Source organism: Bombus terrestris, chromosome 18, assembly GCF_910591885.1.
Source record: "Bombus terrestris chromosome 18, iyBomTerr1.2, whole genome shotgun sequence".
In the NCBI taxonomy this organism is placed as follows: domain Eukaryota; kingdom Metazoa; phylum Arthropoda; class Insecta; order Hymenoptera; family Apidae; genus Bombus; species Bombus terrestris.
In genome coordinates, this window is record NC_063286.1 from 368,192 (window position 1) to 440,280 (window position 72,089).

Here is a 72,089-nt window from a genome sequence, read left to right on the forward strand (position 1 = left end):
AACGTTATACGTTATATAGTAATAGTATATAACGTTATACGTTAGTACGTAATAATATACAACGTTATACGTGATATGGCAATACTATATAACGTTATACGTTATGTAGTAATAGTATATAACGTTATGCGTTATATAGTAATATTATATAACGTTATGCGTTATATAGTAATAGTATATAACGTTATACGTTATATAGTAATACTATATAACGTTATACGTTATATAGTAATGGTATATAACGTTATGCGTTATATAGTAATAGTATATAACGTTATACGTTATATAGTAATAGTATATAACGTTATACGTTATATAGTAATAGTATATAACGTTATACGTTATATCGTAATAGTATATAACGTTATACGTTAATACGTAATAGTATATATCGTTATACGTTATATAGTAATAGTATATAACGTTATGCGTTATATGGTAATAGTATATAACGTCATCCGTTATATAGTATAAGTATATAACGTTATACGTTATGTAGTAATAGTATATAACGTTATATAGTAATATTATATAACGTTATGCGTTATATAGTAATATTATATAACGTTATGCGTTATATAGTAATAGTATATAACGTTATACGTTATATAGTAATAGTATATAACGTTATACGTTATATAGTAATAGTATATAACGTTATACGTTATATAGTAATGGTATATAGCGTTATACGTTATATAGTAATATTATATAACGTTATGCGTTATATAGTAATAGTATATAACGTTATACGTTATATAGTAAGAGTATATAACTTTATACGTTATATAGTAATAGTATATAACGTTATACGTTAATACGTAATAGTATATAACGTTATACGTTATATAGTAATAGTATATAACGTTATACGTTATATAGTAATAGTATATAACGTTATACGTTAGTACGTAATAATATACAACGTTATACGTGATATGGCAATACTATATAACGTTATACGTTATGTAGTAATAGTATATAACGTTATACGTTATATAGTAATATTATATAACGTTATGCGTTATATAGTAATATTATATAACGTTATGCGTTATATAGTAATAGTATATAACGTTATACGTTATATAGTATAAGTATATAACGTTATACGTTATGTAGTAATAGTATATAACGTTATGCGTTATATAGTAATATTATATAACGTTATGCGTTATATAGTAATAGTATATAACGTTATACGTTATATAGTAATAGTATATAACGTTATACGTTATATAGTAATAGTATATAACGTTATACGTTATATAGTAATGGTATATAGCTTTATACGTTATATAGTAATATTATATAACGTTATGCGTTATATAGTAATAGTATATAACGTTATACGTTATATAGTAAGAGTATATAACTTTATACGTTATATAGTAATAGTATATAACGTTATACGTTAATACGTAATAGTATATAACGTTATACGTTATATAGTAATAGTATATAACGTTATACGTTATATAGTAATAGTATATAACGTTATACGTTATATAGTAATAGTATATAACGTTATACGTTAGTACGTAATAATATACAACGTTATACGTGATATGGCAATACTATATAACGTTATACGTTATGTAGTAATAGTATATAACGTTATACGTTATATAGTAATATTATATAACGTTATGCGTTATATAGTAATATTATATAACGTTATGCGTTATATAGTAATAGTATATAACGTTATACGTTATATAGTATAAGTATATAACGTTATACGTTATGTAGTAATAGTATATAACGTTATGCGTTATATAGTAATAGTAAATAACGTTATACGTTATATACTATTACTATATAACGTATAACGTTATATAGTAATAGTATATAACGTTATACGTTATATAGTAATAGTATATAACGTTATACGTTATATAGTAATAGTATATAACGTTATGCGTTATATAGTAATATTATATAACGTTATGCGTTATATAGTAATAGTATATAACGTTATACGTTATATAGTAATAGTATATAACGTTATACGTTATATAGTAATAGTATATAACGTTATACGTTATATAGTAGTAGTATATAACGTTATACGTTAATACGTAATAGTATATAACGTTATGCGTTATATAGTAATAGTATATAACGTCATCCGTTATATAGTATAAGTATATAACGTTATACGTTATGTAGTAATAGTACATAACGTTATACGTTATATAGTAATATTATATAACGTTATGCGTTATATAGTAATATTATATAACGTTATGCGTTATATAGTAATAGTATATAACGTTATACGTTATATAGTAATAGTATATAACGTTATACGTTATATAGTAATAGTATATAACGTTATACGTTATATAGTAATGGTATATAACGTTATACGTTATATAGTAATATTATATAACGTTATGCGTTATATAGTAATAGTATATAACGTTATACGTTATATAGTAATAGTATATAACGTTATACGTTATATAGTAATAGCATATAACGTTATACGTTATATAGTAATAGTATATAAAGTTATACGTTATATAGTAATAGTATATAACGTTATGCGTTATATAGTAATAGTATATAACGTTATACGATAGTACGAAATAGTATATATCGTTATACGTTATATAGTAATAGTATATAACGTTATACGTTATATAGTAATTGTATATAACGTTATACGTTATATAGTAATAGTATATAACGTTATACGTTATATAGTAATAGTATATAACGTTATACGTTATATAGTAATAGTATATAACGTTATACGTTATATAGTAATGGTATATAACGTTATACGTTATATAGTAATAGTATATAACGTTATACGTTATATAGTAATAGTATATAACGTTATGCGTTATATAGTAATTGTATATAACGTTATACGTTATTACGTAATATTATATAACGTTATGCGTTATATAGTAATAGTATATAACGTTATACGTTAATACGTAATAGTATATATCGTTATACGTTATATAGTAATAGTATATAACGTTATGCGTTATATGGTAATAGTATATAACGTCATCCGTTATATAGTATAAGTATATAACGTTATACGTTATGTAGTAATAGTATATAACGTTATATAGTAATATTATATAACGTTATGCGTTATATAGTAATATTATATAACGTTATGCGTTATATAGTAATAGTATATAACGTTATACGTTATATAGTAATAGTATATAACGTTATACGTTATATAGTAATAGTATATAACGTTATACGTTATATAGTAATGGTATATAGCGTTATACGTTATATAGTAATATTATATAACGTTATACGTGATATGGCAATACTATATAACGTTATACGTTATGTAGTAATAGTATATAACGTTATACGTTATATAGTAATATTATATAACGTTATGCGTTATATAGTAATATTATATAACGTTATGCGTTATATAGTAATAGTATATAACGTTATACGTTATATAGTATAAGTATATAACGTTATACGTTATGTAGTAATAGTATATAACGTTATGCGTTATATAGTAATAGTAAATAACGTTATACGTTATATAGTAATACTATATAACGTATAACGTTATATAGTAATGGTATATAACGTTATACGTTATATAGTAATAGTATATAACGTTATACGTTATATAGTAATAGTATATAACGTTATGCGTTATATAGTAATATTATATAACGTTATGCGTTATATAGTAATAGTATATAACGTTATACGTTATATAGTAATAGTATATAACGTTATACGTTATATAGTAATAGTATATAACGTTATACGTTATATAGTAGTAGTATATAACGTTATACGTTAATACGTAATAGTATATAACGTTATGCGTTATATAGTAATAGTATATAACGTCATCCGTTATATAGTATAAGTATATAACGTTATACGTTATGTAGTAATAGTATATAACGTTATACGTTATATAGTAATATTATATAACGTTATGCGTTATATAGTAATATTATATAACGTTATGCGTTATATAGTAATAGTATATAACGTTATACGTTATATAGTAATAGTATATAACGTTATACGTTATATAGTAATAGTATATAACGTTATACGTTATATAGTAATGGTATATAACGTTATACGTTATATAGTAATATTATATAACGTTATGCGTTATATAGTAATAGTATATAACGTTATACGTTATATAGTAATAGTATATAACGTTATACGTTATATAGTAATAGTATATAACGTTATACGTTATATAGTAATAGTATATAAAGTTATCCGTTATATAGTAATAGTATATAACGTTATGCGTTATATAGTAATAGTATATAACGTTATACGATAGTACGAAATAGTATATATCGTTATACGTTATATAGTAATAGTATATAACGTTATACGTTATATAGTAATTGTATATAACGTTATACGTTATATAGTAATAGTATATAACGTTATACGTTATATAGTAATAGTATATAACGTTATACGTTATATAGTAATAGTATATAACGTTATACGTTATATAGTAATGGTATATAACGTTATACGTTATATAGTAATAGTATATAACGTTATACGTTATATAGTAATAGTATATAACGTTATACGTTATATAGTAATAGTATATAACGTTATACGTTAGTACGTAATAATATACAACGTTATACGTGATATGGCAATACTATATAACGTTATACGTTATGTAGTAATAGTATATAACGTTATGCGTTATATAGTAATATTATATAACGTTATGCGTTATATAGTAATAGGATATAACGTTATACGTTATATAGTAATACTATATAACGTTATACGTTATATAGTAATGGTATATAACGTTATACGTTATATAGTAATAGTATATAACGTTATACGTTATATAGTAATAGTATATAACGTTATGCGTTATATAGTAATATTATATAACGTTATGCGTTATATAGTAATAGTATATAACGTTATACGTTATATAGTAATAGTATATAACGTTATACGTTATATAGTAATAGTATATAACGTTATACGTTATATAGTAGTAGTATATAACGTTATACGTTAATACGTAATAGTATATAACGTTATGCGTTATATAGTAATAGTATATAACGTCATCCGTTATATAGTATAAGTATATAACGTTATACGTTATGTAGTAATAGTATATAACGTTATACGTTATATAGTAAGAGTATATAACTTTATACGTTATATAGTAATAGTATATAACGTTATACGTTAATACGTAATAGTATATAACGTTATACGTTATATAGTAATAGTATATAACGTTATACGTTATATAGTAATAGTATATAACGTTATACGTTATATAGTAATAGTATATAACGTTATACGTTAGTACGTAATAATATACAACGTTATACGTGATATGGCAATACTATATAACGTTATACGTTATGTAGTAATAGTATATAACGTTATACGTTATATAGTAATATTATATAACGTTATGCGTTATATAGTAATATTATATAACGTTATGCGTTATATAGTAATAGTATATAACGTTATACGTTATATAGTATAAGTATATAACGTTATACGTTATGTAGTAATAGTATATAACGTTATGCGTTATATAGTAATATTATATAACGTTATGCGTTATATAGTAATATTATATAACGTTATGCGTTATATAGTAATAGTATATAACGTTATACGTTATATAGTAAGAGTATATAACTTTATACGTTATATAGTAATAGTATATAACGTTATACGTTAATACGTAATAGTATATAACGTTATACGTTATATAGTATAAGTATATAACGTTATACGTTATGTAGTAATAGTATATAACGTTATGCGTTATATAGTAATAGTAAATAACGTTATACGTTATATAGTAATACTATATAACGTTATACGTTATATAGTAATGGTATATAACGTTATACGTTATATAGTAATAGTATATAACGTTATACGTTATGTAGTAATAGTATATAACGTTATACGTTATATAGTAATATTATATAACGTTATGCGTTATATAGTAATATTATATAACGTTATGCGTTATATAGTAATAGTATATAACGTTATACGTTATATAGTAATAGTATATAACGTTATACGTTATATAGTAATAGTATATAACGTTATACGTTATATAGTAATGGTATATAACGTTATACGTTATATAGTAATATTATATAACGTTATGCGTTATATAGTAATAGTATATAACGTTATACGTTATATAGTAATAGTATATAACGTTATACGTTATATAGTAATAGCATATAACGTTATCCGTTATATAGTAATAGTATATAAAGTTATACGTTATATAGTAATAGTATATAACGTTATGCGTTATATAGTAATAGTATATAACGTTATACGATAGTACGAAATAGTATATATCGTTATACGTTATATAGTAATAGTATATAACGTTATACGTTATATAGTAATTGTATATAACATTATACGTTATATAGTAATAGTATATAACGTTATACGTTATATAGTAATAGTATATAACGTTATACGTTATATAGTAATAGTATATAACGTTATACGTTATATAGTAATGGTATATAACGTTATACGTTATATAGTAATAGTATATAACGTTATACGTTATATAGTAATAGTATATAACGTTATGCGTTATATAGTAATTGTATATAACGTTATACGTTATTACGTAATATTATATAACGTTATGCGTTATATAGTAATAGTATATAACGTTATACGTTATATAGTAATAGTATATAACGTTATGCGTTATATAGTAATAGTATATAACGTTATACGATAGTACGGAATAGTATATATCGTTATACGTTATATAGTAATAGTATATAACGTTATACGTTAGTACGTAATAATATACAACGTTATACGTGATATGGCAGTACTATATAACGTTATACGTTATTACGTAATAGTATATAACGTTATACGTTATTACGTAATAGTATATGACGTTATACGTTATATAGTAATAGTATATAACGTTATACGTTATATAGTAATATTATATAACGTTATGCGTTATATAGTAATAGTATATAACGTTATACGTTAGATAGTAATAGTATATAACGTTATACGTTATATAGTAATAGTATATAACGTTATACGTTATATAGTACAAGTATATAACGTTATACGTTAATACATAATAGTATATATCGTTATACCTTATATAGTAATAGTATATAACGTTATACGTTATATAGTAATAGTATATAACGTTATACGTTATATAGTAATATTATATAACGTTATGCGTTATATAGTAATATTATATAACGTTATGCGTTATATAGTAATAGTATATAACATTATACGTTATATAGTAATAGTATATAACGTTATACGTTATATAGTAATAGTATATAACGTTATACGTTATATAGTAATAGTATATAACGTTATACGTTATGTAGTAATAGTATATAACGTTATACGTTATATAGTAATATTGTATAACGTTATGCGTTATATAGTAATATTATATAACGTTATGCGTTATATAGTAATAGTATATAACGTTATACGTTATATAGTAATAGTATATAACGTTATACGTTATATAGTAATGGTATATAACGTTATACGTTATATAGTAATATTATATAACGTTATGCGTTATATAGTAATAGTATATAACGTTATACGTTATATAGTAATAGTATATAACGCTATACGTTATATAGTAATAGTATATAACGTTATGCGTTATATAGTAATAGTATATAACGTTATACGTTATATAGTATAAGTATATAACGTTATACGTTATGTAGTAATAGTATATAACGTTATGCGTTATATAGTAATATTATATAACGTTATGCGTTATATAGTAATAGTATATAACGTTATACGTTATATAGTAATAGTATATAACGTTATACGTTATATAGTAATAGTATATAACGTTATACGTTATATAGTAATGGTATATAGCTTTATACGTTATATAGTAATATTATATAACGTTATGCGTTATATAGTAATAGTATATAACGTTATACGTTATATAGTAAGAGTATATAACTTTATACGTTATATAGTAATAGTATATAACGTTATACGTTAATACGTAATAGTATATAACGTTATACGTTATATAGTAATAGTATATAACGTTATACGTTATATAGTAATAGTATATAACGTTATACGTTATATAGTAATAGTATATAACGTTATACGTTAGTACGTAATAATATACAACGTTATACGTGATATGGCAATACTATATAACGTTATACGTTATGTAGTAATAGTATATAACGTTATACGTTATATAGTAATATTATATAACGTTATGCGTTATATAGTAATATTATATAACGTTATGCGTTATATAGTAATAGTATATAACGTTATACGTTATATAGTATAAGTATATAACGTTATACGTTATGTAGTAATAGTATATAACGTTATGCGTTATATAGTAATATTATATAACGTTATGCGTTATATAGTAATAGTATATAACGTTATACGTTATATAGTAATAGTATATAACGTTATACGTTATATAGTAATAGTATATAACGTTATACGTTATATAGTAATGGTATATAGCTTTATACGTTATATAGTAATATTATATAACGTTATGCGTTATATAGTAATAGTATATAACGTTATACGTTATATAGTAAGAGTATATAACTTTATACGTTATATAGTAATAGTATATAACGTTATACGTTAATACGTAATAGTATATAACGTTATACGTTATATAGTAATAGTATATAACGTTATACGTTATATAGTAATAGTATATAACGTTATACGTTATATAGTAATAGTATATAACGTTATACGTTAGTACGTAATAATATACAACGTTATACGTGATATGGCAATACTATATAACGTTATACGTTATGTAGTAATAGTATATAACGTTATACGTTATATAGTAATATTATATAACGTTATGCGTTATATAGTAATATTATATAACGTTATGCGTTATATAGTAATAGTATATAACGTTATACGTTATATAGTATAAGTATATAACGTTATACGTTATGTAGTAATAGTATATAACGTTATGCGTTATATAGTAATAGTAAATAACGTTATACGTTATATAGTAATACTATATAACGTAATACGTTATATAGTAATGGTATATAACGTTATACGTTATATAGTAATAGTATATAACGTTATACGTTATATAGTAATAGTATATAACGTTATGCGTTATATAGTAATATTATATAACGTTATGCGTTATATAGTAATAGTATATAACGTTATACGTTATATAGTAATAGTATATAACGTTATACGTTATATAGTAATAGTATATAACGTTATACGTTATATAGTAGTAGTATATAACGTTATACGTTAATACGTAATAGTATATAACGTTATGCGTTATATAGTAATAGTATATAACGTCATCCGTTATATAGTATAAGTATATAACGTTATACGTTATGTAGTAATAGTATATAACGTTATACGTTATATAGTAATATTATATAACGTTATGCGTTATATAGTAATATTATATAACGTTATGCGTTATATAGTAATAGTATATAACGTTATACGTTATATAGTAATAGTATATAACGTTATACGTTATATAGTAATAGTATATAACGTTATACGTTATATAGTAATGGTATATAACGTTATACGTTATATAGTAATATTATATAACGTTATGCGTTATATAGTAATAGTATATAACGTTATACGTTATATAGTAATAGTATATAACGTTATACGTTATATAGTAATAGCATATAGCGTTATACGTTATATAGTAATAGTATATAAAGTTATCCGTTATATAGTAATAGTATATAACGTTATGCGTTATATAGTAATAGTATATAACGTTATACGATAGTACGAAATAGTATATATCGTTATACGTTATATAGTAATAGTATATAACGTTATACGTTATATAGTAATTGTATATAACGTTATACGTTATATAGTAATAGTATATAACGTTATACGTTATATAGTAATAGTATATAACGTTATACGTTATATAGTAATAGTATATAACGTTATACGTTATATAGTAATGGTATATAACGTTATACGTTATATAGTAATAGTATATAACGTTATACGTTATATAGTAATAGTATATAACGTTATGCGTTATATAGTAATTGTATATAACGTTATACGTTATTACGTAATATTATATAACGTTATGCGTTATATAGTAATAGTATATAACGTTATACGTTATATAGTAATAGTATATAACGTTATGCGTTATATAGTAATAGTATATAACGTTATACGATAGTACGGAATAGTATATATCGTTATACGTTATATAGTAATAGTATATAACGTTATACGTTAGTACGTAATAATATACAACGTTATACGTGATATGGCAGTACTATATAACGTTATACGTTATTACGTAATAGTATATAACGTTATACGTTATTACGTAATAGTATATGACGTTATACGTTATATAGTAATAGTATATAACGTTATACGTTATATAGTAATATTATATAACGTTATGCGTTATATAGTAATAGTATATAACGTTATACGTTATATAGTAATAGTATATAACGTTATACGTTATATAGTAATAGTATATAACGTTATACGTTATATAGTACAAGTATATAACGTTATACGTTATATAGTAATAGTATATAACGTTATACGTTATATAGTAATATTATATAACGTTATGCGTTATATAGTAATAGTATATAACGTTATACGTTATATAGTAATAGTATATAACGTTATACGTTAATACATAATAGTATATATCGTTATACGTTATATAGTAATAGTATATAACGTTATACGTTATATAGTAATAGTATATAACGTTATACGTTATATAGTAATATTATATAACGTTATGCGTTATATAGTAATATTATATAACGTTATGCGTTATATAGTAATAGTATATAACATTATACGTTATATAGTAATAGTATATAACGTTATACGTTATATAGTAATAGTATATAACGTTATACGTTATATAGTAATAGTATATAACGTTATACGTTATGTAGTAATAGTATATAACGTTATACGTTATATAGTAATATTGTATAACGTTATGCGTTATATAGTAATATTATATAACGTTATGCGTTATATAGTAATAGTATATAACGTTATACGTTATATAGTAATAGTATATAACGTTATACGTTATATAGTAATGGTATATAACGTTATACGTTATATAGTAATATTATATAACGTTATGCGTTATATAGTAATAGTATATAACGTTATACGTTATATAGTAATAGTATATAACGCTATACGTTATATAGTAATAGTATATAACGTTATACGTTATATAGTAATAGTATATAACGTTATACGTTATATAGTAATAGTATATAACGTTATACGTTATATAGTAATAGTATATAACGTTATACGTTAATACGTAATAGTATATATCGTTATAAGTTATATAGTAATAGTATATAACGTTATACGTTATATAGTAATAGTATATAACGTTATACGTTATATAGTAATAGTATATAACGTTATACGTTAATACGTAATAGTATATATCGTTATACGTTATATAGTAATAGTATATAACGTTATGCGTTATATGGTAATAGTATATAACGTCATCCGTTATATAGTATAAGTATATAACGTTATACGTTATGTAGTAATAGTATATAACGTTATATAGTAATATTATATAACGTTATGCGTTATATAGTAATATTATATAACGTTATGCGTTATATAGTAATAGTATATAACGTTATACGTTATATAGTAATAGTATATAACGTTATACGTTATATAGTAATAGTATATAACGTTATACGTTATATAGTAATGGTATATAGCGTTATACGTTATATAGTAATATTATATAACGTTATGCGTTATATAGTAATAGTATATAACGTTATACGTTATATAGTAAGAGTATATAACTTTATACGTTATATAGTAATAGTATATAACGTTATACGTTAATACGTAATAGTATATAACGTTATACGTTAATACGTAATAGTATATAACGTTATACGTTATATAGTAATAGTATATAACGTTATACGTTAGTACGTAATAATATACAACGTTATACGTGATATGGCAATACTATATAACGTTATACGTTATGTAGTAATAGTATATAACGTTATACGTTATATAGTAATATTATATAACGTTATGCGTTATATAGTAATATTATATAACGTTATGCGTTATATAGTAATAGTATATAACGTTATACGTTATATAGTATAAGTATATAACGTTATACGTTATGTAGTAATAGTATATAACGTTATGCGTTATATAGTAATAGTAAATAACGTTATCCGTTATATAGTAATACTATATAACGTTATACGTTATATAGTAATGGTATATAACGTTATACGTTATATAGTAATAGTATATAACGTTATACGTTATATAGTAATAGTATATAACGTTATGCGTTATATAGTAATATTATATAACGTTATGCGTTATATAGTAATAGTATATAACGTTATACGTTATATAGTAATAGTATATAACGTTATACGTTATATAGTAATAGTATATAACGTTATACGTTATATAGTAGTAGTATATAACGTTATACGTTAATACGTAATAGTATATAACGTTATGCGTTATATAGTAATAGTATATAACGTCATCCGTTATATAGTATAAGTATATAACGTTATACGTTATGTAGTAATAGTATATAACGTTATACGTTATATAGTAATAGTATATAACGTTATGCGTTATATAGTAATATTATATAACGTTATGCGTTATATAGTAATAGTATATAACGTTATACGTTATATAGTAATAGTATATAACGTTATACGTTATATAGTAATAGTATATAACGTTATACGTTATATAGTAATAGTATATAACGTTATGCGTTATATAGTAATATTATATAACGTTATGCGTTATATAGTAATAGTATATAACGTTATACGTTATATAGTAATAGTATATAACGTTATGCGTTATATAGTAATAGTATATAACGTTATACGTTATATAGTAATGGTATATAACGTTATACGTTATATAGTAATATTATATAACGTTATGCGTTATATAGTAATAGTATATAACGTTATACGTTATATAGTAATAGTATATAACGTTATACGTTATATAGTAATAGTATATAACGTTATACGTTATATAGTAATAGTATATAAAGTTATACGTTATATAGTAATAGTATATAACGTTATGCGTTATATAGTAATAGTATATAACGTTATACGATAGTACGAAATAGTATATATCGTTATACGTTATATAGTAATAGTATATAACGTTATACGTTATATAGTAATTGTATATAACGTTATACGTTATATAGTAATAGTATATAACGTTATACGTTATATAGTAATAGTATATAACGTTATACGTTATATAGTAATAGTATATAACGTTATACGTTATATAGTAATGGTATATAACGTTATACGTTATATAGTAATAGTATATAACGTTATACGTTATATAGTAATAGTATATAACGTTATGCGTTATATAGTAATTGTATATAACGTTATACGTTATTACGTAATATTATATAACGTTATGCGTTATATAGTAATAGTATATAACGTTATACGTTATATAGTAATAGTATATAACGTTATGCGTTATATAGTAATAGTATATAACGTTATACGATAGTACGGAATAGTATATATCGTTATACGTTATATAGTAATAGTATATAACGTTATACGTTAGTACGTAATAATATACAACGTTATACGTGATATGGCAGTACTATATAACGTTATACGTTATTACGTAATAGTATATAACGTTATACGTTATTACGTAATAGTATATGACGTTATACGTTATATAGTAATAGTATATAACGTTATACGTTATATAGTAATAGTATATAACGTTATACGTTATATAGTAATAGTATATAACGTTATGCGTTATATAGTAATATTATATAACGTTATGCGTTATATAGTAATAGTATATAACGTTATACGTTATATAGTAATAGTATATAACGTTATACGTTATATAGTAATAGTATATAACGTTATACGTTATATAGTAGTAGTATATAACGTTATACGTTAATACGTAATAGTATATAACGTTATGCGTTATATAGTAATAGTATATAACGTCATCCGTTATATAGTATAAGTATATAACGTTATACGTTATGTAGTAATAGTATATAACGTTATACGTTATATAGTAATAGTATATAACGTTATGCGTTATATAGTAATATTATATAACGTTATGCGTTATATAGTAATAGTATATAACGTTATACGTTATATAGTAATAGTATATAACGTTATACGTTATATAGTAATAGTATATAACGTTATACGTTATATAGTAATAGTATATAACGTTATGCGTTATATAGTAATATTATATAACGTTATGCGTTATATAGTAATAGTATATAACGTTATACGTTATATAGTAATAGTATATAACGTTATACGTTATATAGTAATAGTATATAACGTTATACGTTATATAGTAATGGTATATAACGTTATACGTTATATAGTAATATTATATAACGTTATGCGTTATATAGTAATAGTATATAACGTTATACGTTATATAGTAATAGTATATAACGTTATACGTTATATAGTAATAGTATATAACGTTATACGTTATATAGTAATAGTATATAAAGTTATACGTTATATAGTAATAGTATATAACGTTATGCGTTATATAGTAATAGTATATAACGTTATACGATAGTACGAAATAGTATATATCGTTATACGTTATATAGTAATAGTATATAACGTTATACGTTATATAGTAATTGTATATAACGTTATACGTTATATAGTAATAGTATATAACGTTATACGTTATATAGTAATAGTATATAACGTTATACGTTATATAGTAATAGTATATAACGTTATACGTTATATAGTAATGGTATATAACGTTATACGTTATATAGTAATAGTATATAACGTTATACGTTATATAGTAATAGTATATAACGTTATGCGTTATATAGTAATTGTATATAACGTTATACGTTATTACGTAATATTATATAACGTTATGCGTTATATAGTAATAGTATATAACGTTATACGTTATATAGTAATAGTATATAACGTTATGCGTTATATAGTAATAGTATATAACGTTATACGATAGTACGGAATAGTATATATCGTTATACGTTATATAGTAATAGTATATAACGTTATACGTTAGTACGTAATAATATACAACGTTATACGTGATATGGCAATACTATATAACGTTATACGTTATTACGTAATAGTATATAACGTTATACGTTATATAGTAATAGTATATAACGTTATGCGTTATATACTAATAGTATATAACGTTATACGTTATATAGTAATAGTATATAACGTTATAAGTTATATAGTAATAGTATATAACGTTATACGTTATATAGTAATGGTATATAACGTTATACGTTATATAGTAATATTATATAACGTTATGCGTTATATAGTAATAGTATATAACGTTATACGTTATATAGTAATAGTATATAACGTTATACGTTATATAGTAATAGTATATAACGTTATACGTTATATAGGAATAGTATATGACGTTATACGTTATATAGTAATAGTATATAACGTTATGCGTTATATAGTAATAGTATTTAACGTTATACGATAGTACGAAATAGTATATATCGTTATACGTTATATAGTAATAGTATATAACGTTATACGTTATATAGTAATGGTATATAACGTTATGCGTTATATAGTAATAGTATATAACGTTATACGTTATATAGTAATAGTATATAACGTTATACGTTATATAGTAATAGTATATAACGTTATGCGTTATATAGTAATAGTATATAACGTTATACGTTATATAGTACTAGTATATAACGTTATGCGTTATATAGTAACAGTATATAACGTTATACGATAGTACGGAATAGAATATATCGTTATACGTTATATAGTAATAGTATATAACGTTATACGTTAGTACGTAATAATATACAACGTTATACGTGATATGGCAATACTATATAACGTTATACGTTATTACGTAATAGTATATAACGTTATACGTTATATAGTAATAGTATATAACGTTATACGTTATATAGTAATAGTATATAACGTTATACGTTATATAGTAATATTATATAACGTTATACGTTATATAGTAATAGTATATAACGTTATACGTTATATAGTAATAGTATATAACGTTGTGCGTTATATAGTAATAGTATATAACGTTATACGATAGTACGGAATAGTATATATCGTTATACGTTATATAGTAATAGTATATAACGTTATACGTTATATAGTAATAGTATATAACGTTATACGTTATATAGTAATAGTATATAACGTTATACGTTATATAGTAATAGTATATAACGTTATACGTTATATAGTAATAGTATATAACGTTATACGTTATATAGTAATAGTATATAACGTTATACGATAGTACGGAATAGTATATATCGTTATACGTTATATAGTAATAGTATATAACGTTATACGTTAGTACGTAATAATATACAACGTTATACGTGATATGGCAATACTATATAACGTTATACGTTATTACGTAATAGTATATAACGTTATACGTTATATAGTAATATTATATAACGTTATGCGTTATATAGTAATATTATATAACGTTATACGTTATATAGTAATAGTATATAACGTTGTGCGTTATATAGTAATAGTTTATAACGTTATACGTTATATAGTAATAGTATATAACGTTATGCGTTATATAGTAATAGTATATAACGTTATACGATAGTACGGAATAGTATATATCGTTATACGTTATATAGTAATAGTATATAACGTTATACGTTAGTACGTAATAATATACAACGTTATACGTGATATGGCAATACTATATAACGTTATACGTTATTACGTAATAGTATATAACGTTATACGTTATATAGTAATAGTATATAACGTTATACGTTATATAGTAATAGTATATAACGTTATACGTTATATAGTAATATTATATAACGTTATGCGTTATATAGTAATAGTATATAACGTTATACGTTATATAGTAATAGTATATAACGTTATGCGTTATATAGTAATAGTATATAACGTTATACGATAGTACGGAATAGTGTATATCGTTATACGTTATATAGTAATAATATACAACGTTATACGTGATATGGCAATACTATATAACGTTATACGTTATTACGTAATAGTATATAACTTTATACGTTATATAGTAATATTATATAACGTTATGCGTTATATAGTAATAGTATATAACGCTATACGTTATTTAGTAATAGTATATAACGTTGTGCGTTATATAGTAATAGTTTATAACGTTATACGATAGTACGGAATAGTATATATCGTTATACGTTATATAGTGATAGTATATAACGTTATACGTTATATAGTAATAGTATATAACGTTATACGTTATATAGTAATAGTATATAACGTTATACGTTAGTACGTAATAATATACAACGTTATACGTGATATGGCAATACTATATAACGTTATACGTTATTACGTAATAGTATATAACGTTATACGTTATATAGTAATATTATATAACGTTATGCGTTATATAGTAATAGTATATAACGTTATACGTTATATAGTAATAGTATATAACGTTGTGCGTTATATAGTAATAGTTTATAACGTTATACGATAGTACGGAATAGTATATATCGTTATACGTTATATAGTGGTAGTATATAACGTTATACGTTATATAGTAATAGTATATAACGTTATACGTTATATAGTAATATTATATAACGTTATGCGTTATATAGTAATAGTATATAACGTTATACGTTATATAGTAATAGTATATAACGTTATACGTTATAAAGTAATAGTATATAACGTTATACGTTAATACGTAATAGTATGTCGAATTGTCGTTTGGATTTCGAGCGCGAGACGAATCTTCGTTAGCATTTGCCATCATGCTGTTCAATAAAGGTTGTATTTACATAAAATTATATTTCTTTACAAAGTTTGATAAATAATTAGTTTATCGGTTAACTAAGATAACAAACAATAAGTAAACAAATGCTTTAAATAATATTCTTGGGTTCTGTAACGAATCCACGGTCAATGGGAAACTTTCTGTACGTTTTAATATATTTTGATAGCACACTGACACGTTCACTCTGGCACAGGGTTTCCCCAAGACTCACCCAAGACGATGACAGTAAACTCTCCAAGGAGATTGCAAAATAAAGGACAGATACAGTTACATATATCAAATACATATTGATCGGGAATATCAACAAATTCCCAAGCGCCGTAACTAGGCAGTTCCACATAAACCAGCATTGCTCCTGATCAAGACTTGATTGTTTATACAGCGTATCCCTTAACACTGGAACCTCCTTTGTAAAACATTTCGTTCATCCCGTGACCGTGGCTACGTTCGGCGACCAGTTATGTCACCCCGAGCCCAAGTATTGAGAAATCTTCCAAAAGAAAGGCTCGATGTCTCTGCATCTCCGACAAGTATATATCGTTATACGTTATATAGTAATAGTATATAACGTTATACGTTATATAGTAATAGTATATAACGTTATACGTTATATAATAATAGTATATAACGTTATACGTTAATACGTAATAGTATATATCGTTATACGTTATATAGTAATAGTATATAACGTTATGCGCTATATAGTAATAGTATATAACGTCATACGTTATATAGTATAAGTATATAACGTTATACGTTATATAGTAATAGTATATAACGTTATACGTGATATGGTAATACTATATAACGTTATACGTTATATAGTAATAGTATATAACGCTATACGTTATATAGTAATGGTATATAACGTTATACGTTATATAGTAATATTATATAACGTTATGCGTTATATAGTAATAGTATATAACGTTATACGTTATATAGTAATATTATATAACGTTATACGTTATATAGTAATAGTATATAACGTTATGCGTTATATAGTAATAGTATATAACGTTATACGTTATATAGTAATAGTATATAACGTTATGCGTTATATAGTAATAGTATATAACGTTATACGATAGTACGGAATAGTATATATCGTTATACGTTATATAGTAATAGTATATAACGTTATACGTTATATAGTAATAGTATATAACGTTATGCGTTATATAGTAATAGTATATAACGTTATACGTTATATAGTAATAGTATATAACGTTATGCGTTATATAGTAATAGTATATAACGTTATACGATAGTACGAAATAGTATATATCGTTATACGTTATATAGTAATAGTATATAACGTTATACGTTATATAGTAATGGTATATAACGTTATGCGTTATATAGTAATAGTATATAACGTTATACGTTATATAGTAATATTATATAACGTTATACGTTATATAGTAATAGTATATAACGTTATGCGTTATATAGTAATAGTATATAACGTTATACGTTATATAGTAATAGTATATAACGTTATGCGTTATATAGTAATAGTATATAACGTTATACGATAGTACGGAATAGTATATATCGTTATACGTTATATAGTAATAGTATATAACGTTATACGTTAGTACGTAATAATATACAACGTTATACGTGATATGGCAATACTATATAACGTTATACGTTATTACGTAATAGTATATAACGTTATACGTTATATAGTAATAGTATATAACGTTATACGTTATATAGTAATAGTATATAACGTTATACGTTATATAGTAATATTATATAACGTTATACGTTATATAGTAATAGTATATAACGTTATACGTTATATAGTAATAGTATATAACGTTGTGCGTTATATAGTAATAGTATATAACGTTATACGATAGTACGGAATAGTATATATCGTTATACGTTATATAGTAATAGTATATAACGTTATACGTTATATAGTAATAGTATATAACGTTATACGTTATATAGTAATAGTATATAACGTTATACGTTATATAGTAATAGTATATAACGTTATACGTTATATAGTAATAGTATATAGCGTTATACGTTATATAGTAATACTATATAACGTTATGCGTTATATAGTAATAGTATATAACGTTATACGATAGTACGAAATAGTATATATCGTTATACGTTATATAGTAATAGTATATAACGTTATACGTTATATAGTAATAGTATATAACGTTATACGTTATATAGTAATTGTATATAACGTTATACGTTATTACGTAATATTATATAACGTTATGCGTTATATAGTAATAGTATATAACGTTATACGATATATAGTAATAGTATATAACGTTATGCGTTATATAGTAATAGTATATAACGTTATACGATAGTACGGAATAGTATATATCGTTATACGTTATATAGTAATAGTATATAACGTTATACGTTAGTACGTAATAATATAAAACGTTATACGTGATATGGCAATACTATATAACGTTATACGTTATTACGTAATAGTATATAACGTTATACGTTATATAGTAATATTATATAACGTTATGCGTTATATAGTAATATTATATAACGTTATACGTTATATAGTAATAGTATATAACGTTGTGCGTTATATAGTAATAGTTTATAACGTTATACGTTATATAGTAATAGTATATAACGTTATGCGTTATATAGTAATAGTATATAACGTTATACGATAGTACGGAATAGTATATATCGTTATACGTTATATAGTAATAGTATATAACGTTATACGTTAGTACGTAATAATATACAACGTTATACGTGATATGGCAATACTATATAACGTTATACGTTATTACGTAATAGTATATAACGTTATACGTTATATAGTAATAGTATATAACGTTATACGTTATATAGTAATAGTATATAACGTTATACGTTATATAGTAATATTATATAACGTTATGCGTTATATAGTAATAGTATATAACGTTATACGTTATATAGTAATAGTATATAACGTTATGCGTTATATAGTAATAGTATATAACGTTATACGATAGTACGGAATAGTATATATCGTTATACGTTATATAGTAATAGTATATAACGTTATACGTTATATAGTAATAGTATATAACGTTATACGTTATATAGTAATAGTATATAACGTTATACGTTATATAGTAATAGTATATAACGTTATACGTTATATAGTAATAGTATAACGTTATATACTATTACTATATAACGTTATGCGTTATATAGTAATAGTATATAACGTTATACGATAGTACGAAATAGTATATATCGTTATACGTTATATGGTAATAGTATATAACGTTATACGTTATATAGTAATAGTATATAACGTTATACGTTATATAGTAATTGTATATAACGTTATACGTTATTACGTAATAGTATATAACGTTATGCGTTATATAGTAATAGTATATAACGTTATACGATATATAGTAATAGTATATAACGTTATGCGTTATATAGTAATAGTATATAACGTTATACGATAGTACGGAATAGTATATATCGTTATACGTTATATAGTAATAGTATATAACGTTATACGTTAGTACGTAATAATATACAACGTTATACGTGATATGGCAATACTATATAACGTTATACGTTATTACGTAATAGTATATAACGTTATACGTTATATAGTAATATTATATAACGTTATGCGTTATATAGTAATATTATATAACGTTATACGTTATATAGTAATAGTATATAACGTTGTGCGTTATATAGTAATAGTTTATAACGTTATACGTTATATAGTAATAGTATATAACGTTATGCGTTATATAGTAATAGTATATAACGTTATACGATAGTACGGAATAGTATATATCGTTATACGTTATATAGTAATAGTATATAACGTTATACGTTAGTACGTAATAATATACAACGTTATACGTGATATGGCAATACTATATAACGTTATACGTTATTACGTAATAGTATATAACGTTATACGTTATATAGTAATAGTATATAACGTTATACGTTATATAGTAATAGTATATAACGTTATACGTTATATAGTAATATTATATAACGTTATGCGTTATATAGTAATAGTATATAACGTTATACGTTATATAGTAATAGTATATAACGTTATGCGTTATATAGTAATAGTATATAACGTTATACGATAGTACGGAATAGTATATATCGTTATACGTTATATAGTAATAGTATATAACGTTATACGTTATATAGTAATAGTATATAACGTTATACGTTATATAGTAATAGTATATAACGTTATACGTTATATAGTAATAGTATATAACGTTATATACTATTACTATATAACGTTATGCGTTATATAGTAATAGTATATAACGTTATACGATAGTACGAAATAGTATATATCGTTATACGTTATATGGTAATAGTATATAACGTTATACGTTATATAGTAATAGTATATAACGTTATACGTTATATAGTAATTGTATATAACGTTATACGTTATTACGTAATATTATATAACGTTATGCGTTATATAGTAATAGTATATAACGTTATACGATATATAGTAATAGTATATAACGTTATGCGTTATATAGTAATAGTATATAACGTTATACGATAGTACGGAATAGTATATATCGTTATACGTTATATAGTAATAGTATATAACGTTATACGTTAGTACGTAATAATATACAACGTTATACGTGATATGGCAATACTATATAACGTTATACGTTATTACGTAATAGTATATAACGTTATACGTTATATAGTAATATTATATAACGTTATGCGTTATATAGTAATATTATATAACGTTATACGTTATATAGTAATAGTATATAACGTTGTGCGTTATATAGTAATAGTTTATAACGTTATACGTTATATAGTAATAGTATATAACGTTATGCGTTATATAGTAATAGTATATAACGTTATACGATAGTACGGAATAGTATATATCGTTATACGTTATATAGTAATAGTATATAACGTTATACGTTAGTACGTAATAATATACAACGTTATACGTGATATGGCAATACTATATAACGTTATACGTTATTACGTAATAGTATATAACGTTATACGTTATATAGTAATATTATATAACGTTATGCGTTATATAGTAATATTATATAACGTTATACGTTATATAGTAATAGTATATAACGTTATACGTTATATAGTAATATTATATAACGTTATGCGTTATATAGTAATATTATATAACGTTATACGTTATATAGTAATAGTATATAACGTTGTGCGTTATATAGTAATAGTTTATAACGTTATACGTTATATAGTAATAGTATATAACGTTATGCGTTATATAGTAATAGTATATAACGTTATACGATAGTACGGAATAGTATATATCGTTATACGTTATATAGTAATAGTATATAACGTTATACGTTAGTACGTAATAATATACAACGTTATACGTGATATGGCAATACTATATAACGTTATACGTTATTACGTAATAGTATATAACGTTATACGTTATATAGTAATAGTATATAACGTTATACGTTATATAGTAATAGTATATAACGTTATACGTTATATAGTAATATTATATAACGTTATGCGTTATATAGTAATAGTATATAACGTTATACGTTATATAGTAATAGTATATAACGTTATGCGTTATATAGTAATAGTATATAACGTTATACGATAGTACGGAATAGTATATATCGTTATACGTTATATAGTAATAGTATATAACGTTATACGTTATATAGTAATAGTATATAACGTTATACGTTATATAGTAATAGTATATAACGTTATACGTTATATAGTAATAGTATATAACGTATAACGTTATATACTATTACTATATAACGTTATGCGTTATATAGTAATAGTATATAACGTTATACGATAGTACGAAATAGTATATATCGTTATACGTTATATGGGAATAGTATATAACGTTATACGTTATATAGTAATAGTATATAACGTTATACGTTATATAGTAATTGTATATAACGTTATACGTTATTACGTAATATTATATAACGTTATGCGTTATATAGTAATAGTATATAACGTTATACGATATATAGTAATAGTATATAACGTTATGCGTTATATAGTAATAGTATATAACGTTATACGATAGTACGGAATAGTATATATCGTTATACGTTATATAGTAATAGTATATAACGTTATACGTTAGTACGTAATAATATACAACGTTATACGTGATATGGCAATACTATATAACGTTATACGTTATTACGTAATAGTATATAACGTTATACGTTATATAGTAATATTATATAACGTTATGCGTTATATAGTAATATTATATAACGTTATACGTTATATAGTAATAGTATATAACGTTGTGCGTTATATAGTAATAGTTTATAACGTTATACGTTATATAGTAATAGTATATAACGTTATGCGTTATATAGTAATAGTATATAACGTTATACGATAGTACGGAATAGTATATATCGTTATACGTTATATAGTAATAGTATATAACGTTATACGTTAGTACGTAATAATATACAACGTTATACGTGATATGGCAATACTATATAACGTTATACGTTATTACGTAATAGTATATAACGTTATACGTTATTACGTAATAGTATATAACGTTATACGTTATATAGTAATAGTATATAACGTTATACGTTATATAGTAATATTATATAACGTTATGCGTTATATAGTAATAGTTTATAACGTTATACGTTATATAGTAATAGTATATAACGTTATGCGTTATATAGTAATAGTATATAACGTTATACGATAGTACGGAATAGTATATATCGTTATACGTTATATAGTAATAGTATATAACGTTATACGTTATATAGTAATAGTATATAACGTTATACGTTATATAGTAATAGTATATAACGTTATACGTTATATAGTAATAGTATATAACGTTATGCGTTATATAGTAATAGTATATAACGTTATACGATAGTACGAAATAGTATATATCGTTATACGTTATATAGTAATAGTATATAACGTTATACGTTATATAGTAATAGTATATAACGTTATACGTTATATAGTAATAGTATATAACGTTATACGTTATATAGTAATAGTATATAACGTTATGCGTTATATAGTAATTGTATATAACGTTATACGTTATTACGTAATATTATATAACGTTATGCGTTATATAGTAATAGTATATAACGTTATACGTTATATAGTAATAGTATATAACGTTATGCGTTATATAGTAATAGTATATAACGTTATACGATAGTACGGAATAGTATATATCGTTATACGTTATATAGTAATAGTATATAACGTTATACGTTAGTACGTAATAATATACAACGTTATACGTGATATGGCAATACTATATAACGTTATACGTTATTACGTAATAGTATATAACGTTATACGTTATATAGTAATAGTATATAACGTTATACGTTATATAGTAAGAGTATATAACGTTATACGTTATATAGTAATATTATATAACGTTATGCGTTATATAGTAATAGTATATAACGTTGTACGTTATATAGTAATAGTATATAACGTTATGCGTTATATAGTAATAGTATATAACGTTATACGATAGTACGGAATAGTATATATCGTTATACGTTATATAGTAATAGTATATAACGTTATACGTTATATAGTAATAGTATATAACGTTATACGTTATATAGTAATAGTATATAGCGTTATACGTTATATACTATTACTATATAACGTTGTGCGTTATATAGTAATAGTTTATAACGTTATACGATAGTACGGAATAGTATATATCGTTATACGTTATATAGTGATAGTATATAACGTTATACGTTATATAGTAATAGTATATAACGTTATACGTTATATAGTAATAGTATATAACGTTATACGATAGTACGGAATAGTATATATCGTTATACGTTATATAGTAATAGTATATAACGTTATACGTTAGTACGTAATAATATACAACGTTATACGTGATATGGCAATACTATATAACGTTATACGTTATTACGTAATAGTATATAACGTTATACGTTATATAGTAATATTATATAACGTTATGCGTTATATAGTAATAGTATATAACGCTATACGTTATATAGTAATAGTATATAACGTTGTGCGTTATATAGTAATAGTTTATAACGTTATACGATAGTACGGAATAGTATATATCGTTATACGTTATATAGTGATAGTATATAACGTTATACGTTATATAGTAATAGTATATAACGTTATACGTTATATAGTAATAGTATATAACGTTATACGTTAGTACGTAATAATATACAACGTTATACGTGATATGGCAATACTATATAACGTTATACGTTATTACGTAATAGTATATAACGTTATGCGTTATATAGTAATAGTATATAACGTCATCCGTTATATAGTATAAGTATATAACGTTATACGTTATGTAGTAATAGTATATAACGTTATACGTTATATACTATTACTATATAACGTTATGCGTTATATAGTAATATTATATAACGTTATGCGTTATATAGTAATAGTATATAACGTTATACGTTATATAGTAATAGTATATAACGTCATCCGTTATATAGTATAAGTATATAACGTTATACGTTATGTAGTAATAGTATATAACGTTATACGTTATATAGTAATATTATATAACGTTATGCGTTATATAGTAATATTATATAACGTTATGCGTTATATAGTAATAGTATATAACGTTATACGTTATGTAGTAATAGTATATAACGTTATACGTTATATAGTAATATTATATAACGTTATACGTTATATAGTAATGGTATATAACGTTATGCGTTATATAGTAATAGTATATAACGTTATACGTTAATACGTAATAGTATATAACGTTATGCGTTATATAGTAATAGCATATAACGTCATCCGTTATATAGTATAAGTATATAACGTTATACGTTATGTAGTAATAGTATATAACGTTATACGTTATATAGTAATAGTATATAACGTTATACGTTATATAGTAATTGTATATAACGTTATACGTTATTACGTAATATTATATAACGTTGTGCGTTATATAGTAATAGTATATAACGTTATACGATAGTACGGAATAGTATATACCGTTATACGTTATATAGTAATAGTATATAACGTTATACGTTATATAGTAATAGTATATAACGTTATACGTTATATAGTAATAGTATATAACGTTATACGTTATATAGTAATAGTATATAACGTTATACGTTATATAGTAATAGTATATAACGTTATACGATAGTACGGAATAGTATATATCGTTATACGTTATATAGTAATAGTATATAACGTTATACGTTAGTACGTAATAATATACAACGTTATACGTGATATGGCAATACTATATAACGTTATACGTTATTACGTAATAGTATATAACGTTATACGTTATATAGTAATATTATATAACGTTATGCGTTATATAGTAATATTATATAACGTTATACGTTATATAGTAATAGTATATAACGTTGTGCGTTATATAGTAATAGTTTATAACGTTATACGTTATATAGTAATAGTATATAACGTTATGCGTTATATAGTAATAGTATATAACGTTATACGATAGAACGGAATAGTATATATCGTTATACGTTATATAGTAATAGTATATAACGTTATACGTTAGTACGTAATAATATACAACGTTATACGTGATATGGCAATACTATATAACGTTATACGTTATTACGTAATAGTATATAACGTTATACGTTATATAGTAATAGTATATAACGTTATACGTTATATAGTAATAGTATATAACGTTATACGTTATATAGTAATAGTATATAACGTTATGCGTTATATAGTAATAGTATATAACGTTATACGATAGTACGGAATAGTATATATCGTTATACGTTATATAGTAATAGTATATAACGTTATACGTTATATAGTAATAGTATATAACGTTATACGTTATATAGTAATAGTATATAACGTTATACGTTATATAGTAATAGTATATAACGTTATACGTTATATAGTAATAGTATATAACGTTATGCGTTATATAGTAATAGTATATAACGTTATACGATAGTACGAAATAGTATATATCGTTATACGTTATATAGTAATAGTATATAACGTTATACGTTATATAGTAATAGTATATAACGTTATGCGTTATATAGTAATTGTATATAACGTTATACGTTATTACGTAATATTATATAACGTTATGCGTTATATAGTAATAGTATATAACGTTATACATTATATAGTAATAGTATATAACGTTATGCGTTATATAGTAATAGTATATAACGTTATACGATAGTACGGAATAGTATATATCGTTATACGTTATATAGTAATAGTATATAACGTTATACGTTAGTACGTAATAATATACAACGTCATACGTGATATGGCAATACTATATAACGTTATACGTTATTACGTAATAGTATATAACGTTATACGTTATATAGTAATAGTATATAACGTTATACGTTATATAGTAATAGTATATAGCGTTATACGTTATATAGTAATACTATATAACGTTGTGCGTTATATAGTAATAGTTTATAACGTTATACGATAGTACGGAATAGTATATATCGTTATACGTTATATAGTGATAGTATATAACGTTATACGTTATATAGTAATAGTATATAACGTTATACGTTATATAGTAATAGTATATAACGTTATACGTTATATAGTAATAGTATATAACGTTATACGATAGTACGGAATAGTATATATCGTTATACGTTATATAGTAATAGTATATAACGTTATACGTTATATAGTAATAGTATATGACGTTATACGTTATATAGTAATAGTATATAACGTTATGCGTTATATAGTAATAGTATTTAACGTTATACGATAGTACGAAATAGTATATAACGTTATACGTTATATAGTAATAGTATATAACGTTATACGTTATATAGTAATAGTATATAACGTTATACGTTATATAGTAATAGTATATAACGTTATACGTTATATAGTAATAGTATATAGCGTTATACGTTATATAGTAATACTATATAACGTTATGCGTTATATAGTAATAGTATATAACGTTATACGATAGTACGAAATAGTATATATCGTTATACGTTATATGGTAATAGTATATAACGTTATACGTTATATAGTAATAGTATATAACGTTATACGTTATATAGTAATTGTATATAACGTTATACGTTATTACGTAATATTATATAACGTTATGCGTTATATAGTAATAGTATATAACGTTATACGATATATAGTAATAGTATATAACGTTATGCGTTATATAGTAATAGTATATAACGTTATACGATAGTACGGAATAGTATATATCGTTATACGTTATATAGTAATAGTATATAACGTTATACGTTAGTACGTAATAATATACAACGTTATACGTGATATGGCAATACTATATAACGTTATACGTTATTACGTAATAGTATATAACGTTATACGTTATATAGTAATATTATATAACGTTATGCGTTATATAGTAATATTATATAACGTTATACGTTATATAGTAATAGTATATAACGTTGTGCGTTATATAGTAATAGTTTATAACGTTATACGTTATATAGTAATAGTATATAACGTTATGCGTTATATAGTAATAGTATATAACGTTATACGATAGTACGGAATAGTATATATCGTTATACGTTATATAGTAATAGTATATAACGTTATACGTTAGTACGTAATAATATACAACGTTATACGTGATATGGCAATACTATATAACGTTATACGTTATTACGTAATAGTATATAACGTTATACGTTATATAGTAATAGTATATAACGTTATACGTTATATAGTAATAGTATATAACGTTATACGTTATATAGTAATATTATATAACGTTATGCGTTATATAGTAATAGTATATAACGTTATACGTTATATAGTAATAGTATATAACGTTATGCGTTATATAGTAATAGTATATAACGTTATACGATAGTACGGAATAGTATATATCGTTATACGTTATATAGTAATAGTATATAACGTTATACGTTATATAGTAATAGTATATAACGTTATACGTTATATAGTAATAGTATATAACGTTATACGTTATATAGTAATAGTATATAACGTATAACGTTATATACTATTACTATATAACGTTATGCGTTATATAGTAATAGTATATAACGTTATACGATAGTACGAAATAGTATATATCGTTATACGTTATATGGTAATAGTATATAACGTTATACGTTATATAGTAATAGTATATAACGTTATACGTTATATAGTAATTGTATATAACGTTATACGTTATTACGTAATATTATATAACGTTATGCGTTATATAGTAATAGTATATAACGTTATACGATATATAGTAATAGTATATAACGTTATGCGTTATATAGTAATAGTATATAACGTTATACGATAGTACGGAATAGTATATATCGTTATACGTTATATAGTAATAGTATATAACGTTATACGTTAGTACGTAATAATATAAAACGTTATACGTGATATGGCAATACTATATAACGTTATACGTTATTACGTAATAGTATATAACGTTATACGTTATATAGTAATATTATATAACGTTATACGTTATATAGTAATATTATATAACGTTATACGTTATATAGTAATAGTATATAACGTTGTGCGTTATATAGTAATAGTTTATAACGTTATACGTTATATAGTAATAGTATATAACGTTATGCGTTATATAGTAATAGTATATAACGTTATACGATAGTACGGAATAGTATATATCGTTATACGTTATATAGTAATAGTATATAACGTTATACGTTAGTACGTAATAATATACAACGTTATACGTGATATGGCAATACTATATAACGTTATACGTTATTACGTAATAGTATATAACGTTATACGTTATTACGTAATAGTATATAACGTTATACGTTATATAGTAATAGTATATAACGTTATACGTTATATAGTAATATTATATAACGTTATGCGTTATATAGTAATAGTTTATAACGTTATACGTTATATAGTAATAGTATATAACGTTATGCGTTATATAGTAATAGTATATAACGTTATACGATAGTACGGAATAGTATATATCGTTATACGTTATATAGTAATAGTATATAACGTTATACGTTATATAGTAATAGTATATAACGTTATACGTTATATAGTAATAGTATATAACGTTATACGTTATATAGTAATAGTATATAACGTTATGCGTTATATAGTAATAGTATATAACGTTATACGATAGTACGAAATAGTATATATCGTTATACGTTATATAGTAATAGTATATAACGTTATACGTTATATAGTAATAGTATATAACGTTATACGTTATATAGTAATAGTATATAACGTTATACGTTATATAGTAATAGTATATAACGTTATGCGTTATATAGTAATTGTATATAACGTTATACGTTATTACGTAATATTATATAACGTTATGCGTTATATAGTAATAGTATATAACGTTATACGTTATATAGTAATAGTATATAACGTTATGCGTTATATAGTAATAGTATATAACGTTATACGATAGTACGGAATAGTATATATCGTTATACGTTATATAGTAATAGTATATAACGTTATACGTTAGTACGTAATAATATACAACGTTATACGTGATATGGCAATACTATATAACGTTATACGTTATTACGTAATAGTATATAACGTTATACGTTATATAGTAATAGTATATAACGTTATACGTTATATAGTAAGAGTATATAACGTTATACGTTATATAGTAATAGTATATAACGTTATGCGTTATATAGTAATAGTATATAACGTTGTACGTTATATAGTAATAGTATATAACGTTATGCGTTATATAGTAATAGTATATAACGTTATACGATAGTACGGAATAGTATATATCGTTATACGTTATATAGTAATAGTATATAACGTTATACGTTATATAGTAATAGTATATAACGTTATACGTTATATAGTAATAGTATATAACGTTATATACTATTACTATATAACGTTGTGCGTTATATAGTAATAGTTTATAACGTTATACGATAGTACGGAATAGTATATATCGTTATACGTTATATAGTGATAGTATATAACGTTATACGTTATATAGTAATAGTATATAACGTTATACGTTATATAGTAATAGTATATAACGTTATACGATAGTACGGAATAGTATATATCGTTATACGTTATATAGTAATAGTATATAACGTTATACGTTAGTACGTAATAATATACAACGTTATACGTGATATGGCAATACTATATAACGTTATACGTTATTACGTAATAGTATATAACGTTATACGTTATATAGTAATATTATATAACGTTATGCGTTATATAGTAATAGTATATAACGCTATACGTTATATAGTAATAGTATATAACGTTGTGCGTTATATAGTAATAGTTTATAACGTTATACGATAGTACGGAATAGTATATATCGTTATACGTTATATAGTGATAGTATATAACGTTATACGTTATATAGTAATAGTATATAACGTTATACGTTATATAGTAATAGTATATAACGTTATACGTTAGTACGTAATAATATACAACGTTATACGTGATATGGCAATACTATATAACGTTATACGTTATTACGTAATAGTATATAACGTTATGCGTTATATAGTAATAGTATATAACGTCATCCGTTATATAGTATAAGTATATAACGTTATACGTTATGTAGTAATAGTATATAACGTATAACGTTATATACTATTACTATATAACGTTATGCGTTATATAGTAATATTATATAACGTTATGCGTTATATAGTAATAGTATATAACGTTATACGTTATATAGTAATAGTATATAACGTCATCCGTTATATAGTATAAGTATATAACGTTATACGTTATGTAGTAATAGTATATAACGTTATACGTTATATAGTAATATTATATAACGTTATGCGTTATATAGTAATATTATATAACGTTATGCGTTATATAGTAATAGTATATAACGTTATACGTTATGTAGTAATAGTATATAACGTTATACGTTATATAGTAATATTATATAACGTTATACGTTATATAGTAATGGTATATAACGTTATGCGTTATATAGTAATAGTATATAACGTTATACGTTAATACGTAATAGTATATAACGTTATGCGTTATATAGTAATAGCATATAACGTCATCCGTTATATAGTATAAGTATATAACGTTATACGTTATGTAGTAATAGTATATAACGTTATACGTTATATAGTAATAGTATATAACGTTATACGTTATATAGTAATTGTATATAACGTTATACGTTATTACGTAATATTATATAACGTTGTGCGTTATATAGTAATAGTATATAACGTTATACGATAGTACGGAATAGTATATACCGTTATACGTTATATAGTAATAGTATATAACGTTATACGTTATATAGTAATAGTATATAACGTTATACGTTATATAGTAATAGTATATAACGTTATACGTTATATAGTAATAGTATATAACGTTATACGTTATATAGTAATAGTATATAACGTTATACGATAGTACGGAATAGTATATATCGTTATACGTTATATAGTAATAGTATATAACGTTATACGTTAGTACGTAATAATATACAACGTTATACGTGATATGGCAATACTATATAACGTTATACGTTATTACGTAATAGTATATAACGTTATACGTTATATAGTAATATTATATAACGTTATGCGTTATATAGTAATATTATATAACGTTATACGTTATATAGTAATAGTATATAACGTTGTGCGTTATATAGTAATAGTTTATAACGTTATACGTTATATAGTAATAGTATATAACGTTATGCGTTATATAGTAATAGTATATAACGTTATACGATAGAACGGAATAGTATATATCGTTATACGTTATATAGTAATAGTATATAACGTTATACGTTAGTACGTAATAATATACAACGTTATACGTGATATGGCAATACTATATAACGTTATACGTTATTACGTAATAGTATATAACGTTATACGTTATATAGTAATAGTATATAACGTTATACGTTATATAGTAATAGTATATAACGTTATACGTTATATAGTAATAGTATATAACGTTATGCGTTATATAGTAATAGTATATAACGTTATACGATAGTACGGAATAGTATATATCGTTATACGTTATATAGTAATAGTATATAACGTTATACGTTATATAGTAATAGTATATAACGTTATACGTTATATAGTAATAGTATATAACGTTATACGTTATATAGTAATAGTATATAACGTTATACGTTATATAGTAATAGTATATAACGTTATGCGTTATATAGTAATAGTATATAACGTTATACGATAGTACGAAATAGTATATATCGTTATACGTTATATAGTAATAGTATATAACGTTATACGTTATATAGTAATAGTATATAACGTTATGCGTTATATAGTAATTGTATATAACGTTATACGTTATTACGTAATATTATATAACGTTATGCGTTATATAGTAATAGTATATAACGTTATACATTATATAGTAATAGTATATAACGTTATGCGTTATATAGTAATAGTATATAACGTTATACGATAGTACGGAATAGTATATATCGTTATACGTTATATAGTAATAGTATATAACGTTATACGTTAGTACGTAATAATATACAACGTTATACGTGATATGGCAATACTATATAACGTTATACGTTATTACGTAATAGTATATAACGTTATACGTTATATAGTAATAGTATATAACGTTATACGTTATATAGTAATAGTATATAGCGTTATACGTTATATAGTAATACTATATAACGTTGTGCGTTATATAGTAATAGTTTATAACGTTATACGATAGTACGGAATAGTATATATCGTTATACGTTATATAGTGATAGTATATAACGTTATACGTTATATAGTAATAGTATATAACGTTATACGTTATATAGTAATAGTATATAACGTTATACGTTATATAGTAATAGTATATAACGTTATACGATAGTACGGAATAGTATATATCGTTATACGTTATATAGTAATAGTATATAACGTTATACGTTATATAGTAATAGTATATGACGTTATACGTTATATAGTAATAGTATATAACGTTATGCGTTATATAGTAATAGTATTTAACGTTATACGATAGTACGAAATAGTATATATCGTTATACGTTATATAGTAATAGTATATAACGTTATACGTTATATAGTAATGGTATATAACGTTATGCGTTATATAGTAATAGTATATAACGTTATACGTTATATAGTAATAGTATATAACGTTATACGTTATATAGTAATAGTATATAACGTTATACGTTATATAGTAATATTATATAACGTTATACGTTATATAGTAATAGTATATAACGTTATACGTTATATAGTAATAGTATATAACGTTGTGCGTTATATAGTAATAGTATATAACGTTATACGATAGTACGGAATAGTATATATCGTTATACGTTATATAGTAATAGTATATAACGTTATACGTTATATAGTAATAGTATATAACGTTATACGTTATATAGTAATAGTATATAACGTTATACGTTATATAGTAATAGTATATAACGTTATACGTTATATAGTAATAGTATATAACGTTATACGATAGTACGGAATAGTATATATCGTTATACGTTATATAGTAATAGTATATAACGTTATACGTTAGTACGTAATAATATACAACGTTATACGTGATATGGCAATACTATATAACGTTATACGTTATTACGTAATAGTATATAACGTTATACGTTATATAGTAATATTATATAACGTTATGCGTTATATAGTAATATTATATAACGTTATACGTTATATAGTAATAGTATATAACGTTGTGCGTTATATAGTAATAGTTTATAACGTTATACGTTATATAGTAATAGTATATAACGTTATGCGTTATATAGTAATAGTATATAACGTTATACGATAGTACGGAATAGTATATATCGTTATACGTTATATAGTAATAGTATATAACGTTATACGTTAGTACGTAATAATATACAACGTTATACGTGATATGGCAATACTATATAACGTTATACGTTATTACGTAATAGTATATAACGTTATACGTTATATAGTAATAGTATATAACGTTATACGTTATATAGTAATAGTATATAACGTTATACGTTATATAGTAATATTATATAACGTTATGCGTTATATAGTAATAGTATATAACGTTATACGTTATATAGTAATAGTATATAACGTTATGCGTTATATAGTAATAGTATATAACGTTATACGATAGTACGGAATAGTATATATCGTTATACGTTATATAGTAATAGTATATAACGTTATACGTTATATAGTAATAGTATATAACGTTATACGTTATATAGTAATAGTATATAACGTTATACGTTATATAGTAATAGTATATAACGTTATACGTTATATAGTAATAGTATATAACGTTATGCGTTATATAGTAATAGTATATAACGTTATACGATAGTACGAAATAGTATATATCGTTATACGTTATATAGTAATAGTATATAACGTTATACGTTATATAGTAATAGTATATAACGTTATGCGTTATATAGTAATTGTATATAACGTTATACGTTATTACGTAATATTATATAACGTTATGCGTTATATAGTAATAGTATATAACGTTATACATTATATAGTAATAGTATATAACGTTATGCGTTATATAGTAATAGTATATAACGTTATACGATAGTACGGAATAGTATATATCGTTATACGTTATATAGTAATAGTATATAACGTTATACGTTAGTACGTAATAATATACAACGTTATACGTGATATGGCAATACTATATAACGTTATACGTTATTACGTAATAGTATATAACGTTATACGTTATATAGTAATAGTATATAACGTTATACGTTATATAGTAATAGTATATAACGTTATACGTTATATAGTAATATTATATAACGTTATGCGTTATATAGTATATAACGTTATACGATAGTACGGAATAGTATATATCGTTATACGTTATATAGTAATAATATACAACGTTATACGTGATATGGCAATACTATATAACGTTATACGTTATTACGTAATAGTATATAACGTTATACGTTATATAGTAATATTATATAACGTTATGCGTTATATAGTAATAGTATATAACGCTATACGTTATTTAGTAATAGTATATAACGTTGTGCGTTATATAGTAATAGTTTATAACGTTATACGATAGTACGGAATAGTATATATCGTTATACGTTATATAGTGATAGTATATAACGTTATACGTTATATAGTAATAGTATATAACGTTATACGTTATATAGTAATAGTATATAACGTTATACGTTAGTACGTAATAATATACAACGTTATACGTGATATGGCAATACTATATAACGTTATACGTTATTACGTAATAGTATATAACGTTATACGTTATATAGTAATATTATATAACGTTATGCGTTATATAGTAATAGTATATAACGTTATACGTTATATAGTAATAGTATATAACGTTGTGCGTTATATAGTAATAGTTTATAACGTTATACGATAGTACGGAATAGTATATATCGTTATACGTTATATAGTGGTAGTATATAACGTTATACGTTATATAGTAATAGTATATAACGTTATACGTTATATAGTAATATTATATAACGTTATGCGTTATATAGTAATAGTATATAACGTTATACGTTATATAGTAATAGTATATAACGTTATACGTTATAAAGTAATAGTATATAACGTTATACGTTAATACGTAATAGTATGTCGAATTGTCGTTTGGATTTCGAGCGCGAGACGAATCTTCGTTAGCATTTGCCATCATGCTGTTCAATAAAGGTTGTATTTACATAAAATTATATTTCTTTACAAAGTTTGATAAATAATTAGTTTATCGGTTAACTAAGATAACAAACAATAAGTAAACAAATGCTTTAAATAATATTCTTGGGTTCTGTAACGAATCCACGGTCAATGGGAAACTTTCTGTACGTTTTAATATATTTTGATAGCACACTGACACGTTCACTCTGGCACAGGGTTTCCCCAAGACTCACCCAAGACGATGACAGTAAACTCTCCAAGGAGATTGCAAAATAAAGGACAGATACAGTTACATATATCAAATACATATTGATCGGGAATATCAACAAATTCCCAAGCGCCGTAACTAGGCAGTTCCACATAAACCAGCATTGCTCCTGATCAAGACTTGATTGTTTATACAGCGTATCCCTTAACACTGGAACCTCCTTTGTAAAACATTTCGTTCATCCCGTGACCGTGGCTACGTTCGGCGACCAGTTATGTCACCCCGAGCCCAAGTATTGAGAAATCTTCCAAAAGAAAGGCTCGATGTCTCTGCATCTCCGACAAGTATATATCGTTATACGTTATATAGTAATAGTATATAACGTTATACGTTATATAGTAATAGTATATAACGTTATACGTTATATAATAATAGTATATAACGTTATACGTTAATACGTAATAGTATATATCGTTATACGTTATATAGTAATAGTATATAACGTTATGCGCTATATAGTAATAGTATATAACGTCATACGTTATATAGTATAAGTATATAACGTTATACGTTATATAGTAATAGTATATAACGTTATACGTGATATGGTAATACTATATAACGTTATACGTTATATAGTAATAGTATATAACGCTATACGTTATATAGTAATGGTATATAACGTTATACGTTATATAGTAATATTATATAACGTTATGCGTTATATAGTAATAGTATATAACGTTATACGTTATATAGTAATATTATATAACGTTATACGTTATATAGTAATAGTATATAACGTTATGCGTTATATAGTAATAGTATATAACGTTATACGTTATATAGTAATAGTATATAACGTTATGCGTTATATAGTAATAGTATATAACGTTATACGATAGTACGGAATAGTATATATCGTTATACGTTATATAGTAATAGTATATAACGTTATACGTTATATAGTAATAGTATATAACGTTATGCGTTATATAGTAATAGTATATAACGTTATACGTTATATAGTAATAGTATATAACGTTATGCGTTATATAGTAATAGTATATAACGTTATACGATAGTACGAAATAGTATATATCGTTATACGTTATATAGTAATAGTATATAACGTTATACGTTATATAGTAATGGTATATAACGTTATGCGTTATATAGTAATAGTATATAACGTTATACGTTATATAGTAATATTATATAACGTTATACGTTATATAGTAATAGTATATAACGTTATGCGTTATATAGTAATATTATATAACGTTATACGTTATATAGTAATAGTATATAACGTTGTGCGTTATATAGTAATAGTTTATAACGTTATACGTTATATAGTAATAGTATATAACGTTATGCGTTATATAGTAATAGTATATAACGTTATACGATAGTACGGAATAGTATATATCGTTATACGTTATATAGTAATAGTATATAACGTTATACGTTAGTACGTAATAATATACAACGTTATACGTGATATGGCAATACTATATAACGTTATACGTTATTACGTAATAGTATATAACGTTATACGTTATATAGTAATAGTATATAACGTTATACGTTATATAGTAATAGTATATAACGTTATACGTTATATAGTAATATTATATAACGTTATGCGTTATATAGTAATAGTATATAACGTTATACGTTATATAGTAATAGTATATAACGTTATGCGTTATATAGTAATAGTATATAACGTTATACGATAGTACGGAATAGTATATATCGTTATACGTTATATAGTAATAGTATATAACGTTATACGTTATATAGTAATAGTATATAACGTTATACGTTATATAGTAATAGTATATAACGTTATACGTTATATAGTAATAGTATATAACGTTATACGTTATATAGTAATAGTATATAGCGTTATACGTTATATAGTAATACTATATAACGTTATGCGTTATATAGTAATAGTATATAACGTTATACGTTATATAGTAATAGTATATAACGTTATACGTTATATAGTAATAGTATATAACGTTATACGTTATATAGTAATAGTATATAACGTTATACGTTATATAGTAATAGTATATAGCGTTATACGTTATATAGTACTAGTATATAACGTTATGCGTTATATAGTAACAGTATATAACGTTATACGATAGTACGGAATAGAATATATCGTTATACGTTATATAGTAATAGTATATAACGTTATACGTTAGTACGTAATAATATACAACGTTATACGTGATATGGCAATACTATATAACGTTATACGTTATTACGTAATAGTATATAACGTTATACGTTATACAGTAATAGTATATAACGTTATACGTTATATAGTAATAGTATATAACGTTATGCGTTATATAGTAATTGTATATAACGTTATACGTTATTACGTAATATTATATAACGTTATGCGTTATATAGTAATAGTATATAACGTTATACGTTATATAGTAATAGTATATAACGTTATGCGTTATATAGTAATAGTATATAACGTTATACGATAGTACGGAATAGTATATATCGTTATACGTTATATAGTAATAGTATATAACGTTATACGTTAGTACGTAATAATATACAACGTTATACGTGATATGGCAATACTATATAACGTTATACGTTATTACGTAATAGTATATAACGTTATACGTTATATAGTAATAGTATATAACGTTATACGTTATATAGTAAGAGTATATAACGTTATACGTTATATAGTAATATTATATAACGTTATGCGTTATATAGTAATAGTATATAACGTTGTACGTTATATAGTAATAGTATATAACGTTATGCGTTATATAGTAATAGTATATAACGTTATACGATAGTACGGAATAGTATATATCGTTATACGTTATATAGTAATAGTATATAACGTTATACGTTATATAGTAATAGTATATAACGTTATACGTTATATAGTAATAGTATAACGTTATATACTATTACTATATAACGTTGTGCGTTATATAGTAATAGTTTATAACGTTATACGATAGTACGGAATAGTATATATCGTTATACGTTATATAGTGATAGTATATAACGTTATACGTTATATAGTAATAGTATATAACGTTATACGTTATATAGTAATAGTATATAACGTTATACGATAGTACGGAATAGTATATATCGTTATACGTTATATAGTAATAGTATATAACGTTATACGTTAGTACGTAATAATATACAACGTTATACGTGATATGGCAATACTATATAACGTTATACGTTATTACGTAATAGTATATAACGTTATACGTTATATAGTAATATTATATAACGTTATGCGTTATATAGTAATAGTATATAACGCTATACGTTATATAGTAATAGTATATAACGTTGTGCGTTATATAGTAATAGTTTATAACGTTATACGATAGTACGGAATAGTATATGTCGTTATACGTTATATAGTGATAGTATATAACGTTATACGTTATATAGTAATAGTATATAACGTTATACGTTATATAGTAATAGTATATAACGTTATACGTTAGTACGTAATAATATACAACGTTATACGTGATATGGCAATACTATATAACGTTATACGTTATTACGTAATAGTATATAACGTTATACGTTATATAGTAATACTATATAACGTTATGCGTTATATAGTAATATTATATAACGTTATGCGTTATATAGTAATAGTATATAACGTTATACGTTATATAGTAATAGTATATAACGTCATCCGTTATATAGTATAAGTATATAACGTTATACGTTATGTAGTAATAGTATATAACGTTATACGTTATATAGTAATATTATATAACGTTATGCGTTATATAGTAATATTATATAACGTTATGCGTTATATAGTAATAGTATATAACGTTATACGTTATGTAGTAATAGTATATAACGTTATACGTTATATAGTAATATTATATAACGTTATACGTTATATAGTAATGGTATATAACGTTATGCGTTATATAGTAATAGTATATAACGTTATACGTTAATACGTAATAGTATATAACGTTATGCGTTATATAGTAATAGCATATAACGTCATCCGTTATATAGTATAAGTATATAACGTTATACGTTATGTAGTAATAGTATATAACGTTATACGTTATATAGTAATAGTATATAACGTTATACGTTATATAGTAATTGTATATAACGTTATACGTTATTACGTAATATTATATAACGTTGTGCGTTATATAGTAATAGTATATAACGTTATACGATAGTACGGAATAGTATATACCGTTATACGTTATATAGTAATAGTATATAACGTTATACGTTATATAGTAATAGTATATAACGTTATACGTTATATAGTAATAGTATATAACGTTATACGTTATATAGTAATAGTATATAACGTTATACGTTATATAGTAATAGTATATAACGTTATACGATAGTACGGAATAGTATATATCGTTATACGTTATATAGTAATAGTATATAACGTTATACGTTAGTACGTAATAATATACAACGTTATACGTGATATGGCAATACTATATAACGTTATACGTTATTACGTAATAGTATATAACGTTATACGTTATATAGTAATATTATATAACGTTATGCGTTATATAGTAATATTATATAACGTTATACGTTATATAGTAATAGTATATAACGTTGTGCGTTATATAGTAATAGTTTATAACGTTATACGTTATATAGTAATAGTATATAACGTTATGCGTTATATAGTAATAGTATATAACGTTATACGATAGAACGGAATAGTATATATCGTTATACGTTATATAGTAATAGTATATAACGTTATACGTTAGTACGTAATAATATACAACGTTATACGTGATATGGCAATACTATATAACGTTATACGTTATTACGTAATAGTATATAACGTTATACGTTATATAGTAATAGTATATAACGTTATACGTTATATAGTAATAGTATATAACGTTATACGTTATATAGTAATAGTATATAACGTTATGCGTTATATAGTAATAGTATATAACGTTATACGATAGTACGGAATAGTATATATCGTTATACGTTATATAGTAATAGTATATAACGTTATACGTTATATAGTAATAGTATATAACGTTATACGTTATATAGTAATGGTATATAACGTTATGCGTTATATAGTAATAGTATATAACGTTATACGTTAATACGTAATAGTATATAACGTTATGCGTTATATAGTAATAGCATATAACGTCATCCGTTATATAGTATAAGTATATAACGTTATACGTTATGTAGTAATAGTATATAACGTTATACGTTATATAGTAATAGTATATAACGTTATACGTTATATAGTAATTGTATATAACGTTATACGTTATTACGTAATATTATATAACGTTGTGCGTTATATAGTAATAGTATATAACGTTATACGATAGTACGGAATAGTATATACCGTTATACGTTATATAGTAATAGTATATAACGTTATACGTTATATAGTAATAGTATATAACGTTATACGTTATATAGTAATAGTATATAACGTTATACGTTATATAGTAATAGTATATAACGTTATACGATAGTACGGAATAGTATATATCGTTATACGTTATATAGTAATAGTATATAACGTTATACGTTAGTACGTAATAATATACAACGTTATACGTGATATGGCAATACTATATAACGTTATACGTTATTACGTAATAGTATATAACGTTATACGTTATATAGTAATATTATATAACGTTATGCGTTATATAGTAATATTATATAACGTTATACGTTATATAGTAATAGTATATAACGTTGTGCGTTATATAGTAATAGTTTATAACGTTATACGTTATATAGTAATAGTATATAACGTTATGCGTTATATAGTAATAGTATATAACGTTATACGTTATATAGTACTAGTATATAACGTTATGCGTTATATAGTAACAGTATATAACGTTATACGATAGTACGGAATAGAATATATCGTTATACGTTATATAGTAATAGTATATAACGTTATACGTTAGTACGTAATAATATACAACGTTATACGTGATATGGCAATACTATATAACGTTATACGTTATTACGTAATAGTATATAACGTTATACGTTATACAGTAATAGTATATAACGTTATACGTTATATAGTAATAGTATATAACGTTATACGTTATATAGTAATATTATATAACGTTATACGTTATATAGTAATAGTATATAACGTTATACGTTATATAGTAATAGTATATAACGTTGTGCGTTATATAGTAATAGTATATAACGTTATACGATAGTACGGAATAGTATATATCGTTATACGTTATATAGTAATAGTATATAACGTTATACGTTATATAGTAATAGTATATAACGTTATACGTTATATAGTAATAGTATATAACGTTATACGTTATATAGTAATAGTATATAACGTTATACGTTATATAGTAATAGTATATAACGTTATACGATAGTACGGAATAGTATATATCGTTATACGTTATATAGTAATAGTATATAACGTTATACGTTAGTACGTAATAATATACAACGTTATACGTGATATGGCAATACTATATAACGTTATACGTTATTACGTAATAGTATATAACGTTATACGTTATATAGTAATATTATATAACGTTATGCGTTATATAGTAATATTATATAACGTTATACGTTATATAGTAATAGTATATAACGTTGTGCGTTATATAGTAATAGTTTATAACGTTATACGTTATATAGTAATAGTATATAACGTTATGCGTTATATAGTAATAGTATATAACGTTATACGATAGTACGGAATAGTATATATCGTTATACGTTATATAGTAATAGTATATAACGTTATACGTTAGTACGTAATAATATACAACGTTATACGTGATATGGCAATACTATATAACGTTATACGTTATTACGTAATAATATACAACGTTATACGTTATATAGTAATAGTATATAACGTTATACGTTATATAGTAATAGTATATAACGTTATACGTTATATAGTAATATTATATAACGTTATGCGTTATATAGTAATAGTATATAACGTTATACGTTATATAGTAATAGTATATAACGTTATGCGTTATATAGTAATAGTATATAACGTTATACGATAGTACGGAATAGTATATATCGTTATACGTTATATAGTAATAGTATATAACGTTATACGTTATATAGTAATAGTATATAACGTTATACGTTATATAGTAATAGTATATAACGTTATACGTTATATAGTAATAGTATATAACGTTATACGTTATATAGTAATAGTATATAACGTTATGCGTTATATAGTAATAGTATATAACGTTATACGATAGTACGAAATAGTATATATCGTTATACGTTATATAGTAATAGTATATAACGTTATACGTTATATAGTAATAGTATATAACGTTATGCGTTATATAGTAATTGTATATAACGTTATACGTTATTACGTAATATTATATAACGTTATGCGTTATATAGTAATAGTATATAACGTTATACATTATACAGTAATAGTATATAACGTTATGCGTTATATAGTTATAGTATATAACGTTATACGATAGTACGGAATAGTATATATCGTTATACGTTATATAGTAATAGTATATAACGTTATACGTTAGTACGTAATAATATACAACGTTATACGTGATATGGCAATACTATATAACGTTATACGTTATTACGTAATAGTATATAACGTTATACGTTATATAGTAATAGTATATAACGTTATACGTTATATAGTAATAGTATATAACGTTATACGTTATATAGTAATATTATATAACGTTATGCGTTATATAGTAATAGTATATAACGTTATACGTTATATAGTAATAGTATATAACGTTATGCGTTATATAGTAATAGTATATAACGTTATACGATAGTACGGAATAGTATATATCGTTATACGTTATATAGTAATAATATACAACGTTATACGTGATATGGCAATACTATATAACGTTATACGTTATTACGTAATAGTATATAACGTTATACGTTATATAGTAATATTATATAACGTTATGCGTTATATAGTAATAGTATATAACGCTATACGTTATTTAGTAATAGTATATAACGTTGTGCGTTATATAGTAATAGTTTATAACGTTATACGATAGTACGGAATAGTATATATCGTTATACGTTATATAGTGATAGTATATAACGTTATACGTTATATAGTAATAGTATATAACGTTATACGTTATATAGTAATAGTATATAACGTTATACGTTAGTACGTAATAATATACAACGTTATACGTGATATGGCAATACTATATAACGTTATACGTTATTACGTAATAGTATATAACGTTATACGTTATATAGTAATATTATATAACGTTATGCGTTATATAGTAATAGTATATAACGTTATGCGTTATATAGTAATAGTATATAACGTTATACGATAGTACGAAATAGTATATATCGTTATACGTTATATAGTAATAGTATATAACGTTATACGTTATATAGTAATAGTATATAACGTTATACGTTATATAGTAATTGTATATAACGTTATACGTTATTACGTAATACTATATAACGTTATGCGTTATATAGTAATAGTATATAACGTTATACGATATATAGTAATAGTATATAACGTTATGCGTTATATAGTAATAGTATATAACGTTATACGATAGTACGGAATAGTATATATCGTTATACGTTATATAGTAATAGTATATAACGTTATACGTTAGTACGTAATAATATACAACGTTATACGTGATATGGCAATACTATATAACGTTATACGTTATTACGTAATAGTATATAACGTTATACGTTATATAGTAATATTATATAACGTTATGCGTTATATAGTAATATTATATAACGTTATACGTTATATAGTAATAGTATATAACGTTGTGCGTTATATAGTAATAGTTTATAACGTTATACGTTATATAGTAATAGTATATAACGTTATGCGTTATATAGTAATAGTATATAACGTTATACGATAGTACGGAATAGTATATATCGTTATACGTTATATAGTAATAGTATATAACGTTATACGTTAGTACGTAATAATATACAACGTTATACGTGATATGGCAATACTATATAACGTTATACGTTATTACGTAATAGTATATAACGTTATACGTTATATAGTAATAGTATATAACGTTATACGTTATATAGTAATAGTATATAACGTTATACGTTATATAGTAATATTATATAACGTTATGCGTTATATAGTAATAGTATATAACGTTATACGTTATATAGTAATAGTATATAACGTTATACGATAGTACGGAATAGTATATATCGTTATACGTTATATAGTAATAGTATATAACGTTATACGTTATATAGTAATAGTATATAACGTTATACGTTATATAGTAATAGTATATAACGTTATACGTTATATAGTAATAGTATATAACGTTATACGTTATATAGTAATAGTATATATCGTAATACGTTATATAGTAATAGTATATAACGTTATGCGTTATATAGTAATAGTATATAACGTTATACGATAGTACGGAATAGTATATATCGTTATACGTTATATAGTAATAGTATATAACGTTATACGTTATATAGTAATAGTATATAACGTTATACGTTATATAGTAATAGTATATAACGTTATACGTTATATAGTAATAGTATATAACGTTATACGTTATATAGTAATAGTATATAACGTTATACGTTATATAGTAATAGTATATAACGTTATACGTTATATAGTAATATTATATAACGTTATACGTTAATACGTAATAGTATATAACGTTAAACGTTATATAGTAATAGTATATAACGTTATACGTTATTACGTAATAGTATATAACGTTATACGTTATATAGTAATAGTGTATAATGTTATACGTTATATAGTAATAGTATATAACGTTATACGTTATATAGTAATATTATATAACGTTATGCGTTATATAGTAATATTATATAACGTTATGCGTTATATAGTAATAGTATATAACGTTATACGTTATATAGTAATGGTATATAACGTTATACGTTATATAGTAATATTATATAACGTTATGCGTTATATAGTAATAGTATATAACGTTATACGTTATATAGTAATAGTATATAACGTTATGCATTATATAGTAATAGTATATAACGTTATACGATAGTACGGAATAGTATATATCGTTATACGTTAATACGTAATAGTATATATCGTTATACGTTATATAGTAATAGTATATATCGTAATACGTTATATAGTAATAGTATATAACGTTATGCGTTATATAGTAATAGTATATAACGTTATACGATAGTACGGAATAGTATATATCGTTATACGTTATATAGTAATAGTATATAACGTTATACGTTATATAGTAATAGTATATAACGTTATACGTTATATAGTAATAGTATATAACGTTATACGTTATATAGTAATAGTATATAACGTTATACGTTATATAGTAATAGTATATAACGTTATACGTTATATAGTAATAGTATATAACGTTATACGTTATATAGTAATAGTATATAACGTTATACGTTAATACGTAATAGTATATAACGTATAACGTTATATAGTAATAGTATATAACGTTATACGTTATTACGTAATAGTATATAACGTTATACGTTATATAGTAATAGTATATAATGTTATACGTTATATAGTAATAGTATATAACGTTATACGTTATATAGTAATATTATATAACGTTATGCGTTATATAGTAATATTATATAACGTTATGCGTTATATAGTAATAGTATATAACGTTATACGTTATATAGTAATGGTATATAACGTTATACGTTATATAGTAATATTATATAACGTTATGCGTTATATAGTAATAGTATATAACGTTATACGTTATATAGTAATAGTATATAACGTTATGCATTATATAGTAATAGTATATAACGTTATACGATAGTACGGAATAGTATATATCGTTATACGTTAATACGTAATAGTATATATCGTTATACGTTATATAGTAATAGTATATATCGTAATACGTTATATAGTAATAGTATATAACGTTATGCGTTATATAGTAATAGTATATAACGTTATACGATAGTACGGAATAGTATATATCGTTATACGTTATATAGTAATAGTATATAACGTTATACGTTATATAGTAATAGTATATAACGTTATACGTTATATAGTAATAGTATATAACGTTATACGTTATATAGTAGTAGTATATAACGTTATACGTTAATACGTAATTGTATATATCGTTATACGTTATATAGTAATAGTATATAACGTTCTGCGTTATATAGTAATAGTATATAACGTTATACGTTATATAGTAATAGTATATAACGTTATACGTTATATAGTAATAGTATATAACGTTATACGTTATATAGTAATATTATATAACGTTATGCGTTATATAGTAATATTATATAACGTTATGCGTTATATAGTAATAGTATATAACGTTATACGTTATATAGTAATAGTATATAACGTTATGCGTTATATAGTAATAGTATATAACGTTATACGTTATATAGTAATAGTATATAACGTTATACGTTATATAGTAATAGTATATAACGTTATACGTTATATAGTAATAGTATATAACGTTATACGTTATATAGTAATAGTATATAACGTTATACGTTATATAGTAATAGTATATAACGTTATACGTTATATAGTAATAGTATATAACGTTATACGTTATATAGTAATAGTATATAACGTTATACGTTAATACGTAATAGTATATAACGTATAACGTTATATAGTAATAGTATATAACGTTATACGTTATTACGTAATAGTATATAACGTTATACGTTATATAGTAATAGTATATAATGTTATACGTTATATAGTAATAGTATATAACGTTATACGTTATATAGTAATATTATATAACGTTATGCGTTATATAGTAATATTATATAACGTTATGCGTTATATAGTAATAGTATATAACGTTATACGTTATATAGTAATGGTATATAACGTTATACGTTATATAGTAATATTATATAACGTTATGCGTTATATAGTAATAGTATATAACGTTATACGTTATATAGTAATAGTATATAACGTTATGCATTATATAGTAATAGTATATAACGTTATACGATAGTACGGAATAGTATATATCGTTATACGTTAATACGTAATAGTATATATCGTTATACGTTATATAGTAATGGTATATATCGTAATACGTTATATAGTAATAGTATATAACGTTATGCGTTATATAGTAATAGTATATAACGTTATGCGTTATATAGTAATAGTATATAACGTTATACGATAGTACGGAATAGTATATATCGTTATACGTTATATAGTAATAGTATATAGCGTTATACGTTATATAGTAATAGTATATAACGTTATACGTTATATAGTAATAGTATATAACGTTATACGTTATATAGTAGTAGTATATAACGTTATACGTTAATACGTAATAGTATATATCGTTATACGTTATATAGTAATAGTATATAACGTTATGCGTTATATAGTAATAGTATATAACGTTATACGTTATATAGTAATAGTATATAACGTTATACGTTATATAGTAATAGTATATAACGTTATACGTTATATAGTAATATTATATAACGTTATGCGTTATATAGTAATATTATATAACGTTATGCGTTATATAGTAATAGTATATAACGTTATACGTTACATAGTAATAGTATATAACGTTATGCGTTATATAGTAATAGTATATAACGCTATACGTTATATAGTAATAGTATATAACGTTATACGTTAGTACGTAATAATATACAACGTTATACGTGATATGGTAATACTATATAACGTTATACGCTATCACGTAATAGTATATAACGTTATACGTTAATACGTAATAGTATATATCGTTATACGTTATATAGTAATAGTATATAACGCTATACGTTATATAGTAATGGTATATAACGTTATACGTTATATAGTAATAGTATATATCGTTATACGTTATATAGTAATAGTATATAACGTTATGCGTTATATAGTAATAGTATATAACGTTATACGATAGTACGGAATAGTATATATCGTTATACGTTATATAGTAATAGTATATAACGTTATACGTTATATAGTAATAGTATATAACGTTATACGTTATATAGTAATAGTATATAACGTTATACGTTATATAGTAATGGTATATAACGTTATACGTTATATAGTAGTAGCATATAACGTTATACGTTAATACGTAATAGTATATATCGTTATACGTTATATAGTAATAGTATATATCGTTATACGTTATATAGTAATAGTATATAACGTTATGCGTTATATAGTAATAGTATATAACGTTATACGATAGTACGGAATAGTATATATCGTTATACGTTATATAGTAATAGTATATAACGTTATACGTTATATAGTAATAGTATATAACGTTATACGTTATATAGTAATAGTATATAACGTTATACGTTATATAGTAATAGTATATAACGTTATACGTTATATAGTAATAGTATATAACGTTATACGTTATATAGTAATAGTATATAACGTTATACGTTATATAGTAATAGTATATAACGTTATACGTTATATAGTAATAGTATATAACGTTATACGTTATATAGTAATAGTATATAACGTTATACGTTAATACGTAATAGTATATAACGTTAAACGTTATATAGTAATAGTATATAACGTTATACGTTATTACGTAATAGTATATAACGTTATACGTTATATAGTAATAGTATATAATGTTATACGTTATATAGTAATAGTATATAACGTTATACGTTATATAGTAATAGTATATAACGTTATGCGTTACATAGTAATAGTATATAACGTTATACGTTATATAGTAATAGTATATAACGTTATACGTTATATAGTAATGGTATATAAAGTTATACGTTATATAGTAGTAGTATATAACGTTATAGGTTAATACGTAATAGTATATATCGTTATACGTTATATAGTAATAGTATATAACGTTATACGTTATATAGTAATAGTATATAACGTTATACGTTATATAGTAATGGTATATAAAGTTATACGTTATATAGTAGTAGTATATAACGTTATACGTTAATACGTAATAGTATATATCGTTATACGTTATATAGTAATAGTATATAACGTTATGCGTTATATAGTAATAGTATATAACGTTATACGTTATATAGTAATAGTATATAACGTTATACGTTATATAGTAATAGTATATAACGTTATACGTTATATAGTAATAGTATATAACGTTATACGTTATATAGTAATAGTATATAACGTTATACGTTATATAGTAATAGTATATAACGTTATACGTTATATAGTAATAGTATATAACGTTATACGTTATATAGTAATAGTATATAACGTTATACGTTAATACGTAATAGTATATAACGTTAAACGTTATATAGTAATAGTATATAACGTTATACGTTATTACGTAATAGTATATAACGTTATACGTTATATAGTAATAGTATATAATGTTATACGTTATATAGTAATAGTATATAACGTTATACGTTATATAGTAATAGTATATAACGTTATGCGTTATATAGTAATAGTATATAACGTTATACGTTATATAGTAATATTATATAACGTTATGCGTTATATAGTAATAGTATATAACGTTATACGTTATATAGTAATATTATATAACGTTATACGTTATATAGTAATAGTATATAACGTTATACGTTATATAGTAATAGTATATAACGTTATACGTTATATAGTAATATTATATAACGTTATGCGTTATATAGTAATATTATATAACGTTATGCGTTATATAGTAATAGTATATAACGTTATACGTTACATAGTAATAGTATATAACGTTATGCGTTATATAGTAATAGTATATAACGCTATACGTTATATAGTAATAGTATATAACGTTATACGTTAGTACGTAATAATATACAACGTTATACGTGATATGGTAGTACTATATAACGTTATACGCTATCACGTAATAGTATATAACGTTATACGTTAATACGTAATAGTATATATCGTTATACGTTATATAGTAGTAGTATATAACGTTATACGTTATATAGTAATGGTATATAACGTTATACGTTATATAGTAATAGTATATATCGTTATACGTTATATAGTAATAGTATATAACGTTATGCGTTATATAGTAATATTATATAACGTTATGCGTTATATAGTAATAGTATATAACGTTATACGTTAATACGTAATAGTATATATCGTTATACGTTATATAGTAATAGTATATATCGTTATACGTTATATAGTAATAGTATATAACGTTATGCGTTATATAGTAATAGTATATAACGTTATACGATAGTACGGAATAGTATATATCGTTATACGTTATATAGTAATAGTATATAACGTTATACGTTATATAGTAATAGTATATAACGTTATACGTTATATAGTAATAGTATATAACGTTATACGTTATATAGTAATAGTATATAACGTTATACGTTATATAGTAATAGTATATAACGTTATACGTTATATAGTAATAGTATATAACGTTATACGTTATATAGTAATAGTATATAACGTTATACGTTATATAGTAATAGTATATAACGTTATACGTTATATAGTAATAGTATATAACGTTATACGTTAATACGTAATAGTATATAACGTATAACGTTATATAGTAATAGTATATAACGTTATACGTTATTACGTAATAGTATATAACGTTATACGTTATATAGTAATAGTATATAATGTTATACGTTATATAGTAATAGTATATAACGTTATACGTTATATAGTAATATTATATAACGTTATGCGTTATATAGTAATATTATATAACGTTATGCGTTATATAGTAATAGTATATAACGTTATACGTTATATAGTAATGGTATATAACGTTATACGTTATATAGTAATATTATATAACGTTATGCGTTATATAGTAATAGTATATAACGTTATACGTTATATAGTAATAGTATATAACGTTATGCATTATATAGTAATAGTATATAACGTTATACGATAGTACGGAATAGTATATATCGTTATACGTTAATACGTAATAGTATATATCGTTATACGTTATATAGTAATAGTATATATCGTAATACGTTATATAGTAATAGTATATAACGTTATGCGTTATATAGTAATAGTATATAACGTTATACGATAGTACGGAATAGTATATATCGTTATACGTTATATAGTAATAGTATATAGCGTTATACGTTATATAGTAATAGTATATAACGTTATACGTTATATAGTAATAGTATATAACGTTATACGTTATATAGTAGTAGTATATAACGTTATACGTTAATACGTAATAGTATATATCGTTATACGTTATATAGTAATAGTATATAACGTTATGCGTTATATAGTAATAGTATATAACGTTATACGTTATATAGTAATAGTATATAACGTTATACGTTATATAGTAATAGTATATAACGTTATACGTTATATAGTAATATTATATAACGTTATGCGTTATATAGTAATATTATATAACGTTATGCGTTATATAGTAATAGTATATAACGTTATACGTTATATAGTAATAGTATATAACGTTATGCGTTATATAGTAATAGTATATAACGTTATGCGTTATATAGTAATAGTATATAACGTTATACGTTATATAGTAATAGTATATAACGTTATACGTTATATAGTAATAGTATATAACGTTATACGTTATATAGTAATATTATATAACGTTATGCGTTATATAGTAATAGTATATAACGTTATACGTTATATAGTAATATTATATAACGTTATACGTTATATAGTAATAGTATATAACGTTATACGTTATATAGTAATAGTATATAACGTTATACGTTATATAGTAATATTATATAACGTTATGCGTTATATAGTAATATTATATAACGTTATGCGTTATATAGTAATAGTAAATAACGTTATACGTTACATAGTAATAGTATATAACGTTATGCGTTATATAGTAATAGTATATAACGCTATACGTTATATAGTAATAGTATATAACGTTATACGTTAGTACGTAATAATATACAACGTTATACGTGATATGGTAATACTATATAACGTTATACGCTATCACGTAATAGTATATAACGTTATACGTTAATACGTAATAGTATATATCGTTATACGTTATATAGTAATAGTATATAACGCTATACGTTATATAGTAATGGTATATAACGTTATACGTTATATAGTAATAGTATATATCGTTATACGTTATATAGTAATAGTATATAACGTTATGCGTTATATAGTAATAGTATATAACGTTATACGATAGTACGGAATAGTATATATCGTTATACGTTATATAGTAATAGTATATAACGTTATACGTTATATAGTAATAGTATATAACGTTATACGTTATATAGTAATAGTATATAACGTTATACGTTATATAGTAATGGTATATAACGTTATACGTTATATAGTAGTAGCATATAACGTTATACGTTAATACGTAATAGTATATATCGTTATACGTTATATAGTAATAGTATATATCGTTATACGTTATATAGTAATAGTATATAACGTTATGCGTTATATAGTAATAGTATATAACGTTATACGATAGTACGGAATAGTATATATCGTTATACGTTATATAGTAATAGTATATAACGTTATACGTTATATAGTAATAGTATATAACGTTATACGTTATATAGTAATAGTATATAACGTTATACGTTATATAGTAATAGTATATAACGTTATACGTTATATAGTAATAGTATATAACGTTATACGTTATATAGTAATAGTATATAACGTTATACGTTATATAGTAATAGTATATAACGTTATACGTTATATAGTAATAGTATATAACGTTATACGTTAATACGTAATAGTATATAACGTTAAACGTTATATAGTAATAGTATATAACGTTATACGTTATTACGTAATAGTATATAACGTTATACGTTATATAGTAATAGTATATAATGTTATACGTTATATAGTAATAGTATATAACGTTATACGTTATATAGTAATAGTATATAACGTTATGCGTTACATAGTAATAGTATATAACGTTATACGTTATATAGTAATAGTATATAACGTTATACGTTATATAGTAATGGTATATAAAGTTATACGTTATATAGTAGTAGTATATAACGTTATACGTTAATACGTAATAGTATATATCGTTATACGTTATATAGTAATAGTATATAACGTTATACGTTATATAGTAATAGTATATAACGTTATACGTTATATAGTAATGGTATATAAAGTTATACGTTATATAGTAGTAGTATATAACGTTATACGTTAATACGTAATAGTTTATATCGTTATACGTTATATAGTAATAGTATATAACGTTATGCGTTATATAGTAATAGTATATAACGTTATACGTTATATAGTAATAGTATATAACGTTATACGTTATATAGTAATAGTATATAACGTTATACGTTATATAGTAATATTATATAACGTTATACGTTATATAGTAATAGTATATAACGTTATACGTTATATAGTAATATTATATAACGTTATGCGTTATATAGTAATAGTATATAACGTTATACGTTATATAGTAATATTATATAACGTTATACGTTATATAGTAATAGTATATAACGTTATACGTTATATAGTAATAGTATATAACGTATAACGTTATATAGTAATAGTATATAACGTTATGCGTTATATAGTAATAGTATATAACGTTATACGTTATATAGTAATAGTATATAACGTTATACGTTATATAGTAATGGTATATAACGTTATACGTTATATAGTGGTAGTATATAACGTTATACGTTAATACGTAATAGTATATATCGTTATACGTTATATAGTAATAGTATATATCGTTATACGTTATATAGTAGTAGTATATAACGTTATGCGTTATATAGTAATAGTATATAACGTTATACGATAGTACGGAATAGTATATATCGTTATACGTTATATAGTAATAGTATATAACGTTATACGTTATATAGTAATAGTATATAACGTTATACGTTATATAGTAATAGTATATAACGTTATACGTTATATAGTAATAGTATATAACGTTATACGTTATATAGTAATAGTATATAACGTTATACGTTATATAGTAATAGTATATAACGTTATACGTTATATAGTAATGGTATATAAAGTTATACGTTATATAGTAGTAGTATATAACGTTATACGTTATATAGTAATAGTATATAACGTTATACGTTATATAGTAATGGTATATAAAGTTATACGTTATATAGTAGTAGTATATAACGTTATACGTTATATAGTAATAGTATATAATGTTATACGTTATATAGTAATAGTATATAACGTTATACGTTATATAGTAATAGTATATAACGTTATGCGTTATATAGTAATAGTATATAACGTTATACGTTATATAGTAATAGTATATAACGTTATACGTTATATAGTAATGGTATATAAAGTTATACGTTATATAGTAGTAGTATATAACGTTATACGTTAATACGTAATAGTATATATCGTTATACGTTATATAGTAATAGTATATAACGTTATGCGTTATATAGTAATAGTATATAACGTTATACGTTATATAGTAATAGTATATAACGTTATACGTTAGTACGTAATAATATACAACGTTATACGTGATATGGTAATACTATATAACGTTATACGCTATCACGTAATAGTATATAACGTTATACGTTAATACGTAATAGTATATATCGTTATACGTTATATAGTAATAGTATATAACGTTATACGTTATATAGTAATGGTATATAACGTTATACGTTATATAGTAATAGTATATAACGTTATACGTTAATACGTAATAGTATATATCGTTATACGTTATATAGTAATAGTATATAACGTTATGCGTTATATAGTAATAGTATATAACGTTATACGTTAGTACGTAATAATATACAACGTTATACGTGATATGGCAGTACTATATAACGTTATACGTTATTACGTAATAGTATATAACGTTATACGTTAATACGTAATAGTATATATCGTTATACGTTATATAGTAATAGTATATAACGTTATGCGTTATATAGTAATAGTATATAACGTTATACGTTATATAGTAATAGTATATAACGTTATACGTTATATAGTAATATTATATAACGTTATGCGTTATATAGTAATAGTATATTGTTATACGTTATATAGTAATAGTATATAACGTTATGCGTTATATAGTAATAGTATATAACGTTATACGATAGTACGAAATAGTATATATCGTTATACGTTATATAGTAATAGTATATAACGTTATACGCTATATAGTAATAGTATATAACGTTATACGTTATATAGTAATTGTATATAACGTTATACGTTATTACGTAATATTATATAACTTTATGCGTTATATAGTAATAGTATATAACGTTATACGTTATATAGTAATAGTATATAACGCTATGCGTTATATAGTAATAGTATATAACGTTATACGATAGTATGGAATAGTATATATCGTTATACGTTATATAGTAATAGTATATAACGTTATACGTTAGTACGTAATAATATACAACGATATACGTGATATGGCAATACTATATAACGTTATACGTTATTAGGTAATAGTATATAACTTTATACGTTATATAGTAATAGTATATAACGTTATACGATAGTACGAAATAGTATATATCGTTATGCGTTATATAGTAATAGTATATAACTTTAAACGTTATATAGTAATAGTATATAACGTTATACGTTATATAGTAATTGTATATAACGTTATACGTTATTACGTAATATTATATAACGTTATGCGTTATATAGTAATAGTATATAACGTTATACGTTATATAGTAATAGTATATAACGTTATGCGTTATATAGTAATAGTGTATAACGTTATACGATAGTACGGAATAGTATATATCGTTATACGTTATATAGTAATAGTATATAACGTTATACGTTAGTACGTAATAATATACAACGTTATACGTGATATGGCAATACTATATAACGTTATACGTTATTACGTAATAGTATATAACGTTATACGTTATATAGTAATATTATATAACGTTATGCGTTATATAGTAATAGTATATAACGTTATACGTTATATAGTAATAGTATATAACGTTGTGCGTTATATAGTAATAGTTTATAACGTTATACGATAGTACGGAATAGTATATATCGTTATACGTTATATAGTGGTAGTATATAACGTTATACGTTATATAGTAATAGTATATAACGTTATACGTTATATAGTAATAGTATATAACGTTATACGTTATATAGTAATAGTATATAACGTTATACGTTATATAGTAATAGTATATAACGTTATACGTTGTATAGTAATAGTATATAACGTTATACGTTATATAGTAATATTATATAACGTTATGCGTTATATAGTAATAGTATATAACGTTATACGTTATATAGTAATAGTATATAACGTTATACGTTATATAGTAATAGTATATAACGTTATACGTTAATACGTAATAGTATATATCGTTATACGTTATATAGTAATAGTATATAACGTTATGCGCTATATAGTAATAGTATATAACGTCATACGTTATATAGTATAAGTATATAACGTTATACGTTATATAGTATTAGTATATAACGTTATACGTGATATGGTAATACTATATAACGTTATACGTTATATAGTAATAGTATATAACGTTATACGTTATATAGTAATGGTATATAACGTTATACGTTATATAGTAATATTATATAACGTTATGCGTTATATAGTAATAGTATATAACGTTATACGTTATATAGTAATAGTATATAACGTTATGCATTATATAATAATAGTATATAACGTTATACGATAGTACGGAATAGTATATATCGTTATACGTTAATACGTAATAGTATATATCGTTATACGTTATATAGTAATAGTATATATCGTAATACGTTATATAGTAATAGTATATAACGTTATGCGTTATATAGTAATAGTATATAACGTTATACGATAGTACGGAATAGTATATATCGTTATACGTTATATAGTAATAGTATATAACGTTATACGTTATATAGTAATAGTATATAACGTTATACGTTATATAATAATAGTATATAACGTTATACGTTATATAGTAATAGTATATAACGTTATACGTTATATAGTAATATTATATAACGTTATGCGTTATATAGTAATAGTATATAACGTTATACGTTATATAGTAATAGTATATAACGTTGTGCGTTATATAGTAATAGTTTATAACGTTATACGATAGTACGGAATAGTATATATCGTTATACGTTATATAGTGGTAGTATATAACGTTATACGTTATATAGTAATAGTATATAACGTTATACGTTATATAGAAATAGTATATAACGTTATACGTTATATAGTAATAGTATATAACGTTATACGTTATATAGTAATAGTATATAACGTTATACGTTGTATAGTAATAGTATATAACGTTATACGTTATATAGTAATATTATATAACGTTATGCGTTATATAGTAATAGTATATAACGTTATACGTTATATAGCAATAGTATATAACGTTATACGTTATATAGTAATAGTATATAACGTTATACGTTATATAGTAATGGTATATAAAGTTATACGTTATATAGTAGTAGTATATAACGTTATACGTTAATACGTAATAGTATATATCGTTATACGTTATATAGTAATAGTATATAACGTTATGCGTTATATAGTAATAGTATATAACGTTATACGTTATATAGTAATAGTATATAACGTTATACGTTATATAGTAATAGTATATAACGTTATACGTTAGTACGTAATAATATACAACGTTATACGTGATATGGTAATACTATATAACGTTATACGCTATCACGTAATAGTATATAACGTTATACGTTAATACGTAATAGTATATATCGTTATACGTTATATAGTAATAGTATATAACGTTATACGATATATGGTAATGGTATATAACGTTATACGTTTTATAGTAATAGTATATAACGTTATACGTTAATACGTAATAGTATATATCGTTATACGTTATATAGTAATAGTATATAACGTTATGCGTTATATAGTAATAGTATATAACGTTATACGTTATATAGTAATAGTATATAACGTTATACGTTATATAGTAATGGTATATAACGTTATACGTTTTATAGTAGTAGTATATAACGTTATACGTTAATACGTAATAGTATATATCGTTATACGTTATATAGTAATAGTATATATCGTTATACGTTATATAGTAATAGTATATTACGTTATGCGTTATATAGCAATAGTATATAACGTTATACGATAGTACGGAATAGTATATATCGTTATACGTTATATAGTAATAGTATATAACGTTATACGTTATATAGTAATAGTATATAACGTTATACGTTATATAGTAATAGTATATAACGTTATACGTTATATAGTAATAGTATATAACGTTATACGTTATATAGTAATAGTATATAACGTTATACGTTATATAGTAATAGTATATAACGTTATACGTTAATACGTAATAGTATATAACGTTATACGTTATATAGTAATAGTATATAACGTTATACGTTATTACGTAATAGTATATAACGTTATACGTTATATAGTAATAGTATATAATGTTATACGTTATATAGTAATAGTATATAACGTTATACGTTATATAGTAATAGTATATAACGTTATGCGTTATATAGTAATAGTATATAACGTTATACGTTATATAGTAATAGTATATAACGTTATACGTTATATAGTAATGGTATATAACGTTATACGTTATATAGTAGTAGTATATAACGTTATACGTTAATACGTAATAGTATATATCGTTATACGTTATAGAGTAATAGTATATATCGTTATACGTTATATAGTAATAGTATATAACGTTATGCGTTATATAGTAATAGTATATAACGTTATACGATAGTACGGAATAGTATATATCGTTATACGTTATATAGTAATAGTATATAACGTTATACGTTATATAGTAATAGTATATAACGTTATACGTTATATAGTAATAGTATATAACGTTATACGTTATATAGTAATAGTATATAACGTTATACGTTATATAGTAATAGTATATAACGTTATACGTTATATAGTAATAGTATATAACGTTATACGTTATATAGTAATGGTATATAAAGTTATACGTTATATAGTAGTAGTATATAACGTTATACGTTATATAGTAATAGTATATAACGTTATACGTTATATAGTAATGGTATATAAAGTTATACGTTATATAGTAGTAGTATATAGCGTTATACGTTATATAGTAATAGTATATAATGTTATACGTTATATAGTAATAGTATATAACGTTATACGTTATATAGTAATAGTATATAACGTTATGCGTTATATAGTAATAGTATATAACGTTATACGTTATATAGTAATAGTATATAACGTTATACGTTATATAGTAATGGTATATAAAGTTATACGTTATATAGTAGTAGTATATAACGTTATACGTTAATACGTAATAGTATATATCGTTATACGTTATATAGTAATAGTATATAACGTTATGCGTTATATAGTAATAGTATATAACGTTATACGTTATATAGTAATAGTATATAACGTTATACGTTAGTACGTAATAATATACAACGTTATACGTGATATGGTAATACTATATAACGTTATACGCTATCACGTAATAGTATATAACGTTATACGTTAATACGTAATAGTATATATCGTTATACGTTATATAGTAATAGTATATAACGTTATACGTTATATAGTAATGGTATATAACGTTATACGTTATATAGTAATAGTATATAACGTTATACGTTAATACGTAATAGTATATATCGTTATACGTTATATAGTAATAGTATATAACGTTATGCGTTATATAGTAATAGTATATAACGTTATACGTTAGTACGTAATAATATACAACGTTATACGTGATATGGCAGTACTATATAACGTTATACGTTATTACGTAATAGTATATAACGTTATACGTTAATACGTAATGGTATATATCGTTATACGTTATATAGTAATAGTATATAACGTTATACGTTATATAGTAATGGTATATAACGTTATACGTTATATAGTAATAGTATATATCGTTATACGTTATATAGTAATAGTATATAACGTTATGCGTTATATAGTAATAGTATATAACGTTATACGATAGTACGGAATAGTATATATCGTTATACGTTATATAGTAATAGTATATAACGTTATACGTTATATAGTAATAGTATATAACGTTATACGTTATATAGTAATAGTATATAACGTTATACGTTATATAGTAATGGTATATAACGTTATACGTTATATAGTAGTAGTATATAACGTTATACGTTAATACGTAATAGTATATATCGTTATACGTTATATAGTAATAGTATATATCGTTATACGTTATATAGTAATAGTATATAACGTTATGCGTTATATAGTAATAGTATATAACGTTATACGATAGTACGGAATAGTATATATCGTTATACGTTATATAGTAATAGTATATAACGTTATACGTTATATAGTAATAGTATATAACGTTATACGTGATATGGCAATACTATATAACGTTATACGTTATTACGTAATAGTATATAACGTTATACGTTATATAGTAATATTATATAACGTTATGCGTTATATAGTAATAGTATATAACGTTATACGTTATATAGTAATAGTATATAACGTTGTGCGTTATATAGTAATAGTTTATAACGTTATACGATAGTACGGAATAGTATATATCGTTATACGTTATATAGTGGTAGTATATAACGTTATACGTTATATAGTAATAGTATATAACGTTATGCGTTATATAGTAATAGTATATAACGTTATACGTTATATAGTAATAGTATATAACGTTATACGTTATATAGTAATGGTATATAAAGTTATACGTTATATAGTAGTAGTATATAACGTTATACGTTAGTACGTAATAATATACAACGTTATACGTGATATGGCAGTACTATATAACGTTATACGCTATCACGTAATAGTATATAACGTTATACGTTAATACGTAATAGTATATATCGTTATACGTTATATAGTAATAGTATATAACGTTATACGTTATATAGTAATGGTATATAACGTTATACGTTATATAGTAATAGTATATATCGTTATACGTTATATAGTAATAGTATATAACGTTATGCGTTATATAGTAATAGTATATAACGTTATACGATAGTACGGAATAGTATATATCGTTATACGTTATATAGTAATAGTATATAACGTTATACGTTATATAGTAATAGTATATAACGTTATACGTTATATAGTAATAGTATATAACGTTATACGTTATATAGTAATGGTATATAACGTTATACGTTATATAGTAGTAGTATATAACGTTATACGTTAATACGTAATAGTATATATCGTTATACGTTATATAGTAATAGTATATATCGTTATACGTTATATAGTAATAGTATATAACGTTATGCGTTATATAGTAATAGTATATAACGTTATACGATAGTACGGAATAGTATATATCGTTATACGTTATATAGTAATAGTATATAACGTTATACGTTATATAGTAATAGTATATAACGTTATACGTTATATAGTAATAGTATATAACGTTATACGTTATATAGTAATAGTATATAACGTTATACGTTATATAGTAATAGTATATAACGTTATACGTTATATAGTAATAGTATATAACGTTATACGTTATATAGTAATAGTATATAACGTTATACGTTAATACGTAATAGTATATAACGTTATACGTTATATAGTAATAGTATATAACGTTATACGTTATTACGTAATAGTATATAATGTCATACGTTATATAGTAATAGTATATAACGTTATACGTTATATAGTAATAGTATATAACGTTATGCGTTATATAGTAATAGTATATAACGTTATACGTTATATAGTAATAGTATATAACGTTATACGTTATATAGTAATGGTATATAAAGTTATACGTTATATAGTAGTAGTATATAACGTTATACGTTAATACGTAATAGTATATATCGTTATACGTTATATAGTAATAGTATATAACGTTATGCGTTATATAGTAATAGTATATAACGTTATACGTTATATAGTAATAGTATATAACGTTATACGTTATATAGTAATAGTATATAACGTTATACGTTATATAGTAATAGTATATATCGTTATACGTTATATAGTAATAGTATATATCGTTATACGTTATATAGTAATAGTATATAACGTTATGCGTTATATAGTAATAGTATATAACGTTATACGCTATCACGTAATAGTATATAACGTTATACGTTAATACGTAATAGTATATATCGTTATACGTTATATAGTAATAGTATATAACGTTATACGTTATATAGTAATGGTATATAACGTTATACGTTATATAGTAATAGTATATAACGTTATACGTTAATACGTAATAGTATATATCGTTATACGTTATATAGTAATAGTATATATCGTTATACGTTATATAGTAATGGTATATAAAGTTATACGTTATATAGTAGTAGTATATAACGTTATACGTTATATAGTAATATTATATAACGTTATGCGTTATATAGTAATAGTATATAACGCTATACGTTATATAGTAATAGTATATAACGTTATACGTTAGTACGTAATAATATACAACGTTATACGTGATATGGTAATACTATATAACGTTATACGCTATCACGTAATAGTATATAACGTTATACGTTAATACGTAATAGTATATATCGTTATACGTTATATAGTAATAGTATATAACGTTATACGTTATATAGTAATGGTATATAACGTTATACGTTATATAGTAATAGTATATAACGTTATACGTTAATACGTAATAGTATATATCGTTATACGTTATATAGTAATAGTATATAACGTTATGCGTTATATAGTAATAGTATATAACGTTATACGTTAGTACGTAATAATATACAACGTTATACGTGATATGGCAGTACTATATAACGTTATACGCTATTACGTAATAGTATATAACGTTATACGTTAATACGTAATAGTATATATCGTTATACGTTATATAGTAATAGTATATAACGTTATGCGTTATATAGTAATAGTATATAACGTTATACGTTATATAGTAATAGTATATAACGTTATACGTTATATAGTAATATTATATAACGTTATGCGTTATATAGTAATAGTATATAACGTTATACGTTATATAGTAATAGTATATAACGTTATGCGTTATATAGTAATAGTATATAACGTTATACGATAGTACGAAATAGTATATATCGTTATACGTTATATAGTAATAGTATATAACGTTATACGTTATATAGTAATGGTATATAACGTTATACGTTATATAGTAGTAGTATATAACGTTATACGTTAATACGTAATAGTATATATCGTTATACGTTATATAGTAATAGTATATATCGTTATACGTTATATAGTAATAGTATATAACGTTATGCGTTATATAGTAATAGTATATAACGTTATACGATAGTACGGAATAGTATATATCGTTATACGTTATATAGTAATAGTATATAACGTTACACGTTATATAGTAATAGTATAGAACGTTATACGTTATATAGTAATAGTATATAACGTTATGCGTTATATAGTAATAGTATATAACGTTATACGTTATATAGTAATAGTATATAACGTTATACGTTATATAGTAATGGTATATAAAGTTATACGTTATATAGTAGTAGTATATAACGTTATACGTTAATACGTAATAGTATATATCGCTATACGTTATATAGTAATAGTATATAACGTTATGCGTTATATAGTAATAGTATATAACGTTATACGTTATATAGTAATAGTATATAACGTTATACGTTATATAGTAATAGTATATAACGTTATACGTTATATAGTAATATTATATAACGTTATGCGTTATATAGTAATAGTATATAACGTTATACGTTATATAGTAATATTATATAACGTTATGCGTTATATAGTAATAGTATATAACGCTATACGTTGTATAGTAATAGTATATAACGTTATACGTTAGTAGGTAATAATATACAACGTTATACGTGATATGGTAATACTATATAACGTTATACGCTATCACGTAATAGTATATAACGTTATACGTTAATACGTAATAGTATATATCGTTATACGTTATATAGTAATAGTATATAACGTTATACGTTATATAGTAATGGTATATAACGTTATACGTTATATAGTAATAGTATATAACGTTATACGTTAATACGTAATAGTATATATCGTTATACGTTATATAGTAGTAGTATATAACGTTATGCGTTATATAGTAATAGTATATAATGTTATACGTTAGTACGTAATAATATACAACGTTATACGTGATATGGCAGTACTATATAACGTTATACGTTATTACGTAATAGTATATAACGTTATACGTTAATACGTAATAGTATATATCGTTATACGTTATATAGTAATAGTATATAACGTTATGCGTTATATAGTAATAGTATATAACGTTATACGTTATAGAGTAATAGTATATAACGTTATACGTTATATAGTAATATTATATAACGTTATGCGTTATACAGTAATAGTATATAACGTTATACGTTATATAGTAATAGTATATAACGTTATGCGTTATATAGTAATAGTATATAACGTTATACGATAGTACGAAATAGTATATATCGTTATACGTTATATAGTAATAGTATATAACGTTATACGCTATATAGTAATAGTATATAACGTTATACGTTATATAGTAATTGTATATAACGTTATACGTTATTACGTAATATTATATAACTTTATGCGTTATATAGTAATAGTATATAACGTTATACGTTATATAGTAATAGTATATAACGCTATGCGTTATATAGTAATAGTATATAACGTTATACGATAGTACGGAATAGTATATATCGTTATACGTTATATAGTAATAGTATATAACGTTATACGTTAGTACGTAATAATATACAACGTTATACGTGATATGGCAATACTATATAACGTTATACGTTATTACGTAATAGTATATAACGTTATACGTTATATAGTAATATTATATAACGTTATGCGTTATATAGTAATAGTATATAACGTTATACGTTATATAGTAATAGTATATAACGTTGTGCGTTATATAGTAATAGTTTATAACGTTATACGATAGTACGGAATAGTATATATCGTTATACGTTATATAGTGGTAGTATATAACGTTATACGTTATATAGTAATAGTATATAACGTTATACGTTAATACGTAATAGTATATATCGTTATACGTTATATAGTAATAGTATATAACGTTATGCGTTATATAGTAATAGTATATAACGTTATACGTTAGTACGTAATAATATACAACGTTATACGTGATATGGCAGTACTATATAACGTTATACGCTATTACGTAATAGTATATAACGTTATACGTTAATACGTAATAGTATATATCGTTATACGTTATATAGTAATAGTATATAACGTTATGCGTTATATAGTAATAGTATATAACGTTATACGTTATATAGTAATAGTATATAACGTTATACGTTATATAGTAATATTATATAACGTTATGCGTTATATAGTAATAGTATATAACGTTATACGTTATATAGTAATAGTATATAACGTTATGCGTTATATAGTAATAGTATATAACGTTATACGATAGTACGAAATAGTATATATCGTTATACGTTATATAGTAATAGTATATAACGTTATACGTTATATAGTAATGGTATATAACGTTATACGTTATATAGTAGTAGTATATAACGTTATACGTTAATACGTAATAGTATATATCGTTATACGTTATATAGTAATAGTATATATCGTTATACGTTATATAGTAATAGTATATAACGTTATGCGTTATATAGTAATAGTATATAACGTTATACGATAGTACGGAATAGTATATATCGTTATACGTTATATAGTAATAGTATAGAACGTTATACGTTATATAGTAATAGTATATAACGTTATGCGTTATATAGTAATAGTATATAACGTTATACGTTATATAGTAATAGTATATAACGTTATACGTTATATAGTAATGGTATATAAAGTTATACGTTATATAGTAGTAGTATATAACGTTATACGTTAATACGTAATAGTATATATCGCTATACGTTATATAGTAATAGTATATAACGTTATGCGTTATATAGTAATAGTATATAACGTTATACGTTATATAGTAATAGTATATAACGTTATACGTTATATAGTAATAGTATATAACGTTATACGTTATATAGTAATATTATATAACGTTATGCGTTATATAGTAATAGTATATAACGTTATACGTTATATAGTAATATTATATAACGTTATGCGTTATATAGTAATAGTATATAACGCTATACGTTGTATAGTAATAGTATATAACGTTATACGTTAGTACGTAATAATATACAACGTTATACGTGATATGGTAATACTATATAACGTTATACGCTATCACGTAATAGTATACAACGTTATACGTTAATACGTAATAGTATATATCGTTATACGTTATATAGTAATAGTATATAACGTTATACGTTATATAGTAATGGTATATAACGTTATACGTTATATAGTAATAGTATATAACGTTATACGTTAATACGTAATAGTATATATCGTTATACGTTATATAGTAGTAGTATATAACGTTATGCGTTATATAGTAATAGTATATAACGTTATACGTTAGTACGTAATAATATACAACGTTATACGTGATATGGCAGTACTATATAACGTTATACGTTATGACGTAATAGTATATAACGTTATACGTTAATACGTAATAGTATATATCGTTATACGTTATATAGTAATAGTATATAACGTTATACGTTATATAGTAATATTATATAACGTTATGCGTTATACAGTAATAGTATATAACGTTATACGTTATATAGTAATATTATATAACGTTATGCGTTATAAAGTAATAGTATATAACGTTATACGTTATATAGTAATAGTATATAACGTTATGCGTTATATAGTAATAGTATATAACGTTATACGATAGTACGAAATAGTATATATCGTTATACGTTATATAGTAATAGTATATAACGTTATACGCTATATAGTAATAGTATATAACGTTATACGTTATATAGTAATTGTATATAACGTTATACGTTATTACGTAATATTATATAACTTTATGCGTTATATAGTAATAGTATATAACGTTATACGTTATATAGTAATAGTATATAACGCTATGCGTTATATAGTAATAGTATATAACGTTATACGATAGTACGGAATAGTATATATCGTTATACGTTATATAGTAATAGTATATAACGTTATACGTTAGTACGTAATAATATACAACGTTATACGTGATATGGCAATACTATATAACGTTATACGTTATTACGTAATAGTATATAACGTTATACGTTATATAGTAATATTATATAACGTTATGCGTTATATAGTAATAGTATATAACGTTATACGTTATATAGTGGTAGTATATAACGTTATACGTTATATAGTAATAGTATATAACGTTATACGTTAATACGTAATAGTATATATCGTTATACGTTATATAGTAATAGTATATAACGTTATGCGTTATATAGTAATAGTATATAACGTTATACGTTAGTACGTAATAATATACAACGTTATACGTGATATGGCAGTACTATATAACGTTATACGCTATTACGTAATAGTATATAACGTTATACGTTAATACGTAATAGTATATATCGTTATACGTTATATAGTAATAGTATATAACGTTATGCGTTATATAGTAATAGTATATAACGTTATACGTTATATAGTAATAGTATATAACGTTATACGTTATATAGTAATATTATATAACGTTATGCGTTATATAGTAATAGTATATAACGTTATACGTTATATAGTAATATTATATAACGTTATACGTTATATAGTAATAGTATATAACGTTATACGTTAGTACGTAATAATATACAACGTTATACGTGATATGGCAATACTATATAACGTTATACGTTATGTAGTAATAGTATATAACGTTATACGTTATATAGTAATATTATATAACGTTATGCGTTATATAGTAATATTATATAACGTTATGCGTTATATAGTAATAGTATATAACGTTATACGTTATATAGTAATAGTATATAACGTTATGCATTATATAGTAATAGTATATAACGTTATACGATAGTACGGAATAGTATATATCGTTATACGTTATATAGTAATATTATATAACGTTATACGTTATATAGTAATAGTATATAACGTTATACGTTATATAGTAATAGTATATAACGTTATACGTTATATAGTAATAGTATATAACGTTATACGTTATATAGTAATAGTATATAACGTTATACGTTATATAGTAATATTACATAACGTTATGCGTTATATAGTAATATTATATAACGTTATGCGTTATATAGTAATAGTATATAACGTTATGCGTTATATAGTAATATTATATATCGTTATACGTTATATAGTAATAGTATATAACGTTATACGTTATAGAGTAATAGTATATAACGTTATACGTTATATAGTAATGGTATATAACGTTATACGTTATATAGTAGTAGTATATAACGTTATACGTTATTACGTAATAGTATATATCGTTATACGTTATATAGTAATAGTATATAA